Below are 72,089 nucleotides of genomic sequence, written 5' to 3' on the forward strand. Positions count from 1 at the left end.
CGGGACCTCCCAGGCAGTGTATCCGAAGAGGGTTCCAAGGACATCGGATCAAGATTCAGGTTTGCACCGGTGGAAGGATTTTCACCTCGAAAAAAACGACTAAGTCTGAAGGTAAAAATCTCCACCAAGGGCTCCCGCGACGCGCATCCAAGGACGAGTTCCAGGAAGTCGGATTGGACTAGCAGGTTCGTCCCTCTGAAGAAAATCTCCAGAAAAACGAGTAAGTGCTAAGGTAAACTTTTGACTGAGGCCTCCTGCGGGCTGTCGCTGAGCTGGGCTCCATCGCGGTCAGCCTTAAACTTTGACTTTGCCCCGGTCTAGGTGCGACCAGATTGGCGCTTTTTGTCTCTATGCGCTAAAAAGCATAAATTCTTTAAAAAATCATATCTCTGGTTCCCCTTATCCGATGTTATTCGTTTTGGTGTCATGTTAAAGCTAAAAATATTCCCTATTTTGTTGAATTGATTTTTAAACTGTTTCCTGTGTTTCATTTAATTACTGTTTTGTGATATCTGAATGCTTTACGCTTGGCTCCTACGTTAAGCCTTGTCGCTCGCTGCCAAGCTACCAAGGGTTGAGCTAGGTTTAATTTACTGAGACCTAACTGGACCTAAGTGGTGGTTAGTGGCCTATTGCTAAGTGTACATACTTACCTGCCCTTACCAATAACCCATTTTCCAACACAGGGCAACATAATCTTATAGGGGAAGCTAGTGGTGCAGAATATGTCACTGACATGTACCACATACATCCCCACAGGTTCCCCAGCCAATTTCAGCAGCAAGGAGGTGCCACAGCTACCTAGTCCCCCACCAGAAGATTCCCCAAGTGATGACAGCAACTCTGGTGCTGGATGAAGTCCCTGGCCCATCAGGTACCACTGGTTAGTCGGCTACCCCAGCCCACACCCAGTCCACTACAGAGCCTCCCGGGCCCAGCGTCACAGGTCCTCCCACTTTTTTCTGCAGTGGGGGCTCCGTCAGCTGTCAACCTCTAGGGTCTACACCTTCTTGACAATGGCTCCATTTTCCTTCCTGTTGATGGGCGTTGACCTGCACTGATGTGAAAGACAAATAAAGAGCTCATGTTCAAAGGTTGCATCACAAATTGTTAAGAAACATACGTCAGTACCATCAGGCGAGAACTTTCCTATTTGTCAATATTTCCCAAGTGTGATACATACAAGCCAATAAGTACAGGGCCATGACTACAGACATATATTTCCCAATCTGCGGACCAACCCATCACTGTGCCCAGGCCCTACAATGACTAAGTAAGCTTTCTGAGATCATGTGGGCCATGCTCTAACTACCTGACTGAGATTTGATCCACTTTGTGACACATCACATCTCTGTGGCATCAGAAGGGTAAACTCCTTAGGAATGGACCAGCACATCCACTCTATGTCAGAATGACTTTCTGCATTCAGCCCCTACAGGCTACTGCCAGAGTACAAACTCAAACACCACACATAAGTAACAATGAACGGACTGGCGTGGTTGGTACAGAAAGTGTCTACCGTGTCCCTGTGTTGACATGTGGACTAGCATATGCAGAATAATGCCACCCCAGGGGACAGGGTTCTGTGTTATGTATATCTACCATCGAACATGCCTTTGGACATGTGTGTCCATTCTACAGAGATGGCATCCAACAAACAAAGGCATGCATTGCCATGTTTCTGCTATGTGACCAAGCTGAGTCACATATCATGGACTTCCAGGAATAAACACGCTGTTTGCACTGTGTGAATGTCATTTATGCAATAAGTCCGCACAGGACACATGTGACCTGTGTGAAGGTGACAAAAGGGCTTTGGAATTAATGGACCTGTCATAAGTCAAAGATGCACATTGACAATGATGCTAAGTGCACACATGGACTAGTTCAATAACTTACCTTTGGACCCATTCCCAATCTAATCAAAGGAATGAGGCATTCTGGGCAGGGTATTACACCAGAGCTACCTAGTCCCCACATGACAGGATCTGCAGTGGTGCAGGAAGTGGCCACAGTGCCACAGTTGAAAGGCACAGTGACTCCACCCCAGCCTAGACTAGGAGCCATTCTGGGAGACATGTGACATGCCTTGGTCTCTGCAGGCTGAGAAGACAGAACCTACATGACTCTACATTCCTATCACTTCAATGCACGACAGTACATCATGTAGCCAACCGCAAATTGGCAAGCCATGTGTGTTGCAACCTGAAGGGCAGAGTAAGTCATGATATGCCTTCAAAACAACAGTCTAGCAAGGGCAGATGTATGAAGAAACTCTGTGGCACCATACACATTGCTCACATTACTCTCAACTGACTCATACAACATGCATACTCAGCTCATGCTGTCATGCACATACATGTTGTCTGACACCTACAACAATCATGAGGAAAGAGATTTAAGTTGATGCCTGTAATGTCTTCTAACCTAGTTATGTTCACCCAAAACAAGGAAGATCTAGGAACCCAAGAAACCCACACAACACAATGTGAATGAACTCAACATGTGACACTGGCAACCAATACCTGCACATTGACTCTCCCTGTAATGCCACACAGACTACACCTACTAGGCACATGAGTAGTCAAACTGACACATGGGCACAACCTAGCCTATGAGGAGGGAAAGGATGATTAAGTACAGAGAAAATTGTGCTCATGAGGTACTTACCTGCTCCTCTGGGGCACCATAGAGCTGTCTATACAGGGATAGGACCTTGCCCACTAGCCTCTCCAGCTCCTCTGGAGAAAAGCCAGGGGCCCTATCACCTGCTGGATGTGGCATGATTGCTCCCACAGGCAGTGCACAGCAGCTTGGTAGTGGAGGTCTTGCTGGCAGCACTGTCAGCAGCCAAGTGAGTAATTCTGCAGAACATGGCGGTCACGTCCACCATGTACGCGGTCATCACCACCGGTGGACACAGCCATTGGCTCACAACTGCCACTGCAATAACGTTATCCTGTGGCTGTGTATGCTGCCGTTGCCTGCGACCGCCACTGACAATAACGTTAGCCTTTGGTTGCGTCTGCAACTGCCTACAGCCATGACTACTTCCACCGGCGGTCAGTGGCAGATCCTAATGTCCAGTGGAATAGAACAGGGATTCGACAATTTAGAAGCCTGAAAATGTGGTACTGGGAATCACTAACTGTGTCACACCTCTGAATATGTTGTTTGGAGCTCACAAACATACTTATCCTGTCTTGCCATTAAGGTCCTAGTAATCAAACAGCAATGTTGTATGTTGCAGGGCACAGATGGCATTTTTATAGTGGGGCACAGTCCACCTCAGTCAAATGTCATTTCTGCAGTCAGGATATACAGCCATATTTCTGGGGGCATTTGTGATGCACATAAGTGAGTTTGGTCAAGATACACATTGTGTATACATGTGTGGCAAACCATGGGTGTCACATGTGACACTTGTGTTAATGGCAGCTGTGATGTGTATGGGTTGCCATATCTATCTCTTATAAATTAACTTGTCACATGTTATCATTGACATGCATCATGTATTTAGCTGGGGATACAATGACTAATGTTAGAACTCATTATGTGTCATATACATATGTACTCAAGAAGAGGGAGAATGTGTCAACCACCTGTCTACCGTCCACTGCCAGACCTTCAGACCATGGAATAACAACACATTATACTCCTATATCATCTGAATCAGCAAACAATAGTGGACTTATGGAATCAGTTGGAGCCAGATCTGTTGCCAGCTATTAGTTATCCAACCAGCATACCACCCATTGTACAAGTCATGTCAGTATTGCACTTCCTAGCCACCGTGTCCTTTCAAAATTCAGTCTGATTTTGAAGGATGTCCTTTCAGCAATATTGAAACACCTGAACAGCTACATCCAATTTCCCAATCTGACAATTTAGCCCATGTGAATGCTGACTTTTATGGTTTTGCATGTATCCTACATGTCATGGGGGCTATTGATGGCACACATGTTGGCTTGGTCCCATTACATGCCAATGAACAAGTATACCGCAACAGAAAGAACTTCCATTCCATCAACGTTCAAGTTGTATGTTTGGCGGATCAGTACATATCACACGTCTGTGCTTGTTATCTGGGTTCAGTTCATGATTCCTTCAATATACAGAACAGCAGTATCCCCCATCTGATGTCACAACTGTATTCAGAGATCGCCTGACTGGTTGGTAAGTCCTGTTTGTGTGTGTGTAATGTTTGGTGCCACAATTCTGATGAGAGCGACTCATTGTTGCACATATGTCCCATTCCTTTACAGGAGACTGCATATCCAAATTGTCCTTGGTTGTTGGTGCCAATAAAGAATCCAACTACACCAGGGAAAGTCTGCTTCAATGAAGCCCAGGTAAGAACCTGGCCGGTTGTGGAGCAGGCATTTGGGCTCCTGAAGACCAGATTTAGGTGTCTGGACCAAACAGATGGAGCCCTCCTCTACTCACCCAGAAATTTGGCATGCTGCATGCTCCACAAAATTGCCCTGCAGAGGAATATCCTGTACATCCCAGAGGAGGGGCAGCATGCAATGCCATGGGGTGAGACTCCTGAAATACCAAGTGAGGATGACAGTGGTGAAGAGGAAAGAGCTTACTTGCGGAAAGTTCCTATCAATAGCTGCTTTTCTTGAGTATAAGTATGTCATGTGACGTAATGACTGTGACTGCAGGGAGAACTATAGTTGTTAGAAATGTGTGGACTGGAGTGTTCTGGCAAAAACTGGGAAGCTAATACTCTGCAATATTCACACAAAAGGCATCTGGAGGGTTAGCCTTTGACCTATCCCCATCTTGATGTAGCTACATTGTTTTTGTCAGTCTCATTGAAATGTAATTTCCTTTTCCAGATGCTTGCCATATGAATTGTGTAATAGAAATGTTATGCTCCTTGTTTTGTCTTCGTACTGGTACCTCAACCATGACATCCTCATGTGGCCATTTCAGAGTTGTGACAATGACAGGTATCTAATGCTGTTCCGACATAGTAAATTGACATAGATTGTTCCACGTACTGCAGGCTACAGATTTGGGGTGTTTGAGACCTGTGCAAAGGCAGCTTGAACAATGTGTGGGTGGAAGGTCAGAAGTGAACAATTTACTTGTTTATTGTGCTGTGTTGGGCCAACGCCATCGTGTGTGATCATGTGGACATGAAATATGTTCTCAAGTGCAAGCATGGCATTTACTCTTCGCATAGGCTAAACACTCTCCTTGTACGACCTGTATGTAGCTGCAGATGTGTTTCATCATTGTAGGTCACAGTGCCTGTGCCACAACACTGTCATGCCACCAGATGCAAGGTCATTGGATCATGATGGACCTGTGATCAGGGACTGTTGCACTGCCCTCTGTCTGTACCTTGGTTTAAGTGATATTGGATTTTTTTGCCTGGTATGTGATAAGTCTCAAGCTGGTGACAGCATTCACTTGTCTGTCAGCCTATTCTACAGGATAATGTCTGGAAAGGCCCTTCCTTCTATAGTCTTGGGGGCTATACCTAAGTATATGTACCTTGACACAATATGATGTAGCCATTCTTTGTTCTGACAGTGCAGACATTTGGACAGCCTATGTGCTGTACAGTGCAACCAAATATTTGGTTTGACCAGACACTTGTAACAATGTGTTTTTGTGTGTTGTGCTAACACCAACAACCACAAAAAAAACTCCTGGTTCACCCCCGACCTCAAGGACTCCAAGAAAGAATGCCGCACCCGCGAGAAGACATGGCGCCTCAACCAGAACGAAGAGAACGTGTCAGCCCTTAAGGACGCCACCCGCCAACACCACCAACACCTCCGCGCAGCACGAAAAACAGCCTACCAGAACAGACTCGACAACAACGCCCACAATCGTCAAAGAGCTCTCCAACCCCGACGCAGAAAACAACTCCATCCCTCCCTCACAAGACCTCTGCGACTCCCTCGCAGCCTTCTTCCACCACAAGATCACCGACATCTACAACAGCTTCAGCACAAACAACACGAACCCTCCACCGGAACCCACCACCAACGACACCACCATCCTCACCTGGACCCCAACCACCACCGAGGAAACCACCTGCGTCATGAACTCGATCCACTCTGGATCTCCATCCGACCCCTGCCCACACCACATCTACAACAAAGCCGACAACATCATCGCCCCCCACCTCCGGGACGTCATCAACGCATCTCTCACCTCCGCCACCTTCCCAGAGAGCTGGAAACACGCAGAGCTCAACGCCCTCTTAAAGAAACCTACAGCAGACCCCACCAAACTCAAAAACTTCCGGCCAATCTCTCTCCTGCCGTTCCCTGCCAAAGCGATTGAGAAAATCGTCAACGCCCAACTCACCACCACCCTGGAAGCCAACGACTCCCTCGACCCCACACAGTTCGGCTTCAGAGCTAACCACAGCACCGAAACCGCCCTCATCGCAGCCACGGATGACATCAGATCCTTGACCGACAAGGGAGAAACCGTGGCCCTCATACTCCTGGACCTCTCTGCGGCCTTCGACACTGTCTGCCACTGTACCCTAATACGCCGCCTCAGCAACGCCGGCATCAGAGGCAAGGCCCTGGAATGGATCATCTCCTTCCTCTCCGGAAGAACCCAGAGAGTACGCCTCCCCCCCTTCAGATCTACAGCCACGGAGATCATCTGCGGCGTACCCCAAGGATCCTCCCTCAGCCCCACTCTCTTCAACGTCTACATGACCCCCCTAGCGAACATTGCACGCAAACACCGACTCGACCTCATATCCTATGCCGACGACACCCAGCTCATCTTATCCCTCACCAACAACCCCACATCAGCAAGGACCAGACTACACGACGGTATGAAGGAAGTAGCGAACTGGATGACAGACAGCCGGCTGAAACTGAACACAGAGAAAACGGAGGTCCTCATCCTCGGCCCTACTCCCACCGCATGGGACGACTCCTGGTGGCCTCCCACCCTAGGCAGCACTCCCCAGCCCACCAACCATGCACGCAACCTCGGCTTCATCCTGGACTCATCCCTCTCCATGACCAGACAGGTCAACTCAGTGACCTCAGCATGCTTCAACAACCTCTGCATGCTCCGCAAGATCTTCCGCTGGATCCCCATCGACACCAGGAAGACCGTCACCCACGCCCTCATCACCAGCCGCTTGGACTACGGGAACACTCTGTACACCGGCATCACCAACAAGCTGCAGAAGAAACTTCAACGGATCCAGAACGCGGCCGCACGACTCATCCTGGACATACCCCACCACCACCACATCTCCGGACACCTGAAGAAACTCCACTGGCTCCCAGTCAACAAGAGGATCACCTTCAGACTCCTCACCCACGCACACAAAGCATTGCACAACCTCGGACCCAAACTCATCAACAACCGCGTCTCCTTCTACACTCCTCCGCGCACGCTACGCTCGACCGGACAAGCCCCGGCAGCCGTCCCCTGCATCCGCAAAGCCACCGCCGGAGGAAGATCCTTCTCTTTCATGGCAGCAAAGACCTGGAACTCTCTGCCCAGCCACCTTCGCGCCATACCTGATCACCTCTCCTTCAGAAGGCAGCTCAAGACCTGGCTCTTTGAGCACTGACCCCCCCCCCAGCGCCTTGAGACCCTTAATAGGTGAGTAGCGCGCTTTATAAATGCGAATGATTGATTGATTGATTGATTGTTGTTAGTAATCCTTAGCAGGAAAGGATTACTGTAATATATCCCTCCTTGCATTAGACTCTTGAGTCTCCCTCATTTGCTTCACATGGTCTTACATCTCTACATATCAAAATGTGGAACAGAAACAAGCAGACAATGGCTTTGTGATAGGTGGATTGCTTTAAAATTTAATTGGGGCACGGTGGAAAAGAACAGTGAGGGAGTCAGTCATGGTGGATGAAATCATTGGAGTAGTTGCCACACAATTGTAAGTCCAAAGTCCACTCCTCCCTTGGGAAATTGTAGGAGTTTGAAGAACAGTCAACAGAGTGAATATACGGCACACAAAGGAGGTTCTTTAGGAAGAGGTCACTTGCTGGCAGTGTTGGGTGTCTTGCCATCTGCACCTCCTGGAATCTTTACTGGATGATTCTGCTTGCATGGGGCGGAGGGGTGGAATCAGCTGCTACATACGCAGGAGTGTCTGGGGTGGGTTCTTTTCCTGACAGGGCCTCCCTTCCAGTGGCAGTCACCGATGAAGGGCCTGGTATTGTTGCACCAAAGGAAGGGGTAGATTGGTGTTGATGATCCCTGATCAGGGTTCTTTTAATGTCCCTCAACACTCTTGTTAAGGAGGCCATGTTGGTATTGTGGGCCTCCCACTGCTCAAGCATATCCCTATGAATGTCCCTCTACAGCTGCTAGATCTCTCGGATGATCTCTCGGATCTGCAAGTTCCAGGCCCATCCCTCCTTGGGACTCCTGATAGACCCCCCAAGACGTGGCTGATAGGGTCCTGACCAGGAGCATCCCCAGTGGCCTCACCCCACTGGCCCACAGCATCCCTCCCATGCAGCTTACGCCCACATGCCTCTGCACCTGCCACAGCGTGCCCCCTTCCACTGATTCCAAGGCCATCATTGTCCAAGGTGTGGTGGTGCAACTCAAGATCTTGGACTGGGAGTACAAGATGGTAGACACTGTCCTAGGGACACAGTTTGGGGATGAATGGCTACCTGTGATGCCAAGGCCTCTGGGTTAGGATGTGATAAAGTGACCACAGTGAGACTCACTGTTGGGGCCTGACTAGCTAGTCTAGATGGGCCCAAACCATCCACCATGTCCAGACATCCAGGAGTGTCTTCTTCACTGAGGGCTTCATCCATGGGGGTAGTGGCAGTCTCTTCAGTGGCCTCTGCATGCCCAGTGGAAGCTCGACCTGTTAATGTCAAACATGCAATGTTACTGGCTGTATTGTGACATCTACCTTTCAAAGTTTACAGTGACATTTTGCAAAGCCCTTGTACATAATTGATTTACAGGCTATCCTATTGTGACCGGTACTCATGCTACTGGTTGCATTTACCTGAGATTTGGGAAGCAGGATAATTCCATTAAAGGCAGGCAGCTGGTGAATTGTTCAAGTCATTAGCATGTGGGAGGATGGGGTGAAGATTAAATCTTGCCACCAGTGCAGGCAGTACATAGGCTTGGCAGGGTGTGGCTTTCATCATTTGAGGGCCTAGTTGATTGTCATGCAGGAAAACCCTAGGGCGTTGTTGTCTATGTGACTAGAGTCATCATGTGGTCAGTGCAATGTTAATGTGTCTGCTACCAATACCCTTCTGGTGATACATCTTGAGGCCTTTGGGATAATTTATTTGCACACTGGGTAAGCTGTTCTCCCTGTCCTCAATAGTTTCATCTTGGGTTAGCTGTCCAAGAAAGACCTTGGTGGCCAGATACATCTCTGAGTTGAGCATGATCTGTATCTTGCTCCCTCCCAGGTGAGTAAACTTCAATTGAGAGTTAGCAGGCAAGGGTTTTTTGACAATTGACCACTGTTATGCTGTTTGGAGTCTCTTGAACAGTGCCTCCTGGAAGTCGTAATCATGTCACTCCTTCTACTTCCCAACACTTGACAATTGGTATCCTTCCAGGTGGGTGAATTTCATTTGAGAGTTCACTGACAAATGCATTGTGACAAGTGGACCCTGGGCTGGTAATTATAATTAGCAAAACAGGGCCCATTGGGCTTTGCATTCATGTCACTCCCTCTACTTCTGAAAGAGTTCTAAAATGAGGTTGCATTTTACTAGAACCATGTAGGCTTTCATTTCTTGTGAGAAGTCAAATCTGATCTCTGTTTTGTTACTCTGGTGGTTGTCGAAGGTGTTTATTAGCTTTTTTTCCCAAGGTTCACCTGAACCTGCTGTAAGTGCTGTTAACACCTCTTGATGGGAATTAGAGAGATGCCTTACAAAGTCTTCTATTGCAGGTATAATTTCAAAGTTTATTACAAAGTTTTCAGGTATGTATGCCAGTTACACAACTGAAGGGGAAGACGCCTGTAGCTGAAAGAAGGGTGTTATTGTAGGCAGACTTAGCAAATGGTAACAAGGACTCCCAACAATCAGAAGTAATGTTCACAAGACTTTGCAGTGCATGCTCTAAAACCTGATTTACCCACTCTGTCTGTCCGTCAACGTATGGAGGAAAGGCAGACGAGAGTCAGGCTTCAATCTCCAATAATGTGCAAAGACAGCGCCAGAATATTGAAACAAACTGCAGGCCTTTTTAGACACAATTAACAAAGGGAGCTCACACTACCACATTATGGCCCTCATTATAACATTAGCAGTAAATTCCAAATACTTCCGCGGTGACTGCCGCCAACGTACCACCGCAGAGGCGAACATCCGTCTGCTGGATTATGACACATACATGCAAAACCGACAGAAAAAAGCCACAAGCATAAATCCGCCAGACCCACTGAACGTGATAAACTGTCAGGACCACCACTCATTCCGATACGCCACCAATACTATGCCCTCCAAATAATGACCCATGAATCACCACAGAACACATTCAACGGCAGTAAACCATTGGCGGTGAACACCGCCGTGGCGGATAAGGCCACCCAAATACAAAATAAGACAACATTGGCAAGAACAAAAACCCACACCTGACACAAAATACACACACTCCACACACCCTCCAATAGCACTATAAAACACACAACCACATTAACCACAATCCTCTGCTAACACAAGACGGCTACACTTTGCGACGCTTATACAAAAGAAAACTGTACACACATATAACAACTAACTATTCATCCCACACGCACCACACACCACACACCCCACCACATCACACATCACCTTCTGCACAACCTACACACACCGCACAACACCCATCTCCCCACAAAGGCACCCCTGTTTTTCCGATGAGGAGTTGCAGGTCATGGTGGAGGAAATAGTCAGGGTAGAGTCCCAGCTGTTTGGAGCACAGGTTCAGCAGATACCCATTGCCTGGAAGGTGGCGCTATGTCTGAAGATTGTGGACAAGGTGAACGCAGTGGTACTACATCCATGGACAAGGGACGACATAAAGAAGAAGTGGAACGACCTACAGGAGAAGGTGTGTTCAACTGCAGTAAGGCACCAGCTCACCATCCAGAGGACTGGCGGTGGACCCCCACCTCCTCCCCACTAGCTGACAGCATGGGGGGAGCAAGTCTTGGCAATCCTGCATCCTGAGGGACTCACTGGAGTACCCAGAGGACTGTATACTGGTGAGTCAACATTTACTACCTATCACCCCCATACCTGCTTGCCACCACCACCCCTCACCCTGACACCCACCACCCCACTGTATCCCACACAGTGCACCACCACCATAGAGGGACCGTCCCGCTGCAGCAACTCTAGCCAGCTTGCCTCAACCGTGACCCGGCCTGACTTGCAGGTTCGTTGCGGTGAAGAAAATGTCAAAAAAAATGACTACGTCCGAATGTAGGAAGTTGACCGGGACCTCCCAGGCAGTGTATCCGAAGAGGGTTCCAAGGACATCGGATCAAGATTCAGGTTTGCACCGGTGGAAGGATTTTCACCTCGAAAAAAACGACTAAGTCTGAAGGTAAAAATCTCCACCAAGGGCTCCCGCGACGCGCATCCAAGGACGAGTTCCAGGGAGTCGGATTGGACTAGCAGGTTCGTCCCTCTGAAGAAAATCTCCAGAAAAACGAGTAAGTGCTAAGGTAAACTTTTGACTGAGGCCTCCTGCGGGCTGTCGCTGAGCTGGGCTCCATCGCGGTCAGCCTTAAACTTTGACTTTGCCCCGGTCTAGGTGCGACCAGATTGGCGCTTTTTGTCTCTATGCGCTAAAAAGCATAAATTCTTTAAAAAATCATATCTCTGGTTCCCCTTATCCGATGTTATTCGTTTTGGTGTCATGTTAAAGCTAAAAATATTCCCTATTTTGTTGAATTGATTTTTAAACTGTTTCCTGTGTTTCATTTAATTACTGTTTTGTGATATCTGAATGCTTTACGCTTGGCTCCTACGTTAAGCCTTGTCGCTCGCTGCCAAGCTACCAAGGGTTGAGCTAGGTTTAATTTACTGAGACCTAACTGGACCTAAGTGGTGGTTAGTGGCCTATTGCTAAGTGTACATACTTACCTGCCCTTACCAATAACCCATTTTCCAACACAGGGCAACATAATCTTATAGGGGAAGCTAGTGGTGCAGAATATGTCACTGACATTTACCACATACATCCCCACAGGTTCCTCAGCCAATTTCAGCAGCAAGGAGGTGCCACAGCTACCTAGTCCCCCACCAGAAGATTCCCCAAGTGATGACAGCAACTCTGGTGCTGGATGAAGTCCCTGGCCCATCAGGTACCACTGGTTAGTCGGCTACCCCAGCCCACACCCAGTCCACTACAGAGCCTCCCTCCTCAGAATCCAACACCACAGCAGCCACCCAACTTCCCCAGACCTCTGTCCCAAGGACACATCAATCACTAGTGTGCTCACCTGCACAGGGACCCCAGTCCACACCTCACAGGCAAGAAAAAGAGTGCCCTGGGGTCGGTGGCAATGGGCACACCATTCAGGGGACACAGGCACAGGGGCCCAGGGATGGCTGGATGCAGCTGTGCACCAGGGGGAAGGCAGGCCCAGGGAACTGACTGCCCAGGAAGCACTCACTAATGTCCTGGGAGCTTACCACCAATCCCAGAAAAAGATGGGTCAGGTGATAAACATCATGCAGGAGAACTAGCGGCTGCAGGGGGAACACCACCAGGAGATCAAACAAAAATTGCAGGCCCTGAACACCATCATGGCCTCCATTACAGGGGTGCTGGGTGATATGGCCAACATCATGACGGACTACATAGCACACCAGCGGGCCCCTTCCACTAGCCAGTGTACTGACCAGCCCTCCACATCTGCTGCAGCTAGTGGACAGGAGCCACAGGCCACAGGACCCACAGGCCACCCCGACCCCTTCCCCTGCAGAAGGTGAACCACCACGCAAATTATCCCTGCAACCCAGACAGACACCAGAGACAGTTGCCAAGATCAAGATCACCGCCAGGAAATGAGCCCCTTCTGAATTTCCTTGTGTTCCACTATGTCACCTTGTACACTTTCTACTGCCATTGCTCCCCTTCCTGCCCCTTGGACACTGGACCTGTGCTACAAACAGACTGGCCCACTACAATGGACTATTCCCAACCATCACCCTCCTCTAGTGCACTATGCACTGTATACAAATTCTTAATAAACACCCTTGGACACAACTTGAGTAATAGTGCTTTATCTGAAGGTAATGTACAATGTGATGAACTGCAATAAACTGCATGATCCTGTGTAAATGTCCAGTAATATGTTGATCAATACTACAAATGTGTTTCAGCAGTACACATCACAGCATTACACTGCTGTAACCACAACGGTATCTGCAAAAAGGGAAGGCATAGATGACATTCAGGTGGGATGCAAAGGTAATGACTAGCATTATGCTACAGCCACACAGCACAACACTGAAATGGAGAAATGTTTAGTTCAACAGTCTAACCTGAGTGTCATTGGAATTACTGCTGGATCATATGTGTCCTGTTGTCCACTTCCTCCTCCTTTACCTCCACCTCTCTGTCCTCAGGGTCCTCTGCTGCCACAGCTGCATTGTCACACCCCCTCCTCCTGCAGATAGAGTACATGTCGTCTGAGGGCCAAATTGTGCAACATGCAGCACACAACAACAATCCCGCGGACCTTCTCAGGGGAGTAGCATAGGGATTCACCTGTCAGATGGAAGCACCAGAACCTAGCCTTCAGGAGCCTGAAGGTCCTTTCAACAATCCCCCTGGTACGCCCATGAGCATCATTGTACATATTCTCAGCCTCTGTTCATGGATTCCTAACAGGGGTAAGGAGCCAAGACAGGTTTGGGTAGCCGGAATCACCTGCAAGAAGTTAGGGGCACACATAAGCCCTGCACAATGGTATAGGGTATGACTCCTGAAGGCATACACTGACATACATTGGGTGGGGACTCAGGCTCACCTATAAACCACACTCTGTAGTTGTGCAATCAGCTGTGGGACACTGTTATTTCTCAGGACAAAGGCATCATGCACCAACCCAGGATATTTGGTAGTGACGTGGGAGATGTACTGGTCAGCAAGACACATTGAGTGAGTGGAAACTCTTCCTATTCCTGTACACTTGCTCATTGGCCTGGGGGAGGGAGGACAATATGGGTCCCGTCAATGGCCACAATTATATGTGGAATATGTCCCATTGCATAGAATCCATAAATCCATGCTTCACAGTGGGTAAATCATCTCCCTGGGGGAATGTGATGTATCTGCACATGTGTTTGAGCAAGGCAGACAAAACCTTTGCAAGCACAGATGAGAACATTGGCTGTGACATTCCTGCAGCCAGGCTCCCTGTCACCTGGTAAGGGCCACTTGCCAGGAAATGAAGCACTGAGAGTACCTGCACAAGAGGGGGTATTACTGTTGTGCAATGGATAGCAGACAGCAGATCAGGTTCCAATTGTGCACACAGCTCTGTGATTGTGGCCCTGTCCAGACCATTGGTGAGTATGATGTGCCTGTCCTCCAGTGTAGCCAAGTCCACAAGGGGTCTGTACACATGTGCGTGCCTCCTCCTCCTATTCCTTCAAAGTGGTTGGTAGCTAAGGGACCCAAAAGTAAGAAGGGAGTGACAACAGGAACCATGAACATACTACAGCAGTGTACACAGAGCATGCTTGTGTATTTTATACACTGGTATTGTATAGGTGAGTGCATTCGACTACAATGATGCACTTATTAATCTGTACATGTGTACTAGCATTAGAAAATGGCAACCGCCTGACCTGTATGCAGGGACAGGTGGAAGTGACCTCATTCCGCTGGCGTTCACGTCATGGCTGGAGGCGGTCTGCACCGCCGTGCAATTCCTCATTTGCTAACATGGCCCTCCATGGAGTATGGGAACCAATGATGATCAACGCCGGCGGTGACGGCGTTCACTGCAGCGGACATAACCGCCATTTTATTTCTAACACTTCACTTGATTCCTGACTTTCCACAGGACCACATCTCCACTGCGTGTGCTGCTGTGACCTCTGTCTGGAACCTGCCACAGCAGGTGCAACAGGGGAAAGGGCCCCAGCCTTCACGTCGGAGGAGTTGGAGAGGCCCGTGGGTGGGGTCCTACCTCTGTATGGGCAGTTGTATGGGCCTACAGGTGAGTAGATCATGGGTACATTGCATGCAACATGGCTGCATGTAGATGTATGAGTGTGCTAGTAAGTGTGTCATTTGGGGGGTATGGCTGGTGGCAGTGTTAATGCAGGGGTACGGGTAATGTGTGTGCCTGATGAGAGGCTAATGCAGTTTGAAGGCCATATGTGTGACAGGCTGGATTGTCTGGTTCATGGTGTACCACTGTTTGTGTTTCCTGTGCAGGTCAGAGCCCATCAGAAGAAGGGGTTGTGGCGTACCATCACCAAGGATGTGCAGACCCTGGGGGTCTATATGAGGTGGAGCACCCACTGCAGGAAACGGTGGGAGAACCTGAGACACTTGGCCCCGAAAAACCAAGTAGGCCCTGCTGGGGATGGCCTCCCAATGAGGGAGGGGTGCCCGTCGGAACCACCCCCCCTGTTGGCCTGCATACTGGTAGTGGCCAACCCAGAGCTGGATGGGTACTTGAGGGCATCACAGCAGCCACAAGGGGGTGAGTACAGTGTGTTTGACAACCATCTCTGTTGCATGGCATGGGATCTGGTGCAGAGTACTAATCAGTGGATGCCCCAATATGCCAGTTTAGACATTGCAGCGTGGTCCAGCTGAGGTTAATAGGGTGAAATGCATGTTTTTGATAGCTAAGTATCTGGCTTTCCATGTCAGACAGGGCTTAGTTGGCCCCAGTGGGTGTGCAGCTGGCAGTGTTTGGCTCCTACCTGTTGTGGTACTTAGCCAATGGAACACCAGTGTGGGCCATACTGCCCATTCTCAGTCACAGTGTGTGACAGTGATGTGTATGCCATCTGTGCTGTTGGTGCTGTGACTGACCATGTTCTCCCTTTCTTTCTCCCCCTCTCTCTCCTTTTGTCATCCTGTCCATGTGTGCATTAGCATCATCTGGTGAAGGAGCAGGGGCACCAGCGAGTGAGAGAGCTGCAGCCCACGGGACCCAGGAGGCAGTGGTGCCACAGACTCTGATTCCTCCTCCGATGGGACCTCCCTGGTGGTGGTGGACCTCTCTACCCCAGCTACAGGTTCAACCGCCACCCCGTACCAGTACTGCCCTCCCAGTAGCCCCCCACAAGTTACCCGTGCCCACTCACCCAGGAGGGTGGGCATCACCTTGACCCCAGGCACTGCAGGCTCTGCCCCAGTCGGCAGTGCTGCCCTCACGGAGAAGGCTATTGACCTCCTGTGGTTCATCTCTCTAGGGCACTCAACCATTGTGAATGCGATACAGGGGCTGGCATCCCAGATGCAGCAATGCAATGCCTTCCTGGAGGGCATTCACAGTGGCTTGGCAGCCTTACAGAGATTGTTTTTAGCCTCTGGCCTCTTCACTGACAGTAGCCAGTGTCCCTGTTTCTTCCGTCCCCCCTCCAACTACCACTTCCCAGCCCCAGTCTCCTCACCCCCAACCCATCCCGTGCACACATTCAGACAAGCATGCACACAAAACATCACACAAGACTCACAGAGACAAACACAGACAGCACACTTCAGTCCACAAGCACTCACACAGTCAACACACAGATGCACACACATCATCCACTGCCTCCACTGTCTCCCCTCCTCCCTCACAGTCACATCCCCACTCACACCTGCATGCACTGCATCAACAGTCCCTGAACCTGCCACCCATACAACCTTGCCCACAGTCACCACAACAGCAGGCCCGCAGACATGCACCCCACATACCACATGCGCAGTCATCACCACCACCATCACCACATCATGCAGCACACCCACCTCACTTGCAGACACCACCACGACATCCATCCACACGTCCTGTTTGATTTCCCCCACCCTGTCTGCCCCCCTCCCTGACACACAAACGCTCGCAATCAGACCCCCAACAGCCATCTGCCTCACACACGCACACTGTCCATTCACCTGCACCCAAGTCCAGCACACCTCCTCCTCCTATAACCATTCCCTCTACCTCCACTCCCATCCCACATCCCACCCTATTGGCCCTAAGAAACTTTTCCTTACCCGCCTTGACCCCCTCCCCCCCGCTCCCCCTTGTCCTGGCCGTAAGAGGAAAGTTTCACCCCCCCAGCCCAGTACCTCAAGCACCCAGACTAACACTGTACCACCCCCAAAGTCTCCAGCTGCCACTAAGGAACACATGAGTGCAATGCCGCCCCCTCCCCCAGAGAATACTCCTCCGCCCCAAAATGGAGGGCTAAAGTGCCGACCGGCCCAAAAAGACAACCAAAACCATGGAGACACCTCCAAAACCTAGGGCCAAGGAGACCCCTCCGAAGACAAAAGCCAAGGAGACCCCTCCCAAGATAAAGGCCAAGGAGTCCCCTCCCAAGATGAAACCCAAGAAGGCCCCTACCACAACTAAGCCTAAGGAGGCCCCTACCAAAACTAATCCCAAGGAAGCCCCTACAAAAACTAAGCCCAAGGAGGCCCCTATCTAATCTAAGCCCAAGGAGGCCTCTCACAGAACTGAGGCCAAGGAGCCCCCTCCAGGAACAGTGGCCAAGGAACCCCCTCCAGAACCAGTGGGAAAGGAGTCCCCCAATCACCAGAGGGAAAGGAGCCCCCTCCATCACCAGAGGGCAAGGATCCCCCTCCAGAACCAGTGGGCAAGGAGCCCCCGCCATCACCAGAGGGCAAGGACCCCCCCTCCAGAACCAGTAAGCAAGGAGCCCCCTCCATCACCAGAGGGCAAGGAGCCCCCTCCAGAACCAGAGGGCAAGGACCTCCCTCCAGAACGAGTGAGCACGAAGCCCCCTCCATCACCAGAGTGCAAGGACCCCCTCCAGAACCAGTGGGCATGGAGCCCCCTCAGTACCCAGAGGGCAAGGAGCTCCCCCCAGAACCAGTGGGCTAGGAGCCCCCTACAGAACCAGTGGGCAAGGAGCCCCCTCCAGAACCAGTGGGCTAGGATCCCCCTCCAGAACCAGTAGGCAAGTTTCCCCTCCAGAACCAGTGGGAAAGGAGCCCCCTCCAGAACCAGTGGGCAAGAGTCCCCTCCAGAATCTTGTGTTTGGAGTAGGAAAGACAGAGCATCCTGGCATTTGCAGTCATGCCACTCCCTCCACTTCATACCCCTGAGAAATATCATCCCTCAGGTGAGTACACTTCATGTGTGGGTTCCAAAACATGTATTTTGGAGAAGAGAACCCTGGACTGGTGGTTGGAGTGACAGTAAGAGAGCCTCCTGTGATTTGAAGTCATGTAACTCCCTGTACTACATACACTATACAAATGGTATTTTCCCAGGTGACTACACGTCAATAGAGAGTTGAGAAACAGGGGTCTTTGGATAAGTGAACACTGTGCTGGTGGTTGGAGTCACAGAAACTGAGCCTGCTGGGAGTTGCAGTCATGTCACTCTATATAGTGCACACGCTATACAAAGGTTATCCTCCCAGGTGAGTACACTACAATTGTTAATTAACTAACACGGTTATTTGATGAACAGGACACAGGCCTGGCTGAGTGGATGAGTGGAAAAACAGTTACAGTGTCTCCTGGCCTTGGCAGTCAGGTCAGTTCCTGTACAACACACACTTGACAAATGTTATCCTCTCAAATAGGTACACTACAACTGAGATTTAACAAACAAGTGTATTTAGTGAAGAGGACACAGGCCCGGCTGAGAAGAATAACAGTTATCATGTCTCCTTGTCAGGCCTTGTCAGTCATGTCAATCCCTGTCCCTACATACAGGTGACAAATCGTATCTTCCTAGATGGGTACACTACCATTGGGAGTTCACAAACAACGGCATTTGGTGAAGAGTACACAGGGCTGGCTGTGTGGAGTTACAGTGACAGTGCCTCCTGGTCTTGGCAGTCATGTCAGTCCCTGTACTACACACATGTGACAGATGTTATCCTCCCAGATGGATACACTACAATTGGGAGTTCACAAACAAGGGTAGTTGTTGAAGAGGACACAGGACTGACTGAGTGGAGTTGCAGTAACAGTGCCTCCTGGCCTTGACAGTCATGTCAGTTCCTGTACTACACACACTTGACAAATATTATCCTCCCAGTTGGGTACACTACAATTGGGAGCTAACAAACAAGGGTATTTGATGAAGGATACACTGGTCTGGTGCTTGGAGTTATAGAACAGTGCTTGCTGGGAGTTGTAGTCACATAATTCCCTGTAATACACACACTAAATACAGATGTTATCTCCCCAGGTGAGTACACGTCAATTGTGAGACACCAGACAGGGGTCTTTGGACAGGTGGGCACTGGGCTGGTGAGTGGAGTGACAGTGAAGGTGGCAAAAGGTGAGCAGTGAGCATGCATGACATAGCATTTTAGTGACATTTTTAGGGTTGTGACTCACCAGACTCCACTCCCCCAGGAACTACTGTCAAGCCCTCTGGGTGCAGGATGGCCAAGAACTTCTCCTTCGAGGGATAGAGTTGTGAAGGGGCACTGGGCCTCCAGCTGGTGCCTGCAGATCAAGGAACAGACCTTGCCCCTGAGTCATTCCACCTCTTCCTAGCATTCACTCTTTCGACTACCCTGTCCCACATTTCCATTTTCAAACTGAGAGGAGCGTGTTGGGCTTGTGCACCGAACAGTTGTGGCTCTACTCTTATGATTTCATCTACCTCCATGACTCTTAACTCTTCATCTGTGAAACGGGGATACTTGGAACGTGACATGGAGGAAAAAAAACAAATTGAAATTCAAAAGAGTGACAGTGACTTAACAAGGGGTAGTGCAAAAGGGTGTGACTGGACAAAGGTGTGTGCAGGGTGTTGTATGGGATGGTGAAATAAATGGTGCCTAGTATCTCTACAGTGTGGGAAAAGAGTTGCCCTCTCTTGTTAAGTCTTGCTGTATAAATGCAAATTATTGTGGTATTTGAAAGGTTGTGTTTTTATAGAGTCCTGTGCAGGTGTGTCCAGCATGTAATGTGTGTCAGCTGTGTTGTTTCAAAATTCAGCCAATGTGCAGTTGTGTATTACTTTGGTGACCACAAACTGCTTTAGTTAGGACTGCCATAAGCTGACCACCAAAGATGTCCCCCACTGTCAATTTGGGCTTGTAATACGGTCTATGGTTGGTCACTGTGCTGTCAGAGCTGGAGTTCAGACTGCTTATGTCTGGGCATTCATGCCGCTGATGGTCTGGCATTTTTGTTTGGCGGTCGGCGGTCCTGCCTTTGTAACTCATAATATGGCAGTCTGTAAGACAGTAGATATGATGGTCTTTTCAAGACCGACAACATAGCGATCTGGCAGTCTGACCATCAAACTCACAACGAAGCCCTAAGTTTCCTACCTTAATCAATCCTCCTGCATCAAAATATAAACCTCCAGATCAATGTACAACAAAAATTCAGACAGTTAGAAAACAGGTTATTGGAAACTAAAGCTACCACTAGAGAATGAGGACCGCAATAAAACATACTTCCTGTCACTTCTAGTGCAATGGGCAAATTATCAAATTCTGACACACTGAACCAATTAAAAACATTTATATTTTTGGTGTTGAAGGGTGTCACACTATGGTTAATTGGAAATTAAAAATGTCTGTCCATAAACAAAATGCATAAGGAGAGATGGATGTCATGGCCATGGAAAACACTGTGCAGTGTCACAGAAATGTATGTGGTTGTGGAAGACCAGTAGGAAGGTGGACAGATGATTAGGGGACCTATATCAAAGGAATTGGCAGCAAGTGGTTGGTTGTGATATTTACAATGTGTTAGACCTGACAACCTTATGTTGGTCCTCCCCCAAACAGTTTGCTTGTTTGCCTCACCTTTTTGCTGATTTATTTGTATTGGCCTCAGGACTCTGAGCAGTTTGCCACTTCTGACCAGTGCTAAAGTGCATGCACTCTCTCTCCTAAGCATTGTTTAGATTGGTACATCCACAATTGGCATAGTTAATTCACTTATAAGCCCCTAGTATAGTACACTACATGTGGCAAGGGCCAGTAAATTAAATGTTACTAGTAGGACTGCAGCATTGTTTGTGTCACCCACTCGAGTAGACCTTAATCAGACCTGCAATTGCAGAGCCTGCGTGGGCAGCTTACACTGCCATGTTGACTTGGCATTTTAAACCTCTCCTCAAACCTTAAGTTCTACTCTTATTACACATGTCACCCCCAGAGGCAGCCCCTAGGTAGTCCGTAACGTAGAATGCTATGCAACAGAAAGGTAGGACATGCACTTTTAAGTTTTACATGTTCTGGTTGTGAAAAACTCCCCAAAACTGTTTTTCACTACTGTAAGGCCCACCCCTCTCATAACCTAACATTTGAGTTTCATTACCTTTCATAAGCTGTAATTCTTAATGGAGAAGGAGTAGACATATCATGTTTAGTACCTATGGAATTGTAATAATAAATCATTTTCAATGGTCAGATTTATTGTCATAGTTTTGAAAATGCCACCTTTAGAAAGTTGGCATTTTCCTGCTCATAGCCCTGTATGTCTGAGCCTGCCTCCAATACATGTCTGGGCTGGGGTGACAGCTGAGATTGTGTATTCCCTCCAGGCAGCCACACACAAAGGACTCTTAGGTGTGACTGATAGACAATGAACATCCTAATGGGCCATCCTAGGCGGAATGTTAGGTAGGAGTGATATTTACACCTGAATAGGCAGTGTCCTGCTCCAACACAAAGGTATGCATACCCTCCTTTAGTGAGCCTGGAGCCAGAGCAGGAAGAATGGACCTCTGGGCACTTCAAAGATCCTTCTTTGAAGTCACCTCCACTTCAGACGCACAACAGGGTATAAGTACTGGACCCCTGACCCTACAATCTCAGTACTCTGATGGACCTGTGAAGAACTCTGCCAGGAAGGACTGTTGTGCTGCTAAATGGACTACCACTCTGGACAGCTGCTCTGGAAGTAATGCTTTTCTGCTGTGCTGTCCTGCTGCTTGCTGCCCTCTGCCTTGCTGAGGAAGGACTGGACCGATGTCACTTGAACACAGAGTAACTCCAAGGGATTGCTGGCATGTCTCCTATTTTTCTAACATCTCAAGGACACAAAAGACTTCAACTAATAATCACGTGCAGCATCTGGAATTTGGTTGCTGCAAGTCTTGCCGTGCCAAGTGGCGCCACTCCAGCCTGGGCCCTTGGAAATGGGTCTGAAGTGCTGCAATGGCCAGAAACCATGCACCCTCACTGGAAGGAGCACATGTTCAACTTTGCAAGGGTAGGAACCAGCACATCCTTGTCATTTTAGGGATCGGACCTGGTGCAGCGCACTCAGAACCAGTGCTTTGCCATCGGAACCATTGCATCGCTGCCACTACAGGGAGATGATTAATGCATCATCTCATGAGAAACCCAGCACATTGGCCTCGGAATCAGTGCCTCTCAGACCCGGTGCTTTGTCTTCAGAATAGATGCATTAACCTCATTGTGTGGTGAAAATTGACACATCACTTTGACTGCAGGATTGAGATCTAAGCGTTGCTCTGCTGCACCCTGCATCCCGCTGTTGCAACTGGTATCAAAGTTCTTTTGTTCAGCAGGCCTTGCATGGTCTCTGTAGCTGGCCCACACTCCATTACGGTCAGCTTGAACTCTTGAGTTTACCCCATTCTAGCTTCACCAGATAGCCCCAGTTGACGCTTTATCTTTAAGCACTACAATTTCATTTATTCTTTACTAATTCAAAACTCAACTACCACTTAATGGATTTTTGGTGTTTTGTTTTCTGTTTTGCTTATAAAAATATAATCTATTTCACTAACTTGGTTGAGGACCCTTTTTGTGGTGTTTGCACTGTGTTACTTTTTGATGTGTTACACAAATACGTTAGGCATTGCCTCTTAAGTTAAGCCGCCTCCTCTGTGCCAAGCTACCAAGGGTAGCTTAATTTATAGCGTACCTAAATTCGCCTGACTAGGATTGTGATTCTTGCTTGGCCTGAGTGTATACCTCTGCCCACCATAAACTCAATTTCTAACACAATGATGCAGGTGATCAGTTAGCCCTAGAGAGGAAGTTTCCCTCTGAGGAATTGGGTCATATAGCTGGTGCTACAAGACTATGGAGCATATTTAAGAGCCCTTAGAGCCATTCGAATGCCACATTAGCATTATTTTTTTATGCTAATGTGGTATTAGAAGGCCAAAAATGCTGCGCCATATTTGCAAAGCGGCGCAATGGCTGTACCACCCATTAGGGGAGGGTGAAAAAATGGCGCAAGAAAATGTAACATATTTCCTTCAATCATTTTTTCAGCACTTTTAACGCCTGCTCAGAGCAGGCATTAAAAGGGGGCATACCACTGAATACAATGGGCCACTATGTACTCTTCAGGAGTAGCACCAACATTTTGGAGCTACTTCTGAAGAGTACATCAGTAGCATGAAAAAAAAAAATAACGCTATTGCCCCATACCCTGCGACTTGGTGTGCCGTACTTTAAAAATGGCGTACACATGGTGGCCGTTAGGGGTGCTAAAGGGTGCAAGAAAAGTGGCACTGTACTGAGTACCGCACCACTTTTCTTAAATATGCCTCATTTGATTTTTATTTACTGTTGGACTTAGTCTATATAGAAGAAGACTATTTGTAGTGTATTCAGTTTTTTGCCATGAAGAGTGACAAAAGCTAGAAATGCCCTTGACTTCCTCCCCCCAATAGTCTGCACATTTTATAAGGACGATAAGGAGACACTAACCCCACTTCTTGATTGCGTTCAGGGCACCTGAATTGACTGTCTCTAAGGCTCAAGACAGAGATGCTGAGCCTGATTGGTGGACCATGTAACAAGGTAGTCTGAACAAAGAGTCAAAAACAAATAAAGTCAATAAATAAAGCCACTGAAGGCTGGCACAGCCCCTTACAAGCCTCTATACCTAAACATTACCCTACATTTTACCAATTTATTGAAACCCTCCAAAAGGAACATAGCAAAGCCAAACCCAAAACCTGAAACTGCCTACACAAAATCAGCAAATTCAGGATCTACTTAGTAGCATGGCTTCTTTGTTCACTCCAAGGCCTAGAGAACACTGAGGGCCTTATTTATACTTTTTGGTGCAAAACTGCACTAAGGCAGTTTTGCCCCAAAAAGTTTTGCACCGGCTTGCACCATTTTTTAGCACCAGCTGGGCACCATATTTATGGAATGGTGCAAGCCGGTGCAAAGGGTAGGCTAGCTTAAAAAAAAAATTACATTAGGCAGTTTTGAGTCAAAATAAATGATTCTGACCAGATTAGCATCATTTTTTGACGCTAAGGGGCGTATTTATACTCTGTTTGCAATGAATTAGCGTAATTTTTTTTTAACTCTAATTCAGTGCAAAACTAACTCCATATTTATACTTTGGTGCTAGACCCGTCTAGCACCAAATTTATGGAGTTAAAGTCATTTTTTGGAAGTGGAAACCTACCTTGCCTTAATGAGATGCAAGGTAGGCGTTCCCGTGCAAAAAAATGACTCTATGGCCTTAACACCATATTTATACTCCCATGTAAAAATGGTGCAAAGGAGGGAGGAAGGGTCAAAAAATGGGGCAAAGCTTGCTTTGCCCCATTTTTTAAGACCTGGGTCAGGGCAGGTCTTAGGGGACCTGTGGCCCTATTTCCATGGTGGAACACCATGGAATAAGCCCAGAGGTGCCCTCCCTAGGCCCTAGGGGCACCCCCACCCACACTAGAGGGACTGCGAGGATGGGGGACCCCATCCCAGGTAAGTACAGGTAAGTGCATTTTATTTTTGAAAGTGCCATAGGGGGCCCTGAAATGGGCCCCCATATATGGCACCGGGTGCAATGGCCATGCCCAGGGGACCCCTGTCCTCTGTGCTGGCCACTGGGGTGGTGGGCATGACTCCTGCCTTTCCTAAGGCAGGAGTCATGTGGCATGATAGGTTTAGCACCATAAAATGACGCTAATCTGGTTAGAGTCATTTATTTTTACTATAACCTGCCTAAAGCCATTTTTTGGTGCTAAACCCTCTTCTTCTATACTGCCAGCCCCACCCGACTAAAGTCATTTTTTTAAACTCTAGCCTACCCTTTGCACCGGCTTGCACCATTCCATAAATATGGTGCCCGGCTGGTGCACAGAAATGGTGCAAGCCGGTGCTCAACTTTTTGGTGCAAAACTGAGTTAGTGCAGTTTTGCAGCAAAAAGTATAAATAAGGGACAATATTTTGTAAGTTTGCGCCACTTTTGTGTCATAAAATGACGTTAATGCAGTGCAAAAAAAGTTTAAATAAGGGCCTTGGTGCTAGATGGGTCTAGCACCAAAGTATAAATATGGAGTTAGTTTTGCACTGAATTAGAGTTAAAAAAAATGACACTAATTCGGTGCAAACAGAGTATAAATACGCCGCAGAGTATAAATATGCCCCTAAATATGGTGTTAAGGCCATAGAGTAATTTTTTGCACGGGAACGCCTACCTTGAATCTCATTAAGGCAAAGTAGGACTCCACTTTCAAAAAATGACTTTAACTCCATAAATTTGGTGCTAGAGGGGTCTAGCACCAAAGTATAAATATGGAGTTAGTTTTGCACCGAATTAGAGTAAAAAAAAATGACACTAATTTGGTGCAAACAGAGTATAAATATGCCCCTGAATATTTTGTATATAGCCTTCTCTGAAACCATTCATGAAAAACCCTTGCCTAGAATACTAGTTTTTAGCATAAATATGAGCGCAATTCACAAAAGAAAAGTTAGACATTTGGTCTAAACTTAGACCCAATGTTTAAGTTTATGACTTCAGGAATTCCCTAATGGCATTTACGAGTACTATCTTTAGGTCGACACTCGGGGCAAAGTTTAGACCAAATCCACTCACACACCCACTCAGACACTCATACACTCACTCAGACCCACTCATAGACTCACACACCCACTCTCAGACCCACTCCGACACTCACACACCCACCCACACATCCACTGACAGAGACAGATCCTGTGGCCAATCTGCACTGTGCATGGCCAGAGGCCATGCGTGGCCTGGGGTTGGGTGGTTATAAGGGCTTGGCTGCAAGGCCTGGCTACAAGGCCAGGCCTTGCGACCAAAGATCTTGTATGGCATCTTAGATATCACTAAAACGTTTGCAATGACTTATTGGTAAGAATAATGTGCATGGCTATGGCAAAAGTTATAGTTACCTTAGGGCATGAGTTAGAGTTACGTGAAAGAACTCTAACTATAACTGCTGAATTTCTATGGCATTGTACGAGTGAATTCAGAACCTAACTATAATGTCTCCCTAGCCTCTGGTTTTTCAACGAATATATATATGCCAGTGAACCTCTTCCAACCAGAGATTACAGACCCACTTTTTTTTTAGAAGCAGCCAAAGAGCACGGGAAAGGTTTTCCTCATTTATTCACAAAAGTGCTTCACCCATAATAAAATGTCAGTGAGTTTCGGCAAAACGCCTTCCACTGGACAATCCCGCACACAGAGTGCATCACAATATAAGCATGTTATCCATCATTTCTTTTCACAGCCCCCATAGCCTAATCTGCATAACATAGTATTTCCTTTCCAGGGACATTGTGGGCGTCATCTTGGTATATCAAAATGCTTCAAGACTATTCAAAAACAGAGAATTAATCTTCATTTCTCAGAATCAGTTTTTTTTAACTATATCTAATCATACTCAATATATAGATATATAGGTTATCTGTAGCACATTAATATGGGCATCATCTTCAAAAGCAAAATATTTCATAAAGTACAAGTCTATCACAAAAATACATAAACTGTTCAGAGCACATTACCATCCTGCTTATTAATTCCTAAAACCAATCTTCCTTTTTCAAACACTGGCTCTTCTTCTCAAGATATAATCATCCTCAATGTATGGATATATCACATGTTACACACTAGTGTTACACACTAATGTGGGAGCCATCTTAAATACAACAATGTTTGACAAAATTGCACATTCCATTGTAAAGAATACTGCCATTTCAGTTGTCTACTTATATAATAAATCTATGCATCTCACTGCTTTTCTTTTATACTTATTGATTATATCAATAGATGTTACATGTAAATGCTCCCTAAAGGCGCTTTTCAAGAAAATTATATATATATATATATATATATATATATATATATATATATATACATATACACATATATATATATATATACCACACTATACTAATTCTAACTCAAACCCATTTAAAATAGGCAAAGATGATAAATTTGCATATAAACATTTAGGGACATATTTGTGACCCCACTTGCATCGTGCTTGGTATGGAGTAATGCAGTGCAGCACAAATCGCTGTATTGTGTCACTCTACCCTGGAAAAGGCATTCCATGGGAGTTGCGTGGGTGTTCTAACACAACTCCCAAGCATTTTGACACATTCCCAGAAATGCTACACCTTCCTAGGTGAGGTGTAACAAGGAGAAATATCTTTATTTATCCTGGTTACTTCCTCTTTCTATGTGTGCGGCATCCTCACCCTTAAACACTTACAAAACCTCAATATAATGTTAGAAATACATAACATATAAAGCAAAACATTCAGATACTCTGGAACTGCTCCCTAATAAACACTAACAAGAAGATGGAAATAAACAATAACTGTTATTTTACCTAATTAACTACGTCTAACTAAAGGTACATTAAAACATATTACCTAAAAAAGATCTTCAAACGCACACTAAACTTACCTGTTGGATATACAAATTATTAATTCCATTGAGCCACAATTCCACCTCTGTTCAGTCCACTGACATCACAGAATGAAAAGAAAAAAGGAAATAATCCAACATATTTACCAGAAGGGAACATTAAGAGAAGAGAAAAAAGAAACTATTTTCATTATTCTGATATGGAAAAATACTATACATTTGAAATGTACAAAAACTGTATCGTAAATTGTACAAAAAATATGCTAGCTAATATGTAATTATAGATTTGATTCTTTTTTACTTTCTTAAACCTTCCAGCACTTTATTTTTAATGTTTCAAAAAAGTAAAAAAATTGTTTTAATTCATTTTTAACAAAAATATGAATTACTAAACATGTCTATGTTTATGTTAGACATTAATTAACATGTACTTATTAATATTGTATGATTTAAGAATATTTACAAGTCTATGGATTTTTGAAGATTTATTCAAATGTATTTTATAATTTCATACCAGTCAACAAGTGTACCCTTTTTAATATTTAAAAACTGTATATTTAATTTGCATGTTACTACATATTTTGTTTGGATTATATCAACATTAGTTATGTTCATTTCATTTAACGATTGAAGAGGTACTTTACTTTTCTGAATGGCTTTGTAAAATAATGAAACAATAAAATGTCTGTTACTTTTGTCAAATGTAATATTTAGAGTGCACTGATTTTATGTATTTACTATTTGAACTCCGAGACCTACAAACACTGGAGTAACACTGCATATTTGGAGTGCAGCAGATTTACCATTCTAACTCCAAATCACACAAATACTGGGGTAACACACCACATAATAGAAGAAGATTAGTTGTCTACCGAAAATCAATTATACAAACCATTGTAATAACTAAACATATTTTGGGGGAGAGCAGGCTGCGTTTTTTTAAGTCCAATTAAATTATTAAGCTCAATATCATTTATCTCTAAAGTATTTATATCTTAAAACCTAAGTATGATTGTGTTGCCGTCTTTACCTAATAAATGTCTATTATTGTATCTAAATATTAATAATTCCTCAGTATAACATATTTAACACATGTATACTTTTACATCAATTGTTTTCAAATAGTTAAAACCCAATATTTTAATTTACTCTATTGTCCATATACATATATTCAACGTTATATATTAAAAATAACTTAATATGTTGAAAAATGAAATATGTCTGAACATTTGTTAAACATTCTGAACTTAATAGTGAACTTCAATACTGTTTACAGAATTGAAGAACTATTTCATTATGTTTCGCATAATTATTTACAAATATAATAATTATGAGTTTTTTTAAAACACCACCCACCATTTTTCCTACAAAACCAATTAAAACACTTTGAGATACTACTAAATACATTATTACAGCTTTTTCTTTAATTGCATAACGAGGCACTTTGAAAACATCTATAATTCCACAAAATACAGTTATTTTAATATATTACCATAGTTTAAAGCAAAGTAATGTAATTATTTTGATTCACATCAAGAACAATCAATACTACATGTTACAAGTTAAATACATTTTACATTTAGATATTATTGCACACATAAAATGATATAACTACCATCAATATTTCCATCCATCTATCAATATTTTAGTCCTCACAATATTTCCAACTCAATATTAAGATCCATTGATATTCTGCAGTTGATATTTAGGTTCTGCACCTAATGCAGGTTCTACTCTACAGAGAGCAGAGATGGGTTTCAGTGCTTGGACCACTGATACAAGCTTTCTCTTAACATAACTATGACAACATCCATTCCTCAACTCTGGCTATCTGTTCTTGCACACTACCCAATTCAGCACCCACCAGCAGAGGGCACTTTTGTTTTTTTCAAGAAGATATGTTTTCACCTCATCAAGGTCCAAATAACGGCCACTTGGAGGAAGGTAAATCAACAGAACTGACTTGCTGCCTCCTGGTTTTCAAAGTATTATTTATAGATGTTAGCTTTTTGTGAATAGGGGCCAAGCCAAGCTCTCCATTGGACTTACCTGCAAGGGAGTCAGGTCAAAAAATAGTGTTCCCAAACTTCCCAGGAACTACCTGCAACTTGTCTCTGATGTTGTGATGTGACATATGTATTAATAGATCATGTCACAAAATCTTAATTTGCAGAACAACCTGCCTAATGAATATTAATTATGCAGGCCACCCTTCTTGACTCCTTGTGATTGGCTGGAAACACAGGGGATGGTGGCCTTTAAGGAACAGCAGCCCACCACCCCTGTGTTTACATTCCCCAATGGGTAAACATTTTTTGATAGCAGCCCATGCTTCCTAAAAACAACTAGTCTTGGTAGAAAATAAAGGATCCTATTTGGCAACACTTCTGAGGGTGGAGACTGTAGGTGACTCCTCCTAGGTCACCTGACATGATCCTCAATGGTGACAGCTTTTCCTTTTAGAATAAGTTTCCATCTCTTTTGAGGAGTCATAGTTGTTGAATAGTTTGTGACTGCTTGTTAGAAATTGGGTCTCTAGTTAGCAGAGGTATGAACCCTGTCCAAGTAGGGACCACATTCCTAGTCAGGGGAAGACAGATACACTCCCTAAATTAACCTGTGCTCACCCTGTGGTAGCTTGGCACAGAGCAGTCAGGCTTAAATAAAGAGGCAATGTGTAAAGTAGTTGTGCAACACACTTAAAATGCAGTAACGCGATGAAAACAACACACAACGACTCCACACAGGTTTAGAAAAATAGATAATATTCATCTGAGTGAATCAAGACCATAACTACAAAAATCTAATAAGTTGAAGTCTAGGTATGAATTTTTAAAGATTAAGGGCCACATGTACTAAGGTTTTTCCAGTTGCAAATGGACTGATTTGCAGAATCTGTGGTTTGCGACCGGAAAAATGCAGTTTGGGATGTAGAAAGCCCAATTTGCGATTATGTAACTTGTTACAGAATCACAATTTGGCTTTGTGATTCAGTATTAGAAAGGGAAGTGTTGAGGGCGTCCCTTTCTAATACCAAATCGGAAAGGCATGTGTGAATGTTTTGCAACCAAAATGCAGTCACAAATCATTTGCAATTTACTGCCAATGAAAAGTTGGTGGTAACCCATTTGCAAATGGGAAGGGGTTCCAAAGGGACCCATTTCCCTTTGAGAATGTTTGGGAAAAGTTTTTTTAAAAGCAAGCAGAGGTCTCGGTGACTCCTGCCTGCTCTTAAAAAATGAAACATAAATGGTTCATTTTTTTCTTTTTAAATGCAGACGGTTTTCTTTTAAGAAAAATGTGCTGCATTTTTTTAAAAAAAGACTGCTTTATTTAAACATAATCACAGACATGGTGGTCTGCTGACCCCAGCAGGCCACCATCCCTGTGATTTTTCCGATTTCCCAATGGGATGCAAATTGCGACCTACCTCATCAATATTCATGAGGTAGGTCTATTTTCGACCCACTGGTAATCGTGCATTTGGAATTGCGATTTCCTAAGTGCGATTCTCATAAAAGCGCAAATAGGAAATTACAGTTTCAAACATACGCACATGTGGCCCAACATGTGAAAATAGTGTTTAGAAGTCACTAGCAGTCAAAATGTTACCTGAGGTTGTGAAGACAGGTGAAAAGTCAAAATCCAGGCCGATCATGATGGAGGGTAAACCGGCTATAGAACCCACAGTCGGTCTGCTGAAACATTACCTTTGGAGGAGCAAAGTGATATTGATGAAGGCACGATGCAGTGCTTTTCCTTCTGCAATCAGGGCGATGATTCAATTTCAGGCTCTGTCAAAAATGGATGTGATGTGTTGATTTCTTTGATGCACTTGGAGCGATGCATTGTTAGCGGTCTTTGCAGTGCATCCTCATCAGGCCGCACAATCTGTGAATCTGCTGTCGTCGAGCAAGCCACTGCGTTACTGGTGAAGATGCAATGCGCTTATTTTTTCTCTGCTGAACTCAAAGCAATGCATCGCGTTTTGAAGATTCATCTGCAAACCCCTCTTCTGAGGCCCAGGACTGCAGAGGGGAACCTCCGGCAAAGGTAGAACTCACAGACAGTAGATTCCAGCACGCAGCACTAGGAGAGATGCAAACAGTATTTGATGTCCCTGAGACCACAGAAGAACACTGGGCATGCCAGCAAGCCCTTGGAGACACTGTGGTTCAGCAGGATTGGTCCAGTCCTTGCTCTCTACATGGCAGAGATCAGCAGGCAGCAGGGCAGCTCAGCTATGTAGAGAAGCAGTTCCTTGGTACAGTCAGTCTAGGCATAGTGGCAATTGTTACTGCCCACAGTCTTTACTCCAGCAAATTTCTTCCCAAGTCCAGTAGTGATCAGATTTCAAGGGGTCAGACAGCCAGTACATATCCACAAAAGTAGCCTTGATGTGGGGGATGACTTCAAAGGACCTTTCTGAAGTTCACAGATCCCCCTTTCATCCCAGCCCTAGCTCCAGACTATCAGTGGGAGGCAATCAGCCCCTTTGTGTGGACTCAGGCCACTACTCTTTGGTGTAAGTGTGAGCCCATCCCAACCTCCTCCCTAGGAAAACCCATCAGAATGCAGATGAATGCAGATGCAGTTGAGTATCCTGGGTTGTGGGTGTCTGAAGGGAATGCACAAATGTAGTTGTCAGCCATCCCAGGCCAGACTTGTTTTGGAAAAAGGCTGTCAAGCACATAGGGCAGTGAGGACAGAGAAATACCCAGTTTCTAAAAGTGACATTTCTAAAAAAGTAATAATATGTCAGAATTTACTGGTAAAGAGGATTTATCATTACTATTCCGATTATTTCAATCATGATTCAGCTACTCATTTCTGATCAGAAATTACAGCTTAAATGTATTTTAAGGAATTCCCAACGTTGGCCTATGAGAGGAGCAGACCTCACAGTAATAAAAAATGACTTTGGGAGTTTTTGTTTTACCAGTACATGTAAAACTTATGAGTACATGTCCAGCCTTTTACTTACATGGCACCCTCTCCTATGGGCCACCTAGGGCCTACCTTAGGGTTGACCTATATGTAAGAAAAAGAGAGTTTAAGGTTTGGCAAGAGGTTTTAATCGGCAAGTCAAAGTGGCAGCGACCCGCACATAAATGCTCTGTAGTGGCATGCTGAGACATGTTTACAGGGCTACTTACGTGTGTGTCACAATTGGTGCTTCAGGCCCACTAGTAGCATTTAACTTACAGGCCCTATGTATATGGTATACCACTTTACAACAGACTTACAAGTACATTAATTATGTCAGTTGTGGATGCACCAATATTACCATGTTTAGAAAATAAATACATGCACTTTAGCATTGGTTAGAAGTGTTAAAGTGTTCAGAGTCCTAAGGCTAACAAAAAGGTACAGCAACAATCAGGCAGTCATCCGCCCCCCACACACTTACACACACATTCACATTTGCTTACTTGCTGATCATACAGATATAGGAGAGAGTTCACACAGAGCTCTCACACATGCACACACACCTCTTCAGTTAGTACCTGTAAACTATGAGAGTATATGTGTGTGTATGGTAATGTTGAGTTCATTTATGTGTGCAACTGAATTTGTATGTGAATGGGTGTGTGTTGGTGTTTGTTCAGTTGTATTTGAGTATGTTTGTTCTAGGAAGCTGCACCTTAGAAGGACGTGAACTTGTAGATACACTCACAGTGGTATAATTGAAAGAGTGTGTCTCTGTGCATGTGTTTGCACATGTGTATGTGCAAGTGAACTGTGTTACATAGTTCCAGAGCTCCCAAAGAACAACACCTGCTGATAGCTGCTTTTGTCTAACATTATCATAAAAGGAAGCCTGGCTTGCTCAATTTCATATTCTGTGCCTTGTTGGCATTGGCCTGTCTGCTCTGCTAACACTGGGGAATAAAGTACGAAGCACAGAGTGTGAAAGTCATGTGTTGTGCCACTAGAATTGGTCTCTGGCTATTCCCAATGACTGCTAGGGACTGGGTAGTAGCCACAGCTGTCTGGCATGGCCATATGTACTGATTCAGGTGTACTCTGCACTTGGTTAGGGTGGGGAATCGAATACAAGGCAGAGCTACAGGACATCACATCTTGACCAGTAAGCACTAGACAAGAGCAATGGTTGTAAGATGTGGTTGAATGTGATGTCATGCACTAAGTGCTTGATGGCACAGTCAAATGCCATCCTTTTCTAGATATGTGACTGACAAGAGTTCATTTTGTCGTCTAAGCAGATTCTGTACTGTGTGACATATGCCCATGTGATGCAATAGCTCCTAATGTCCAGCAGCACTGTGAGGAATTACCAAATCATATTATTGCAGATTCACAACAAGAAAATAAGAGGACCGATTTACATGTTTTTTGTAGCCCAAAATCTGCAACCTACTAAAGCTATCCAAACACTGACCCTATGCACTCCTTAAGCACAGCAGATTCCCTCCGACTGAGCAGATTTGACATTTGTTGCTTTGGAAGAAAGACAGCTAGAAGGGACAGCTAAATTCCTTGGATGAATCCTTCCCCTCTTGTTTTTAGTTCATCTTTAGAAACTTTACATTGCTGAATGCTGGCACAACATTGCGTCCGTTCTCCCATTGCTACTCCCACTGTCCCAACTGTTTAAAAAACTTATGTTTGCTCTGATTTGTGTCCCCCCTCACCTTTGACTGGTTTGGATAAGTCCTAGAACAGTCCAAAAGATAATTTCTAAAGAAAACCGATAGTAAATGGATGAACACATCTGCACTCTTTACTGAAAAGTGTGGTGCCCTTATTGGGTATGAAATTGCAAGAAGGAATTACCGTAGTAAGTTGACAAAAAAAGGACACTCATCATATTTTGATCCTTAATGAGCTGAAGTGGTGGATACTACCATCATTTATTGTTCCAAGAAACCCCTTGGTTATGAATGGTTTATTGATGGCCAACCAACGATGAACCTCATTTGACTCTGTTATTGACCAAACCATTGACTAAGGTAGTCATTACGGGAAGTCCATGCTAGCATGCTATTCAGTGATGTACATAGCTCGGCACTTTTTTTAAATAGAATCTACATTAGTTTAGATAAAAACAAAAATTGCAATAATCATTAGTATGAGTCTGTGGATTGCATGAATGACCAGGAGGCTGAGTAATCACAATCAGTAGCCCACCAGAAAATGTTTGAGGATATACTGACTTAGAAAACAAAACAAAAGAAATATCCTGAATTCATACATGTTTGGAAAATTAACTTTGAACTATTTCTTGTGTACTTGTTTGGTGCTCAACAGACTGCGATTATAAGTTCTCCTAAGAAGACCAGTGATGGAAGTGGATGGATTCTAAGAGGACATTTCACATAAATATAATTATTACTGAACATACTGCCTAAAGTATTTGAATTTCAGTATGCATATTAATTACAAATTGTTGGGAATCCCAAGAAGTTATTACTTTTTATTATTTTTGGTTGTGCATCACTCAAGAAGAAACTATACTCATCTTCCAAAAAAAGTGACAAGGACATAGCTTGAGTTAGACTTTCTAAACATAAGGCTGTCTGTAAGTTTATATGCATTTACAAGATGTTTAATTGTTTTTATGTTTAGATTTCCTGAATTTCTAGTTACATGTCAAAGCATAAAATGTTGGTTATACATGGTTATTGCTAAGGTATGACACTTCAAAATTACCGTTAAGCTCAGAGTTCCAATGGCAAGCTACTTAGGCCATCTCTTTGTCTTGTAAAGTGTTCCACTAAATTCTGCAGACCTCCTTGACCCAGACGAGATGAGGAAGAGTGTGGAGTCCTGTGTTTTCATGTTCTTTCTTATCTCATTCCCCTTTCCCAGCTATTACCACAACCCTTTTGTTTTAATATATCTAGTTATTGGTGAAGAGAGTTAGAAATTGAAAAAAAAAATGTTTTTATCTTGCATACAAGGTTTGTGCAAAACTGACATCTGCTTATGGAAATCTAAAAATGACTATAACATATGATCACCTTTGCACTTTGCTTTGACTCTGACACACCACTGACAGAGTTTGAGTTCTTATGGAGTTTGGTATAAACAGAATCCTACCTTTGTGCTTTGCAGCTGCATTACACAGACCCAACAGGATACTGCAGCATGGACAAGCAAATTTTGTGGCACAAATTTGGAAGTTGTTCAGCAAAAATATGGAAATTTTGCAACATTTTCGCAGCATTTAATGTTGTTATTCTTTTAGCACCAAACACAGAGATCTAATTTTGTGGGGCATATTACAACATTAAAGCTACATCAAGGCATTGCATACAGTATGTATGCTGCCTGGTCTATAGGTCTATCTACTTTATGTGGGAGGGGTGGAAGCATTCTTTCTCACATCGCAGCACACATGTTTCCCACATGTTTCCCCAATGCATCAAGGTAAATGCAATGCATGCTAACACTTACTTCATTGATAGTCCTTAATTTTAAACCCTGGTTGGTGCAACTTGTGTAGTGTAACTCCAGACATGTGTTTCTGGATTCATTCCTTTATCAGTAGATAGCAACAAGTTGTTCTGGGGGTGCTCACAATGCTACCGAACGTCTTCCCAGCTCTATGTACCACTCACTAGGTGCAGGTGCATCAACACAAGTTTTCCAAAGGCAATTGTTGAACAAAAATATAAAATAAATTGGGTAAACCATGATTTCCAAATGCACCAAACTCTGTTCTAAAGCACTTGGAAATACAGTAATTGAAGGAAAACTCCTTGAAAAAAACTGCAATGGAAAAGGAAATCCTCTAATGGAGTAAGGACAGTGTTAAAACAGGATGGCCAGTTGCAAAGAAAGGAAAACTTGAACCCTTTTGAAGAAAAGTTGCATACATGGAGTTTGCAAACATGTAGGAAGGCAGAAGTTGTTTGCAGTGAGATGGCACACTTGTTTGACCCCTCTAGGCAAGTTTGAGTCATCTGTGGAAAATGAGGGAGAAGGGTGGGTTGGGGCAACATAAAAAATGTATGGCAAAATTATTTTAAAAAGCAACAAGTCTGTGCTAAAGTACCTGCAACTAAATACAAAATGACAAAGGCAACTGTAAGGGAACAACAATGGAAAACTTTATGTTTGTTCAAATGAGGTTGAATGGATGTTGAGAAAGGACAGAAAAGGACAGGATAAACCACCTGCAAAGAAAGGGAAACCAAAAACTTTTCTAAATAAATTGCACAAGCAGAATTTACATATGCCAGGCTTTTGCAGTCGGGGAGAAAAAAAATAAGGTCAGGCAACAATGCTTAAGGGAAAGATGCAGAGTGTGAGAAAACAGGGCAGATTGCAGAGGCCCCATAACTTTTTGCCCCCATTTTCCACTTTTTGCTGGTGTTTTCCTGACTTTAAAGGTGCCCTGGGTACTGCTAACCAGTCCCAGGGCCTGTGCTCTGTGTAAAATGGATATGCAAATTAGGCTAATTATAAGTGGCTAAGTTAACCTACCTATAAGTCCCTAGTATATGGTAGGGCATGTAGGTTTAGGGACCACAGCATAGGTGGTGCACACCTAGGTGCATTGCTGAGGTGCCCAGTGTCATTTTAAAAGCAAGCCTGCCTTGCTGGCTGCTTTTAAATTAAAGTTATATGCAAATTCGACTTTGGAATTAAAGGTACTTCCAAAGTCTTAAACTACCTTATTTTTACATATAAGTCACCCCTAAGGTGTGCCCTATGTGCCCCTAGGGCTGGGTGCCATGTAACTATAAGCAGGGACTTTATAAAAATAGATTTATAAGCCCTGGTGAGGTAAAAACAGCCAAATTCGTTTTTCCCTCATTGAAGTAAATGGCCTTCATAGGCTAGAATGGGCAGACTTTATTTTAAATTTTAAAGTCTCCTTAAATGTTGCATACCAAGAATTTGGTATCAAATTAATTGTTGTAATAAATCCTACAACTTCTAGTTGTTGGATTTAATATTACTAGTTCAGGTAAAAAGTTTAGACTTTACCTAAAAAGTTGCCAATTTCAGCTCTGCATTGTTTTTGCTGCTGTGCTGTGATTGGCCAGCCTGCAGCAGCTTCTGCCAGGCTGCCTTGATGAGGTGTGAAGTGTCCAGGCTTCACACAAAGGAATGTGCTTGGGGGAGAGAATCTCCCCTCAGCAGATGGTGAGGCAGGAAGGGGGAGGGCTGCCAAACTGGTCTTCAAAGGCAGAGAAGGACATTTGCAGCACCCAGCAACACCCCCACATCCTGCAAGCCCAGACAGCTAGGTGCCCCCTTGATTAGATTAGGAGAGGGCAGGAGAGGGGTGTGTTTATGATTTTTAGCCACACCAGTGGGTGGGCTCAGCCAGATGTAACCTCCAAAAATCAGATTCATTCATGTTGGATTTTTAGAGACTGTTGCCTTCTGGGATGGATTTTTGCCACACTTCCCAGGAAGTGGTCATCACAGGGGGACGACCCTGTCCCTGATTGGAGAACCAGGGCCCCCCTGCTTTTCACCCAAGAGCAAGGATAAAACTGGCAGACCTGCACCCACACCTCAGATCCCCTCCAGAATTCAACAAGAAAGGAACTTAAGGAGAAGAAGGACTGCCCTGCTGGACCCCAGGCCTGCACCTGGACCCTGCACTCAGAAGGACTGCACCAGCTGCACTCTTGGGCTTCACCACAAGAAGGACTTTGCCTGGCTTCAACTGGTTCAAGGAGGGACTCCCTGTTTGCTACAGGTGAAAAATTGCTAACCAGAGTCCCCTGCACCAACTCCTGAAGAAAGCGACCAGCTGACCACTGTAGAGTGGCCAAAAAGGAGTTTGCGCCAGGTGCATTCTGGGAGTTGAAGTCCGCACCCCCCAAGGACCGTCACAGAACTTCTGGACCCTTGGGGTGAGCTGTGGACCCCAAAAGAACCTTAAAAGAACATCTGGGTGAAGCCCCAGAAGTTTGGAAAAGATTTGAGAATTTTTGGAAAAAAGCTCCAGAGAGGGACCGACCCGCCGCGGAAATTCTAGCCGGCTTGCCTCAACCGCGACCCGGCCTGACTTCGTGGTTCGTCCCGGTAAAGAAAAACATCCAAAAAAGAGACTAAGGTGGTCATTCTGACCTCGGGGGTAAAAGGCGCCTACCGCCGGTCAGAAATCCTCCATAATTCCGCCGCGGTCGCGGTAACCCGCCACGGTCATTCTGACCCGCAGCAGCCAAACCTCTGAAACTCCGACAGCCACAACAGACCGCCAGACCAGCGGTCGGCGGAAAAGTGGAGGTGACCAAACCTCCACCGTCACGCCAACAGAAATACGCCCATGCCATTACGACCCACGAATCCACGCGGCGGTCTTTCAAACGCGGTTTTCCATTGGCGGTACACACCGCCGCGGTCAGAATACACACAAACGAACAAAACTCAGCCACATTGGCCGATTTGAATTCCACACACCTGATACACATACACACACCACTCCCACACACACAATACAATATAAAACACACACCCACAAACCCCTACGACCAAAAATTCAGAAAGAAGCACTGAGAGACACATCAGCGATCACATAATACCATCACACAGAGGCACACTACACCATCACCCACACAATATCCACACACAAAACAACACACACCACCACACTCAACACACTTAACTACACATACTCCACCCCACACATCATACACACCACTCCATGGCACCCCAAAGACACCCCGGCTTCTCAGACGAAGAACTCAGGGTCATGGTGGAGGAAATCGTTCGGGTAGAGCCCCAGCTCTTCGGCACACAGGTCCAATACACCAGCATTGCCCGGAGGACGGAGCTATGGCAGAGGATTGTCGACAGGGTCAACGCTTTGGGACAGCACCCCAGAAATCGGGAAGACATCAGGAAGCGATGGAACGACCTACGGGGGAAGGTGCGTTCCATGGTATCCAAGCACAACATCGCCGTGCAGAAGACTGGCGGAAGACCCCCACCTCAACCCCCACAATTTACAACATGGGAGGAGGAAGTCTTGAACATCCTGCATCCTGACGGCCTCGCAGGAGTCGGCGGAGGAATGGATACTGGTAAGTTGAAGCTTCACTACTGCTTCCCCCCCACCTGCATGCCAAATCATACCCCAACCCTCACCCCCATCCTCGAACCCCACCCTCACCCCCACCCCCATCCTCACCCCCACCCTCACCCCACCACCATCCTCACCCCCACCACCATCCTCACCCCCACCCCCAGCACACCTATTCCCTGCCAATGTCTCACCATCACAACCCACACATCCCAAAACCTAGGCCTGCATGCGTCCACTAAGCATGGACACCCATCACCAAAGCATGCCCAATGCATATACACATCCCCCCCACAAGCCACCCTCACCAAAGCCCCCACACACGAATGCCAGCACTTGGGGACACGGGAACCCACAGATACACCCATATGCCACACATTGAAACTATAACCATACCTCTATACCCGTGCAGGACCCGACCGTCAACACACCGCCACGGAGGGCCCAGAATTCTCCACACCCCCCACCCAATAGGCCGTCAGCGATGACAGCAGCTCTGTCGACCTGGACACTGATGACCAGCCCGGACCATCGGGGACCTCTGGACAGTCGGTTACCCTCACACAGGCACAGGCCACTACAGACCCAAACCCCTCTGGGAACACCAGCACAGCTCCCACCCAGTGGGCCCATGCCTCTGTCTCCAGGGCGCGTCAATCTGCGGTGTGTCTACCACTACAGGGCACCCAGGATAACCCACCACCCCAACAACAACAGGGACCTGGGGGCAGTGGTAGTGGGCACACCGGCCAGGGGGCAGAGGCCCAGGGAAACAGGGCAACTCGGAGGGCAGCTGTGCGACAGGGGGGGGGACGGGCCGAGGGAACCCACTCTCCACGAGGCCCTCACCACCTTCATGGGAGCATACAACCGCTCCCAGGAGACGATGGCGACGGTACTGGCCCGGTTCCAGGAGATCCAGGTACTGCAGGAGGAACACTATCGGGGGTACAGGGAGGACATCAGAGCCCTCACCTCCACCCTGGTTACCATGGTAGGGCTGCTGCAGGACCTCATCAACACCAGGACGGACACTCAACAACAACAAAGGGCCCCTGCCACTAGCCTGGACCAAGAACAGCCAACCACCTCCGCCGGCGCTAGTGGACAGGAGGCCCCAACCCACAACAGCAGCCCACCAGACCCCCACCTCCTGCAGGAGAAGAACCACCCCGCAAGAGGGCCCTGAGATCTCGCAAGAAGACAGAGTAGAATGTCAAGACCCCCGCCAGCAAAGGATACCACCTGATGTCATCCCACTGTCCCACATTGTCACCCTGTCCATCCTTGAACTGCCCATGCTCCATCTCTCCACAGGCCTCTGGACAATGCACCTGTGTGACTGTTACTCTGGACTCTGCCATGGACATTCCTTCACCATAGCCCCCACCCACTTGAAACCACCCATCCCATTTTGAACACTGAAATAAACACCTATTTTGCACAAAACTATCTGGAGTCTGGCTGTAATTTCAAAATATTGTAATTGACATGACAGTGCAAATATGTCCTTGTACATAGTGAAGTCAACAAACAGCTGCCACAAAGCTGTAGTCCATGGGGAAACGAAGCACAGGACTCGTAGTGGGGACCCCAGATCTGAAATAGGGAGGGAAAAGCCATAACTCAGTCATCATACACTGGGGCAAATAGACAGGCAGCAGAGATGCAGGAGAGTAGTTCACATTTACTAAATTATGTTTTAATTGTTACCTGTGTCCTATTGGAAGTACTGTTCAATGATTCTGTCCCTGTTGTCTGTTTCAGCCCCGTCGTCTTCCTCCTCGTCACTCTCCACAGGTTCCACAGCTGCCACAACACCACCGTCTCGACCATCCTCCTGCAGGAAAGGCACCTGGCGGCGCAAAGCCAGGTTGTGAAGCATGCAGCAGGCCACGATGATGTGACACACCTTCTTAGGTGAGTACATTAGGGATCCACCTGTCATATGCAGGCACCTAAACCTGGCCTTTAGGAGGCCAAAGGTGCGTTCGATCACCCTCCTAGTACGCCCATGGGCCTCATTGTACCGTTCCTCTGCCCTGGTCCGGGGATTCCTTACTGGGGTCAGTAGCCACGACAGGTTGGGGTACCCAGAGTCCCCCAATAGCCATACACGGTGTCTCTCTAGCTGTTCCATCACGTAAGGGATGCTGCTATTCCTCAGGATGTAGGCGTCATGCACTGACCCTGGGAATTTGGCATTTACATGCGAGATGTACTGGTCAGCCAAACACACCACCTGGATGTTCATGGAATGGTAACTTTTTCTGTTCCTGTACACCTGCTCCCTGTCTCTTGGGGGAACCAAAGCCACATGGGTCCCATCAATGGCACCAATGACGTTGGGAATATGTCCAAGGGCGTAGAAATCACCCTTCACTGTAGCCAATTCGCCCACCTCAGGGAAAATGATATAGCTCCTCACGTATTTCATCAGGGCAGACAACACTCTGGATAACACCTTCGAAAACATGGGCTGAGACATCCCAGAAGCAATTCCCACTGTTGTCTGAAATGACCCACTTGCCAAGAAATGGAGTACTGACAGGACCTGCACCAGAGGGGGAATCCCTGTGGGTTGGCGGATGGGGGACATCAGGTCGGGCTCCAACTGGGCACACAGTTCATGTATAGTGGCACGGTCAAGCCGGTAGGTCAGGATAATGTGGCGTTCTTCCATTGTCGACAGGTCCACCAGCGGTCGGTACACGCGAGGATTCATCCGTCTCCTTGCCAAACCCAGCGGACGGTGCCTAGGAAGGACAACATGGAGCACACAGTCAAGCAACCCACAGGTACGTACTCACAGTTTGCACAGTAAACGATTCTCTATGCAGTGAATGGCGTGTCTGAGTGGCTATGCAAGGCCTAGGCCTGTGTGACGCAGTTGAAATTGAGCCATGTGGACCCTCGAAATGGTGGCTGCCTGACCTGTGAAGTGTGACAATGGGATGTGAGGTCAATGCGCTGGCGTGGCACACCGCGGCGGTCGGCGGTCGAAGACCGCGGCGCGTAGCCGCATTGGTTAACATTGAAGCCTATGGGTTTCAGGAGCCAATGGCGAAGGGCGCCGGCGGTGGCGGTACGCACCGCCGCGGTACGCACCGCCGCGGGCGTGACCGCCATTTTCTATCTACTTATCCACTTGCGACTTGAACTTTCACAGGAGAGCACCTATACTGCAAGTGTTGCTGTGACCTCGGTCTGGAAGGGACAATGGCTGCTGCGACTGGGGAAAGGGCCCCTGCCTTCACTGGAGAGGAGTTGGAGAAACTTGTGGATGGGGTCCTCCCCCAGTATGCGCTACTCTACGGTCCTCCAGACCAACAAGTGAGTTTAATTCAATATGGATTTGGGGCCGCTGGCTGGCTTGGGGGCCTGGCGGGGGGCCTGGCGGGGATGGGGGCATGTTGGGGCTGGCGGGGGGCCTGGCGGGGGGCCTGGCGGGGATGGGGGGCATGTTGGGGCTGGCGGGGGGCCTGGCGGGGGGCCTGGCGGGGATGGGGGGCATGTTGGGCCTGGCGGGGGGCCTGGCAGGGGGCCTGGAGGGGATGGGGGGCATGTTGGGGCTGGCGGGGGGCCTGGCGGGGGGCCTGGCGGGGATGGGGGGCATGTTGGGCCTGGCGGGGGCCTGGCGGGGATGGGGGGCATGTTGGGGCTGACGGGGGGCCTGGAGGGGGGCCTGGCGGGGATGGGGGGCATGTTGGGCCTGGCGGGGGGCCTGGCGGGGGGCCTGGCGGGGATGGGGGGCATGTTGGGCCTGGCGGGGGGCCTGGTGGGGATGGGGGGCATGTTGGGGCTGGCGGGGGCCTGGAGGGGGGCCTGGCGGGGATGGGGGGCATGTTGGGCCTGGCGGGGGGCCTGGCGGGGGGCCTGGCGGGGATGGGGGGCGTTGGGCCACTGGCAACGAAAATGCAGACAAACTTGAACGTGGTATTTCTCCCTCCCTGTACGTGTCACATAGGTCCGCGCCCATGAGAAGATCGGGATTTGGCGTGCCATCGCCAAGGAAGTCCGGACCCTGGGGGTCCACCATCGACGGGGCACCCACTGCCGCAAGAGGTGGGAGGACATCCGCCGCGGGACCAAGAAGACCGCTGAGTCTCTGCTGGGGATGGCCTCCCAACGTAGGCGGGGTGCCTGCCGTCAACTGACCCCCCTGATGTTCTGGATCCTGGCGGTGGCCTACCCTGATTTGGATGGGCGCGTGAGGGCAGCACAGCAGACACAAGGGGGTGAGTACAAGCATTATCTACTCTGTTGTCGCGCAGTGGAGGTGTCTGGGTGGGGGAGGAGGGCTGTGGGTCCCCCTAGGCCAGGGCGATATCTGTAGGCTGGGCACCCCCGTAAGCCCCTGTGTCCCCAGCCACCACCCTCAGTAGTGTGTCAGTACAGCCATCCCTGGGCCATGTCATCCATGGGTGCAGTTGTCAACTCTAGGCGTGTAGGGCATGTTCCACGGAATGCGTAGCGGACCCCAAGTGCGCAACTTAGTGCAGGGGGCATCTGTGTCTGTCATGTCCGCTAACTGTACCGGTGATCCATGTACTCAAAATCTCTTTATTTCTCTCTCCCCCCCCCTTTTTGTTTGTCTTTCTGTGCTTGTGTGCATCAGCATCATCAGGCGGAGGAGAAGTGGCATCGGGGCAGGAGGGAGCTGCATCTCACATGGCCCAGGAGGGCCATGCCACAGAGTCTGACTGGACCAGTGAGACGGAGGGCGAGGGGAGCTCCACAACGGGGACGACTGGACCCTGCAGCGACACGGACACGTCCTCGGAAGGGAGCTCCCTTGCGGGGGTGGCACCATCCGTGCCCCCCGCCATTACAGGTACAGCCGCCACCCAGCGCACCATCTCCGCCCTCCCAGCAGCCCCTCAGCGTTCGCCCCGTGCCCGCTCTGCCAGGAAGCCGGGCATCTCCTTCGCCCCAGGCACCTCAGGCCCTGCCCCTGTTACCCCCGCTGCCCTCAGTGAGGAGGTCATTGACCTCCTCCGAACGCTCATTGTTGGGCAGACTACCCTTTTGAATGCCATCCAGGGGGTGGAGAGGGAGGTTCATCGCAGCAATGCGTACCTGGAGGGCATTCATTCGGGTCAGGCTGCCCATCAGTGATCGTTCCAGGCTCTGGCCTCAGCACTGACGGCAGCCATTGTCCCTGTCTCCTGCCTCCCTCTACTAACTCCCTCCTCCCAGTCTCCTGTTCCTCTGCCTGTCCCACCCACACCATCAGACCAGCCTGCACACACCTCAACACCCAAGAGCAGCTCATCCAAACATAAGCACCACAGATCACGCAGACATTCACACAAGCAACATTCCGATGCAGACATGCCAACAGTCACTACCACCTCTGTGACCCCCACCTCCTCGTCTCCCTCCTCCCTCCCTGTGACGTCTACACTCACACCTTCATTCACCTCACCATCAGCCAGTGTTTCCATCACCAGCATACCCTCCACTACATTCCGCACACGTGCAGTCACCACCCCCACTGCCATTTACACGTCCCCTGTGTCCTCTCCCACTGTGTCTGTCACCCCCTCTTCCACACCACACAAACGCAGCCACCCACCCACCCAACAGCCATCCACCTCACGACAGCCTCCCGCTCCTGCACCTGCACCCAAAGACAGCAAACTTGTCTCGCCTACAACCACATCCTCTCCCTCCACTCCCATACCCACTGTACCTACCACTCTCCATTGTCCCAAGAAAATCTATCTCTCTACTGCTACCTTCTTTCCTGACCCTGAGCCCCCCCCCTCCTTCTCGTCGGGGTAAAAAGAGCACCTCAGCCACCACCAGCCCTGCAGCCCCCTTGACAAGGGTGCAGGGGTATTGGAGCCCACCAGCCCGCAGGTCTGGATCTTCGCCCAGCAGCAAGGGGACAGCCAGCCCACCCCCTGGGAAGAGGAGCAGAAGGCGGAAGGGCCGCCGCCGGAGCCCGGATTCGATATCCCCCCAGGACACTAGCCAGCCACCGTCAACAGCCACAGCTCCAAAGGGAGGAAAGGGCCACAGACTCCCGACTAAGGAGGGAAAGGGCAGCAAGGCGGAGAAGTCAGGCAGCAGGCCTGCTGCCCATGGAGGACCCGTCACAGCTGCCCAGGAGGAGCCCGCAACCCCCATAGCCGGTGCCCCGGGAGGAACCGGCACAGCTGCCCCGGGAGAGCCCACCACCCCCATAGCCGCTGCCCAGGGAGGACCCAGCCCAGCTGGCCAGGAGGGCCCCACCACCCACAGCCCAGGTGGGCATTAAAGGAGCACCATCCCCGCTGCCCAGGAGGGCACCACCAGGCAATGAGCAGTTGGCCATGGAATGGCCGCCGTCTCCAGCACCGCTCCGCTGGGGACCGTCGTCTCAAGAACCGCTGAACTGGGCCCTTCAAGGCAAGAACCGCTGAACTGGGCCCCGCCGTCTCCAGCACCGCTCCGCTGGGGACCGCCGTCTCAAGAACTGCTGAACTGGGCCCTTCAAGGCAAGAACCGCTGAACTGGGCCCCGCCGTCTCCAGCACCGCTCCGCTGGGGACCGCCGTCTCAAGAACCGCTGAACTGGGCCCTTCAAGGCAAGAACCGCTGAACTGGGCCCCGCCGTCTCCAGCACCGCTCCGCTGGGGACCGCCGTCTCAAGAACCGCTGAACTGGGCCCTTCAAGGCAAGAACCGCTGAACTGGGCCCCGCCGTCTCCAGCACCGCTCCGCTGGGGACCGCCGTCTCAAGAACCGCTGAACTGGGCCCTTCAAGGCAAGAACCGCTGAACTGGGCCCTGCCGTCTCCAGCACCGCTCCGCTGGGGACCGCCGTCTCAAGAACCGCTGAACTGGGCCCTTCAAGGCAAGAACCGCTGAACTGGGCCCCGCCGTCTCCAGCACCGCTCCGCTGGGGACCGCCGTCTCAAGAACCGCTGAACTGGGCCCTTCAAGGCAAGAACCGCTGAACTGGGCCCCGCCGTCTCCAGCACCGCTCCGCTGGGGACCGCCGTCTCAAGAACCGCTGAACTGGGCCCTTCAAGGCAAGAACCGCTGAACTGGGCCCTTCAAGGCAAGAACCGCTGAACTGGGCCCTTCCAGGCAGGAACCGCTGGCCCTTTGGCAGACGTGGCAGGGCAGGATCTGTCTCGGGCAGGGCTGCAGGATGTCCTCTGGCCAACATGCCTCCTCCAGTGGCAGTGGAGTCTGTTATGGACTGTTTGGACTGTGGCTTTGCTCTCCCCAGGATGGCCCAGTGGGCAGGCCACCCACTGTATGGACTGTTTGGACTGTGGCTTTGCTCTCCCCAGGATGGCCCAGTGGGCAGGCCACCCACTGTATGGACTGTTTGGACTGTGGCTTTGCTCTCCCCAGGATGGCCCAGTGGGCAGGCCACCCACTGTATGGACTGTTTGGACTGTGGCTTTGCTCTCCCCAGGATGGGCCAGTGGTCATGGAGTCCCCTCGTGGATCTGGCATCGTGTACTCAAGTGGCTGAGGTGCCCCCCCTTCCCTTCCCCCTGAGGTGCCTGTCCTTTTTTCTTTCTGATGCCCCTGCAGTGTTCTCTCCGTGGAGTTCTTGTCGTGGGACTGGGCCTTGCCCCTTTGCTCAGGACCCCTGTGGTCCACGGACAGTGGTTGGACTACATTTAGTAGCTGTATATATTTTGTACATAGTTTATTTATTTATTTGGATTACTGCTGTCCATTTTTCAATATATCTGCCCGTTTGAGATCTCTTCTTTTGGTCTTTGCATTATTTCGGAAGGGGGGGGTTTGTGGGTTGTGACAGTGATCTGTGGGAATGCATTGATGTGTGTGTTGTAGTGGGTGTGGGTGGGTGGGTGTGTGCCGGTAATCTTTTCCCTCCCCTGTGTCGTAGGTGCAGTACTCACCGATGTCTTCCGCGCCGCCGGGCGTGCTCCTGGTACAGGAGCAGGTATAGGAGTGCGGGGATGACCTGCAACTCGGGTTCCATACTGCCGGAATCTCGCGTGGTGTATGTGGAGGTGAGCGTTTTCCCGTTCGTAGTCTGTTTCCGCCGTGTTTTTATCGGCGGTGCTCCTGCCCCGGAAAAGGTGGCGGATTGGTGGGTCGTGATAGGGTGGGCGGTACATTGTCTGCCGCCTGGCTGTTGGCGGGGACCGCCGCGCTGTTTGTTTGTTCCGCCGTGGCGGGCGGAGTGTTAATGCGGCGGGCTGTGTTGGCGGTTCCCGCCTGGGTCAGAATTGCATATTTTGGACCGCCGGCCTGTTGGCGGGTTGGCCGCCGCTTTATCACCGACCGCCAGGGTCAGAATGAGGGCCTAAGTCCGAACGTAAAAAGTTGACCGGGACCTCCCAGCCATCGTATCTGAGAAGGGCTCCATGGACGTCGGATCAAGATCCAGGTTTACCCCGGTCGAAGGATTTTCATCTCGAAAAAACGACTAAGTCCGAAGGTAAAAGTCTCCACCGAGGAAACCCACATCGCGTATCCGGACAAGGGCTCCAGGAGGTCGGATTCAACTGGCAGGTTCGTCCCGGTGAAGAAAAACTTCAAAATAAAGACTAAGGTGGTCATTCTGACCTCGGCTGTAAAAGGCGCCTACCGCCGGTCAGAAATCCTCCATAATCCCGCCGCGGTCGCGGAAACCCGCCACGGTCATTCTGACCCGCAGAAGGCAAACCTCCGAAAATCCGACCGCCACAACAGACCGCCAGACCAGCGGTCGGCGGAAAGGTGGAGGTGACCAAACCTCCACCGCCACGCCAACAGAAATACGCCCATCCCATTACGACCCACGAATCCAAGCGGCGGTCATTCAAACGCGGTATTCCATTGGCGGGACACACCGCCGCGGTCAGAATACACACAAACGAACAAAACTCAGCCACATTGGACGATTTGAATCCCACACACCTGATACACATACACACACCACTCCCACACACACAATACAATATAAAACACACACCCACATCACCCACAAACCCCTACGCTAAAAAATTCGGAAAGAAGGCAAGAGCGAGACACCAGCATCCAAAAAATAACAGCCACAGCCACTCAACACCATCACCCACACACTATCCACACACAAAACAACACACACCACCACACTCAACTCACTTAAATAAACATACTCCACCCCACACATCATACACACCACCCCATGGCACCCCAAAGACAACCCCGCTTCACAGACGAAGAACTCAGGGTCATGGTGGAGGAAATCGTTCGGGTAGAGCCCCAGCTGTTCGGCACACAGATACAATACACCAGCATTGCCCGGAGGACGGAGCTATGGCAGAGGATTGTCGACAGGGTGAACGCAGTGGGACAGCACCCCAGAAATCGGGAAGACATCAGGAAGCGATGGAACGACCTACAGGGGAAGGTGCGTTCCATGGTATCCAGGCACAACATCGCCGTGCAGAAGACTGGCGGAGGACCCCCACCTCAACCCCCACAATTCACATCATGGGAGGAGGAAGTCTTGAACATCCTGCATCCTGACGGCCTCGCAGGAGTCGGCGGAGGAATGGATACTGGTAAGTTGAAGCTTCAATACTGCTTCCCCCCCACCTGCATGCCAAATCAGACCCCAACCCTCACCCCCATCCTCGAACCCCACCCTCACCCCCACCCCCATCCTCACCCCCACCCCCACCCTCACCCCCACCACCATCCTCACCCCCACCACCATCCTCACCCCCACCCCCAGCACACCTATTCCCCGCCAATGTCTCACCATCACAACCCACACATCCCAAAACCTAGGCCTGCATGCGTCCACTAAGCATGGACACCCATCACCAAAGCATGCCCAATGCATATACACATCCCCCCCACAAGCCACCCTCACCAAAGCCCCCACACACGAATGCCAGCACTTGGGGACACGAGAACCCACAGATACACCCATATGCGACACATTTAAACTATAACCATACCTCTATACCCCTGCAGGACCCGACCGTCAACACACCGCGGCGGAGGGGCCAGAATTCTCCACACCCCCCACCCAAGAGGCCGTCAGCGATGACAGCAGCTCTGTCGACCTGGACACCGATGACCAGCCCGGACCATCGGGGACCTCTGGACAGTCGGTTCCCCTCACACAGGCCCAGGCCACTACAGACCCAAACCCCTCTGGGAACACCAGCACAGCTCCCACCCAGCAGGCCCATGCCTCTGTCTCCAGGGCGCGTCAATCTGCGGTGTGTCTACCACTACAGGGCACCCAGGATAACCCACCACCCCAACAACAACAGGGACCTGGGGGCAGTGGTAGTGGGCACACCGGCCAGGGGGCAGAGGCCCAGGGAAACAGGGCAACTCGGCGGGCAGCTGTGCGACAGGGGGGGGAGGAGAGGCCCAGGGAACCCACTCTCCACGAGGTCCTCACCACCATCATGGGAGCATACAACCGCTCCCAGGAGACGATGGCGACGGTACTGGCCCGGTTCCAGGAGATCCAGGTGCTGCAGGAGGAACACTATCGGGGGTACAGGGAGGACATCAGAGCCATCAACACCACCCTGGTTACCATGGTAGGGCTGCTGCAGGACCTCGTAAACAGCAGGGCGGACACTGAACAACACCCAAGGGCCCCTGCCACTAGCCTGGACCAAGAACAGCCATCCACCTCCGCCGGCGCTAGTGGACAGGAGGCCCCCGCACAGCAGCAGCCCACCAGACCCCCACCTCCTGCAGGAGAAGAACCACCCCGCAAGAGGGCCCTGAGATCTCGCAAGAAGACAGAGTAGGATGTCAAGACCCCCGCCAGCAAAGGATACCACCTGATGTCATCCCACTGTCCCACATTGTCACCCTGTCCATCCTTGAACTGCCCATGCTCCATCTCTCCACAGGCCTCTGGACAATGCACCTGTGTGACTGTTACTCTGGACTCTGCCATGGACATTCCTTCACCATAGCCCCCACCCACTTGAAACCACCCATCCCATTTTGAGCACTTCAATAAACACCTATTTTGCACCAAAATATCAGGAGTCTGGCTGTGATTTCAATAGATTGTAATTGACATGACAGTGCAAATATGTCCTTGTACATGGTGAAGTCAACAAACAGCTGCCACAAAGCTGTAGACCATGGGGAAACGAAGCACAGGACTCGTAGTGGGGACCCCAGATCTGAAATAGGGAGGGAAAAGCCAAAACTCAGTCATCATACACTGGGGCAAATAGACAGGCAGCAGAGATGCTGAAGAGTAGTTAACATTTACTAAATTATCTTTGAAATGTTACCTGTGTCCTATTGGAAGTACTGTTCAATGATTCTGTCCCTGTTGTCTGTTTCAGCCCCGTCGTCTTCCTCCTCGTCACTCTCCCCAGGTTCCACCGCTGCCACAACACCACCGTCTCGACCATCCTCCTGCAGGAAAGGCACCTGGCGGCGCAAAGCCAGGTTGTGAAGCATGCAGCAGGCCACGATGATGTGACACACCTTCTTAGGTGAGTATATTAGGGATCCACCTGTCATATGCAGGCAGCGAAACCTGGCCTTTAGGAGGCCAAAGGTGCGTTCGATCACCCTCCTAGTACGCCCATGGGCCTCATTGTACCGTTCCTCTGCCCTGGTCCGGGGATTCCTTACTGGGGTCAGTAGCCACGACAGGTTGGGGTACCCAGAGTCCCCCACTAGCCATACACGGTGTCTCTGTAGCTGTTCCATCACGTAAGGGATGCTGCTATTCCTGAGGATGTAGGCGTCATGCACTGACCCTGGGAATTTGGCATTTACATGCGAGATGTACTGGTCAGCCAAACACACCACCTGGATGTTCATTGAATGGTAATTTTTTCTGTTCCTGTACACCTGCTCCCTGTCTCTTGGGGGAACCAAAGCCACATGGGTCCCATCAATGGCACCAATTACGTTGGGAATATGTCCAAGGGCGTAGAAATCACCCTTCACTGTAGCCAATTCGCCCACCTCAGGGAAAATGATGTAGTTCCTCACGGATTTCATCAGGGCAGACAACACTCTGGATAACACCTTCGAAAACATGGGCTGAGACATCCCGGAAGCAATTCCCACGGTTGTCTGAAATGACCCACTTGCCAAGAAATGTAGTACTGACATGACCTGCACCAGAGGGGGAATCCCTGTGGGTTGGCGGATGGGGGACATCAGGTCGGGCTCCAGCTGGGCACACAGTTCATGGATAGTGGCACGGTTAAGACGGTAGGTCAGGATAATGTGGCGTTCTTCCATTGTCGACAGGTCCACCAGCGGTCGGTACATGGGAGGATTCATCCGTCTCCTCGCCCAACCCAGCGGACGGTGCCCAGGAAGGACAACATGGAGCACACAGTCAAGCAACCCACAGGTACGTACTCACAGCTAGCACAGTATACGATTCTCTATGCAGTGAATGGCGTGTCTGAGTGGCTATGCAAGGCCTAGGCCTGTGTGACGCAGTTGAAATTGAGCCATGTGGGCCCTGGAAATGGCGGCTGCCTGACCTGTGAAGTGTGACAATGGGATGTGAGGTCAATGCGCTGGCGTGGCACACTGCGGCGGGCGGCGGGCGAAGACCGCGGCGCGAAGCCGCATTGGTTAACATTGAAGCCTATGGGTTTCAGGAGCCAATGGCGAAGGGCGCCGGCGGTGGCAGGACGCACCGCCGCGGTACGCACCGCCGCGGACGTGACCGCCATTTTCTATCTACTTATCCACTTGCGACTTGAACTTTCACAGGAGAGGACCTATACTGCAAGTGTTGCTGTGACCTCGGTCTGGAAGGGACAATGGCTGCTGCGACTGGGGAAAGGGCCCCTGCCTTCACTGGAGAGGAGTTGGAGAAACTTGTGGATGGGGTCCTCCCCCAGTATGCGCTACTCTACGGTCCTCCAGACCAACAAGTGAGTTTAATTCAATATGGATTTGGGGCCACTGGCTGGCTTGGGGGCCTGGCGGGGATGGGGGGCATGTTGGGGCTGGCGGAGGGCCTGGCGGGGGGCCTGGCGGGGATGGGGGGCATGTTGGGCATGGCGGGGGGGCATGGCGGGGGGCCTGGCGGGGATGGGGGGCATGTTGGGCATGGCGGGGGGCATGGCGGGGGGCCTGGCGGGGATGGGGGGCATGTTGGGCATGGCCGGGGGCATGGCGGGGGGCCTGGCGGGGATGGGGGGCATGTTGGGCATGGCGGGGGCATGGCGGGGATGGGGGGCATGTTGGGGCTGGCGGGGGGCCTGGCGGGGGGCCTGGCGGGGATGGGGGCATGTTGGGGCTGGCGGGGGGCCTGGCGGGGGGATGGGGGGCATGTTGGGCATGGCGGGGGGCATGGCGGGGGGCCTGGCGGGGATGGGGGGCGTTGGGCCACTGGAAAGGAAAATGCTGAGAAACTTGAACGTGGTATTTCTCCCTCCCTGTACGTGTCACATAGGTCCGCGCCCATGAGAAGATCGGGATTTGGCGTGCCATCGCCAAGGAAGTCCGGGCCCTGGGGGTCCACCATCGACGGGGCACCCACTGCCGCAAGAGGTGGGAGGACATCCGCCGCGGGACCAAGAAGACCGCCGAGTCTCTGCTGGGGATGGCCTCCCAACGTAGGCGGGGTGCCTGCCGTCAACTGAGCCCCCTGATGTTCCGGATCCTGGCGGTGGCCTACCCTGAATTGGATGGGCGCGTGAGGGCAGCACAGCAGACACAAGGGGGTGAGTACAAGCATTATCTACTCTGTTGTCGCGCAGTGGAGGTGTCTGGGTGGGGGAGGAGGGCTGGGGGTCCCCCTAGGCCAGGGCGATATCTGTAGGCTGGGCACCCCCGTAAGCCCCTGTGTCCCCAGCCACCACCCTCAGTAGTTTGTCAGTACAGCCATCCCTGGGCCGTGTCATCCATGGGTGCAGTTGTCAACTCTAGGCGTGTAGGGCATGTTCCACGGAATGCGTAGCGTACCCCAAGTGCGCAAGTTAGTGCAGGGGGCATCTGTGTCTGTCATGTCCGATAACTGTACCGGAGATCCATGTACTCAATATCCCTTTATTTCTCTCTCCCCCCCCCTTTTTGTTTGTCTTTCTGTGCTTGTGTGCATCAGCATCATCAGGCGGAGGAGAAGTGGCATCGGGGCAGGAGGGAGCTGCATCTCACATGGCCCAGGAGGGCCATGCCACAGAGTCAGACTGGACCAGTGAGACGGAGGGCGAGGGGAGCTCCACGACGGGGACGACTGGACCCTGCAGCGACACGGACACGTCCTCGGAAGGGGGCTCCCTTGCGGGGGTGGCACCATCCGTGCCCCCCGCCATTACAGGTACAGCCGCCACCCAGCGCACCATCTCCGCCCTCCCAGCAGCCCCTCAGCGTTCGCCCCGTGCCCGCTCTGCCAGGAAGCCGGGCATCTCCTTCGCCCCAGGCACCTCAGGCCCTGCCCCTGTTACCCCCGCTGCCCTCAGTGAGGAGGTCATTGACCTCCTCCGAACGCTCATTGTTGGGCAGACTACCCTTTTGAATGCCATCCAGGGGGTGGAGAGGGAGGTTCATCGCAGCAATGCGTACCTGGAGGGCATTCATTCGGGTCAGGCTGCCCATCAGCGATCGTTCCAGGCTCTGGCCTCAGCACTGACGGCAGCCATTGTCCCTGTCTCCTGCCTGCCTCTACTAACTCCCTCCTCCCAGTCTCCTGTTCCTCTGCCTGTCCCACCCACACCATCAGACCAGCCTGCACACACCTCAACACCCAAGAGAAGCTCATCCAAACATAAGCACCACAGATCACGCAGACATTCACACACGCAACATTCCGATGCAGACATGCCAACAGTCACTACCACCTCTGTGACCCCCACCTCCTCGTCTCCCTCCTCCCTCCCTGTGACGTCTACACTCACACCTCCATTCACCTCACCATCAGCCAATGTTTCCATCACCAGCACACCCTCCACTCCAGTCCGCACACGTGCAGTCACCACCCCCACTGCCATTTACACGTCCTCTGTGTCCTCTCCCACTGTGTCTGTCACCCCCTCTTCCACACCACACAAACGCAGCCACCCACCCACCCAACAGCCATCCACCTCACGACAGCCTATCCCTCCTGCACCTGCACCCAAAGACAGCAAACGTGACTCACCTACAACCACATCCTCTCCCTCCACTCCCATTCCCACTGTACCTACCACTCTCCATTGTCCCAAGAAGCTCTTCCTCGCCACTACTAACTTCTTTCCTGACCCTGAGCCCCCCCCTCCTTCTCGTCGGGGTAAGAAGAGCACCTCAGCCACCACCAGCCCTGCAGCCCCCTTGACAAGGGTGCAGGGGTATTGGAGCCCGCCAGCCCGCATGTCTGGATCTTCGCCCAGCAGCAAGGGGACAGCCAGCCCACCCCCTGGGAAGAGGAGCAGAAGGCGGAAGGGTCGCCGCAGGAGCCCGCCTTCTACATCCCCCCCGGACACCACCCAGAGACAGTCACCAGCCACAGCTCCAAAGGGAGAAATGGGCCACAGGCCCACGACTAAGGAGGGCAAGGGCAGCAAGTCGAAGAGGTCAGGCAGCAGGCCTGCTGCCCAGGAGGAGCCCACAACCCCCATAGCCGCTGCCCCGGGAGGAACCGGCACAGCTGCCCCGGGAGAGCCCACCACCCCCATAGCCGCTGCCCAGGGAGGACCCAGCCCAGCTGGCCAGGAGGGCCCCACCACCCACAGCCCAGGTGGGCAGTGAAGGAGCACCATCCCCGCTGCCCAGGAGGGCACCACCAGGCAATTAGCAGTTGGCCATAGACCGGCCGCCGTCTCCAGAACCGCTGAACTGGGCCCCGCCGTCTCCAGAACCGCTGAACTGGGCCCCGCCGTCTCAAGAACCGCTGAACTGGGCCCTTCAGGGCAAGGAGCGCTGAACTGGGCCCCGCCGTCTCAAGAACCGCTGAACTGGGCCCCGCCGTCTCAAGAACCGCTGAACTGGGCCCTTCAGGGCAAGGAGCGCTGAACTGGGCCCCGCCGTCTCAAGAACCGCTGAACTGGGCCCCGCCGTCTCAAGAACCGCTGAACTGGGCCCTTCAGGGCAAGAACCGCTGAACTGGGCCCCGCCGTCTCAAGAACCGCTGAACTGGGCCCCGCCGTCTCAAGAACCGCTGAACTGGGCCCTTCAGGGCAAGGAGCGCTGAACTGGGCCCCGCCGTCTCAAGAACCGCTGAACTGGGCCCCGCCGTCTCAAGAACCGCTGAACTGGGCCCTTCAAGGCAAGGAGCGCTGAACTGGGCCCCGCCGTCTCAAGAACCGCTGAACTGGGCCCCGCCGTCTCAAGAACCGCTGAACTGGGCCCTTCAGGGCAAGGAGCGCTGAACTGGGCCCCGCCGTCTCAAGAACCGCTGAACTGGGCCCTTCAGGGCAAGAACCGCTGAACTGGGCCCCGCCGTCTCAAGAACCGCTGAACTGGGCCCCGCCGTCTCAAGAACCGCTGAACTGGGCCCTTCAGGGCAAGAACCGCTGGCCCTTTGGCAGACGTGGCAGGGCAGGATCTATCTCGGGCAGGGCTGCAGGATGTCCTCTGGCCAACTTGCCTCCTCCAGTGGCAGTGGGGTCTGTTATGGACTGTATGGACTGTGGCTTTGCTCTCCCCAGGATGGCCCAGTGGGCAGGCCACCCACTGTATGGACTGTATGGACTGTGGCTTTGCTCTCCCCAGGATGGCCCAGTGGGCAGGCCACCCACTGTATGGACTGTATGGACTGTGGCTTTGCTCTCCCCAGGATGGCCCAGTGGGCAGGCCACCCACTGTATGGACTGTTTGGACTGTGGCTTTGCTCTCCCCAGGATGGCCCAGTGGGCAGGCCACCCACTGTATGGACTGTATGGACTGTGGCTTTGCTCTCCCCAGGATGGCCCAGTGGGCAGGCCACCCACTGTATGGACTGTATGGACTGTGGCTTTGCTCTCCCCAGGATGGCCCAGTGGGCAGGCCACCCACTGTATGGACTGTATGGACTGTGGCTTTGCTCTCCCCAGGATGGCCCAGTGGCCAGGCCACCCACTGTATGGACTGTTTGGACTGTGGCTTTGCTCTCCCCAGGATGGGCCAGTGGTCATGGAGTCCCCTCGTGGATCTGGCGTCGTGTACTCAAGTGGCTGAGGTGCCCCCCCTTCCCTTCCCCCTGAGGTGCCTGTCCTATTTTCTTTCTGATGCCCCTGCAGTGTTCTCTCCGTGGAGTTCTTGTCGTGGGACTGGGCCTTGCCCCTTTGCACAGGACCCCTGTGATCCACGGACAGTGGTTGGACTACATTTAGTAGCTGTATATATTTTGTACATAGTTTATTTATTTATTGGGATTACTGGTGTACATATTTCAATATATCTGCCCGTTTATGATCTCTTCTTTTGGTGTTTGCATTATTTCGGAGGGGGGTGGTTTGTGGGTTGTGACAGTGATCTGTGGGAATGCATTGATGTGTGTGTTGTAGTGGGTGTGGGTGGGTGGGTGTGTGCCGGTAATCTTTTCCCTCCCCTGTGTCGTAGGTGCCGTACTCACCGATGTCTTCCGCGCCGCCGGGCGTGCTCCTGGTATATGAGCAGGAATAGGAGTGCGGGGATGACCTGCAACTCTGGCTCCATACTGCCGGAATCTCGCGTGGAGTGCGTAGAGGTGAGCGTTTTCCCGTTCGTAGTCTGTTTCCGCCGTGTTCTTATCGGCAGTGCTCCCGCCCCGGAAAAGGTGGCAGATTGGTGGGTCGTAATAGGGTGGGCGGTACTTTGTCTGCCGCCGGGCTGTTGGCGGGAACCGCCGCGCTGTTTGTTTGTACCGCTGTGGCGGTCGGAGTGTTAAGTTGGCGGGCTGTGTTGGCGGTTCCCGCCAGGGTCAGAATTGCATATTTTAGACAGCCGGCCTGTTGGCGGCTTGGCCGCCGCTTTATCACCGACCGCCAGGGTCAGAATGAGGGCCTAAGTCAGAAGGTAACTTTTTAACCGAGGCCTCCCGCGACCTGTAGCCGAGCAGGGCTCCATCGCGGTCGGCCTGAAAGTTTGACTTTGCCCCGGTCGAGGTGCAACCAGATGACCCGATTGGCGCTTTTTGTTTCTAAGCGCTAGAAAAGTAATAATTCTTTAAAAATTCATATCTCCGGTTCCCCTGAACCGATTTTAATCGTTTTTGTGTCATTTTAAAGATAAAAATATAAACTATTTTTATAAATTGGTTTTGGATTTTTAAACTGTTTCCTGTGTTTTATTTAATTACTGTTTTGTGATATTTGAATGCTTTACACTTTGTCTCCTAAGTTAAGCCTTGACGCTCGTTGCCAAGCTATAAAGGGTTGAGCTGGGATTAATTTACTGAGACCTAACTGTACCTATGTGGAGGTTAGTGGCTTGTTGCTAGGTGTAGGTACCTACCTGCCCTACCAATAACCCATTTTCCAACACAGAGTAAAGGTGTCATAGAAAATACAAAAGATGCTCCGAACCATCCTCAACAAACAACATAATAAACACTGAAACCCAGGTGCTCTGTAATGTCAGTGGCTCCAAGTAATGGAAATCAGGAAACAGTTCAGAACAGATCCATCATTGCAGATTTAAAACAGAACTATTCACTGAGAAGACAAACGCAAAAACATGTCAATTCCAGTGAGTCGAAAAAAAATGTTAAAAGACACAACAAGGGAAACACAGTTTAAACAGGAATGCAGTGGACGCATCAGTCCTCAAGATGTAAAAAAGATGAAACATGAATGCATGGGCTAAAAATCGCAACCACCTGCTCAAACAAAAAAAAGAGAAGTTAAGAAATGTACTTAGAATGTACACAATACACAGAACTCCTCCACAAAACCATGAGTTTAATATGGGCTACTCCTGTGAAAAAAAGGTCCATTGCCACAATTGCCTAAGATAGACATGATGCAAATTGTGTGGGGCCATCAATTTGGATGCAGCCTTCATGGTTTTGTGCTTTAACATATGTATAATCTCCCCAGAAGTGTAAAGAACCCAAGACTTGCAGCAGCAAGCATGCATTGTAGCTTCCAAACAGCACAATCGCGCCAGAACCAGCAGATTATTTCCTCCAAGACTCTACAAAAGAGCAAAGCAGAGTTAGAGCAGACTACCCCATCCTACCCCACATAAAGCCACCTACCCCTAAACACTACCCTGTCTGGTTCTGCAAAAACCCTGCCCTCTACCCTGTCACCCCACCCTAACAAACTGACCACTTCCATACCACAGTCCCTATTGTCAAACACCAGCCTCTACTCCAACACTCTATCCTAAAACAATTGGACCCCACACCCTTGCACAAGCACTTCGCTTGTAGAGTCTTAAATTAAAGTATTGCCCCCTGGGCCCGCCATGTGACCCAGGTGTAGTGAACCCAAAACGTAAGAAGAAACATACACCCTACACTTGCTACCTACCCCATGGCAGCGAGCCCAAAACGACATCAAAAAGTTGTTGTTTTTTGCCTCAATGGCCAATCCCTGCTATTGTGAGCAAGATCATTACCATGAACGCTTTGCTTACTTTGAGCCAGTGGTCTCTGGTACAGGGCACCAGCACTTATTTTTGAGGGCTAATACTTATGTTTCTGCCTCAAGCATTTACTGCGAGCAAAAGACACATATGGGAAGGATGGAGGAAGAGAAAAACAAAAAGGCTTCCAAAGGGTGAAAGCTGAAACCTGCAAGCGTCAGTTGAAGGGGCAGGGAGTGGCTGTACTGGATTAAAGAGGCTTGAGATGGCTTCAGAATTACGCTACCTCAGTATTCTGTGCTCACACATTTATTTTTCAGAAGCCACATGTTTCAGAGGACAACTTTGGGCACAGGCAAGGTTTTATTTACAAATCAAGTGCTGCATGAATGTCGATACCCTTGCTCAGTCCTGAAAAGGCCTAGAATAAAAAGGCCAAAACACATAAAACACCACCACAAGGAGCTGGCCGTAAAAGACCTTTAAGAGACACAATTTGATTGAGGAACACTACTCCACATAACAAGAGACATTGGATATAGAACTCGTCTAACTGGTCTTTTTACAGGGCTGACTCCATAATGACAGTACAAAGCCCAGAATAATAGAAATGACTGTCCTTTTCTAAATGTGTTATTTAAGCAAGGGTTGTGTACCAACTAAGAGAGACATGAGCTTCTTTTGTAAAATTGTCTTCATTTGCCCAAGTTTATATTCTTTTAATTAACCTTTTTGTGTTTCAATCTAAGGTAAATTGAAAAAGCTTTTTTACAGAAATGTGTGCTGTCTTATATCATAAAACATGACATCCAGATCTACAAAAAAAAGCTTTTTTTTTAAATGTGCAAGTAAGATCATAATAATCCTTACTAGTAACAATTAATATGTTTATTCTGGTTGAGTCATACTTTTGAATCTATCCTGCTAGTACTATCTCTATTTTATAAACTTTGTATGTGGAGCCTAGGCTCTAGAGGGGCATATGGGATCAACCCTATATTGCTTTGGTTCTTATGTCCCATAAATGGCGGGCCCTAAACTTCATAAAAAATTGGACCCCTGGGCCCACCGCATGCCCTGTGGGCAGCAAGCCTAAAATTGGCTTACAGAAATGACCCATGGAAAGTGGGCCCTAGATTTAATTAAACAAATTACCCTCCAGGCCCATGGTGTGTCCCATGGATGGTAGGCCTGAAACTTCATATAAAAAAGCCCCCCCTGTGCCCACCATGTGTCCTGTGCCCTGTGGGTGGCTGGCCAAAACCCTAATAAAAAATATGCCCCCCTGGGCCTGAGTGTAGCCCGTTGGTGGCAGACCCGAGGTTTGATTATAAAAATTAGCCCTCTGTGCCCACTGTGTGACCAGTGGACAGTGGCCCCTAATCATGATAAAAAAATGATCCACTGGGCCCACCACATGCAGCATGGGCAGCTGGTCTGAAATGTAATATAAAATATTGTCCTCCTGGGTCTGCTGCATACCCCGAGTCTTGCAGCAGTGTTCTAGATGGTCTTGAGTCTGTGTAAGAGTTGTTTGGAGGTTCCAGTGTAGAGAGTGTTGCTGTGGTCCAGCCTGCTGGTGAAGAGTGCTTGCATGATGGTCCATTTGTTGTTCTGAGGCAACCGTTAGAAGATTTTTCACAGTATGCAGAGAATGTGGAAGCAAGAGGTGCACACTGTGTTGACTTGAGCCGTCATGTCGTCCTTGTCATCCTGGCTGATACCTAGGTTTCTTGTGCGATTTGTGAGAGTAGGTGTTGGTACTAGCTCCAACAGCTACCTGGTAGAGTTCCATGGGGAGATCTTGTTGCCTAATCCCAATACTTACGTCTTGTCAGAGTTGAGCTGCAGGCAGTTGGTTTGCATCCAGTCTGCTTCTATTTCTATTGCTTTGCAGTTGGAGGGGTTAGTTCTAATGGTGGTTGTTTTTTTCCATCAGGGAGAGGATGAGTTGGGTGTCATTGGCGTAGGAGATGATGGTGATGTCTTGTGATCATGTATATGTTGAAAAGGGTGGGGCTAAGGGACGATCCCTGTGGGACTCCACATACAAAGTTCTTGGCATTTGATGCTAAGGGTAGCTGTCTGACCCTTTGGGTTTTTCCTGTGAGGAAGGAACAGATCCATTTGAGAGCAAATCCTTGTATGTCAATCTTGTGGAGTTTTCTGATGAGGATGTTATGGGAGATAGTGTTGAAGGTCACAGGGAAGCCAAGCAGGATGAGGGCTGCTGTTTCTCCTCAGTCCAGGATGATTTGAATATAATTAGTGGCATCTATCTGTGGTGTTTTGGCGCTGTGGTTCTTTACGAATCCTGATTGAGTGTTGTCCAGCATATGGTGAAGTTTGAAGTGGGTTGTGAGCTGCTTGTGGATGGCCTTTTTTATCACCTTGGCTGGATACGGAAGAAGGAAGATTGGTCAAAAATTGCTCAGTTGACTGGGGTGGCTATTGACATCTTGAGGAGAGTTTTGATTTCTGCAAGTTTCCACTCATCTGGGAAAGTGGTGGATGTGATAGAGGCATTGAGGATGTGGGTCAGGGTGGTGCTGATTGGTGATGTTCCCAGGTTACAGATGTGGTGGGTGCATGGGTCAGTTAGGGCCCCTGAACATATGGTCTGCATGATTGCCACTGTGCCAATTCTGGTGAAGGTTGCCCATTCAGTCAGGTAGCCGTCTTGGGTAGTGGTGGGTAGGTTAGCAATGAGTTCTCTGGGGTTGGGTTGGTGTGCAAAATTGCCTTGGATGTTTGAGATTTTGCTGTGGAAGAAGTTGGATAGGTTGTTTCAGTGTTGCTCAGAGGCAGCGATGTTGCTGTCAGTGACTGAGGGTGAGGTGAAATCATTGAAGAAGATATCCTTGCAGCTGTTGGAGCTTCCTTCAATGTGGTTTACTAGTGTTTTTTTCTTTGCCTCTCCTATTTGCTGGTGATAGAGTCTGAGTGCAGCCTTGTAAGTAGTTCAGTCAGTGCCATCATGCCTAGCTCTCCATTTCTTTTCTTGTTGCTTACAGTGTCACTTGGTGTCTCGGAGGTCTTCTGTGTACCAGCTGGCCTGCTTGTGTGACGTAATGTGCTAGTTGGGTTTGATGGGTGCAAGGGCGTCCGCACAATTCTTGATTCAGTATCTGAAGTTCTTGTTGAGATTGCCTCTGGAGCTAGGTTTATCCTAGCTGAAGGCACTGACCCAGTCTGCATCTGTGATTTTGCCTCAACTGCAGCTTGGAATGTTGAACCTGGTAAAGATGTTTACTTGAGGTGTGTAGATTTTGAAGTGGATGATGGAGTGGTTGGTCTATCTAAGCGGTGCGGTAGAATTGTCTTTGATGCTGTCCTTTGTGGTGAAGATGGGGTCCAATATGAGTACTAGATTCTCAATGGGTCCTAGATTTAATTTGAAAAATTGACCATTGCCCTGTGGGCAGTGGGTGTTACACTTTATAACAAAAATGCTCCCTTGTCCTGCCACTTGCCCCTTGGGTGGTGGGCCCTATACTAGATAAAAAATGCCCTCCTGGGTACGACTTCTGCCCCATTGGCACCGGGCCCAGAATTTCATAAAAAAAATAGCCCCTGTGCTACCCCGGTGCCTGGTGGGTAGCATGCCGAAAACTTAATAAAAATATTGACCTGTGGACCCACTGTTTGCCCTGTGGGGGCTAGAATGAAACTTAATTTTAAAAACGTACCCTTGTAGGCCCACCCCCTGCCCCATGGGCAGTGGCCCTAAAACATCATAAGGTCCTGAAAATAGATAAAAATATATGCCCCCCTGGACACACTTCACGCCCCATTAGCAGCAGCCCAGAATTGAATTAAAAAATAGCCTCCTCTGCCCATTGTGTGCCCCATGGTTGGGGGGCCTGATATTTAAATTAAAAAATTGCCTCCTGGGCCCAGCGCATGCCCCGTTGCCCCATGGGTAGCCGGCCCTAAACTTCATTGAAAAAGTTCCCTTATATCCCTATATGACGCATGGGGGGCGGTCCTAGATAAAAAAAAAAAAAAAAAAAAAAAAAAAAACAAACGTCCCTTGGGCCCTACAATTCATTACAAAATTGCCCCCTGGGCATGCCACATGCCCTGTGGGCAGCTGGCTTGAAATATACTTAAAAAATTGTCACCAGGACCCACTGGGTGCCCTATGGGTGGTGTGTTCAATTCATAAAACAAATGCTCCCCTGGACCTGCAGTGTGCCCCTTGGGCCACTGGCCCATCTTTAATTCTTCTTGCCCCCAACTAAGGTGCTACGGGTGAGGAAATAGAAGCACTCTGGTGCAGGAGGCTGAGACAGGGATAGCGCACCTGATCTGGTGTCCCCCCGTCTCCAAGGTGCAAGCTCCTCTCATCTAGTCCCAGCAGGAAGTGGGAGTCATGGCATTCCAACCTCCATCATGAAGGTAAGGGAGAAGTAAATAAACAAACAATAACTTGCCGGCCTGATGTAAGACCTTCCTTCTATAAGCCCAATGGGAAGCCACTGGACGAATACAAGGAGGTCGCATCCATTCTTAAAAATTCCCAAGCACTTTTGTAAAAAGTGTAGGCTTTTTTTGCTGATTTTACGATTTATTTGCAAATCATGAAATCAAGAAATCCTAGAAGGTCTGCTTAGAAATCAGCTTGAAATTTCACTGAGATATGCATGTGGGTTTATGCACACCCTGTCTCTATCTGTAATTATTATGTAAGTTACTAGTTTCAGTACTAATAATCTACCTCAAAGGGTAATTTATCTGCTGTGGAGAACTTTGTGTGCCTAGTTGTTTACAGTTTCCAATATCAGAAATATAATTGGGTTAATTAGCATATCAAATCACATGCTTGATTCCCAGTTAGTCAGCTTAGTGAGTTACAGTGCGGACCCAAAAAGATCTGTGTATGGTTTGCAACTCAAATGTTCCAATATCAGTGAGTCAATTAAGTTAATTATAGATCTTTATCATCTTTGCACTCCTGGACTCAAGTGTGATGAATAAGTGAGGAACTGAACATCCTCTTGAGATTTGCATATACCTTGCAAGTCACAAGCTTCAACGTGAATACTTTCTTTGATAGCCTCATCTGCTGATTCTCTACAGTCAAGCTTCTGTTACAGAAGGGAAAAGAAACAGCCATGGATGTTGCCTTTACTCACCTTTTCCACCCTGTACATATTAGAACATAATTTTCCTAATAAATTTGTTTGCAGGTATTAACTTACTGAGCCACACAGCACTTTTCCACCTCTTGCAGATGTTGTCCAGATTGAACAAATAGAACATCCAATAATTCATGTCTTATATACAAATTCACACTATTAAAGTTGGCCTGGAAAAGTTTCACCACTAAGTTGAACTATAGAGTGGATTTACCTTTCACACTCAAACAAGCCCTGCTGGATTGTTATTATTTTTGTGGCAACAACCACCTGAAACTCCAAACACTATTGGACTTGGAAGAGAAAATGAGAAAAAAGGACAGAAAGTCTACATGCTGTCTGTCTGGGAGAATGTTGAGGCCTTGTATCCTGTGCTTTCTAGGACTCAATACTTTGTTAGTGATTCTCAAAGGTTTGAGGGACCTGGCCTTCTTAAAGCCTCTGAAAATCATCGAAAAAGGGGTCAATGGAAGCTGAAAGCATTACACCCAGCAGAGCTTAAACTGTGGAAGTGGCCCTAAAGTGGTTAGGCTATATAAATCTGTCTCCCTCTTGTATCTGTGGCTACATCCTCAGTAAGAGCTACTGGAAGATGGGAAGCTCTTTGTGCATCCAGGAAACACTTGTGAAACATTTGAACACTTGAGAATTAGGGCCCTACACATTTTCTGGCCTTTAGAAAATCTGAATAAAAGGGCTAAAAGCCATACAACATAGAGGAAACCTGCACAGGCAATATTTCAGGGTTACTTCACTTCGACATATTCACCTCAAGAAATAAAACTTTAGCAGGACTTCAAGCAACAGGAATCTGACCTCAGGGAGCTCGGCCTAGCCGTTTTCACCTGCCTTGTCTGGCTAGAGGTTTCAATGTGTAAAATAGGTATTCTGATTCTGAACGTAAACTCTGACAGTGGGGAAAGAATACAAAACGAACATGGAGAAGAGTTTGGCATTAGTTTTCAGGTTCATCACTTTGGAAACTCTGCTGCTAAAATTGAAAGCTTAACTAGGGTCCTGCACTCAACATCCTGCCAAATTTAAGGATATCCATCTCCAAAAATTGAGTATGTCAGGACGTAAATCTGTTGACCGGGGTGAACCACTTGGCTTAACTTGACTCATGTCACATTGTGGTCAGTCTGAAAAGGTAACTAGGACTCAGTCACCTGTGACACATAGGTGGTCATTACAACCCTGGTGGTCGGTGTTAAAGCGGCGGTAAAACCGCCAACAGGCCGGCGGTAAAAAAAATGGAATGACGACCGTGACAGAAACCGCCAACATAGACAGCCACTTTAACACTCCGACTGCCACGGCGGTACAAACAAACACCGCGGCAGTAACCGCCAACAGACAGGCGGAGGACAATGTACTGCCCACAGAATTACAACAGTCCAATCCGCCATCTTTTCCGGGGCGGATTCCCAGCGAACAAAAACACGGCGGAAACAGGACTTGGAAGGGAAGACGCTCACCTCTACACACCCCACGAGGAACCAAGACACCATGGAACTGGAACTTCAGATACTCCCAGCCTTTATCTTCCTGCTCCTCTACCAGGAGCACGAACGCCGGCGGCGAAGACCACGGTGAGTACTGCACCTACGACACAGGGGAGGGGAGGGAAAAAACTGTGACACACACACGCCACTCGCAAAACCCAAACCCCCACCCTCACCCACGACAACACACACACTGATACAGCATGATACATTACAGTTACACCCCCCAACCCCCCGTGGAAGAATGCAAGGACAAAAGGAAATGATTTGAATAATTGTTATATATTCAATTACATTAATCAAAAATATTTACATATATATACATTTACACTATAAACAATTATATACACCAAGAACTCAAGTCCAAGGGATTCCACCATCATAGTCTTTGGACCACTGGGCCCAAAAGGCATGGGCGACACCCACACTCAATACCCGAACAAGACGGAGAGAACACTGCTGGGGCATCAGATAGAAATAAAACAGGCACCTCAGGGGGAAGGGAAGGCGGAGGCACCTCCGCAGGATGAGTGCACTACGCCAGATCCACGAGGGGGCTCCATGCCCACTGTTTAATCCTGGGAGTGCAAAGCCACAGTCTCTCAAGTCTCTACAGTGGGTGGGTTGCTCACTGTTCAATCCTGGGGAGTGCAAAGCCACAGTCCTTCAAGTCTCTGCAGTGGGTGGGCAAACTCAAGTGGATAACAGTCTCCACTGGTTCTGGAGGGGGCTTGGTGCCCAGAGTGCTTCATCCTGCCAAGGACAGAGGTAGTGGATGTAACTCTCCACTGGTTCTGGAGGGGGCTTGGTGCCCAGAGTGCTTCATCCTTCTAAGGACAGAGGTAGTAGATGCCTTTCTCCACTGGTTCTGGAGGGGGCTTTTTGCCCAGAGTGCTTCATCCTGCCAAGGACAGAGGTAGTGGATGCCTTTCTACACTAGTTCTGGAGGAGGCTTGGTGCCCAGAGTGATTCATCCTGACCGTGGCGGCCTCAGTAGCGTTGTAATCATTGGCGCTCACTGTCCTGTGGTGGTGCTGGCGGTCTTGTCCTGGGCAGCAGGGCTGCTGGTGGCGGTCTTGTCCTGGGCAGCGGGGCTGCTGGCGGACTTGTCCTGGACAGCAGGGCTGCTGGTGGTGGTCTTGTCCTGGGCAGAGGGGCTGCTGGTGGCGGTCTTGTCCTGGGCAGCGGGGCTGGTGGCGGTCTTGTCCTGGGCAGCGGGCTGCTGGTGGCGGTCTTGTCCTGGGCAGCGGGGCTGCTGGTGGCGGTCTTGTCCTGGGCAGTCTTGTCCTGGGCAGCGGGCTGCTGGTGGCGGTCTTGTCCTGGGCAGCGGGGCTGCTGGTGGCGGTCTTGTCTTGGGCAGCGGTGCTGCTGGCGGTCTTGTCCACCGTACTGATCTTCCCAGACTTGCCGGCTTTAATGTGCCCCTTCCCCACCTTGGATGGTGTCGCACCTGTCTCCACACTCCCAACTGTACCCCGGGGAGTGGCTTTGGTGGCTGATTTCTTTCCCCTCTCACGCCGGGCACTGGCCAACTTTTTATGGTTGACAGGTGGGAGACTGTCCGTGCTCTGGCTCGTTGCCACACTGGCTGTCCTGCTGCCTGGTGCACTCCAGAATCCGGTGACTACTGGCACCACTGGTCCCGCCGATGTTGTGGCTGAGGTGCTAGGTTCGGACCTGGAGAGTCTGGCCCTAGGAGACTGAAGGGGTGGGGGAGGTGAGGGAAAGAGGTCAAGGTTGGCCAGGAAAAGTTTCTTAGGAATACTGGGACGGGTAGCTGGAGGGGGTTTGGGAGTGGAGGAAGAGGTAGTGGTTGTAGGAGGTGTACGTTTGCTGAACTTGGGTGAATGTGCATGGGCTGGAGGCTGTCGTGAGGTGGATGGCTGTTGGGTGGGTGTGTGGCTGCGTTTGTGTACCTTGGGAGGTGGCCTCACAGACACACTGGGAGAGGACACAGGGGACGTTTGAATGGTAGTGGGGGTGGTGACTGCACGTGAGCGGGGTGTGGTGGTGGGTGTGCTGGTGATGGACGTAGTGGCTGAGGATGTAGTGCATGCAGGTGTGAGTGGAGATGAGACAGGGAGGGAGGAGGGAGACGATGCAGAGGGGGACACAGTGGAGGCAGTGGATGTTGGTGTGTCTGCATGAGTATGATGCTTGTGTGAGTACCTGTGGGATGTGTGGTGCTTATGTTTGCCAGCGCTTCCCTTGTGTGTTGAGGTGTGTGCATGCTGGTCTAATGGTGTGCTTGGGATAGGCTGAGGTACAGGGGTGTGGGTCTGGGTGGAGGAAGTTAGAGGGGGGAGGCTAGAGATGGGGACAATGGCTGCCATCAGTGCTGAGGTCGGAGTCTGAAAAGCTTGCTGAGGGCTGCCTGACCAGAGTAAATGCCCTCCAGGTATGCATTGGTTTGTTGCAACTGCCTCTCTACACCCTGGATGGCATTCAAAATGGTAGACTGCCCAACAATGAGGGACCTGAAGAGGTCAATGGCCTCCTCACTGAGGGCAGCAGAGGTGACTGGGGCAGGAGATGAAGTGCCTGGGGCGAAGGTGATGCCCACCCTCCTGGGTGAGCGGGCAAGGGGCAAATGCTGAGGGGCTGCTGGGAGGGCGGTGCTGGTAGGGGTGGTGGTGGCTGTACCTGTAGATATGGGGTCGTTTTGCGACATTAATATGTAAGGTAGGCGTTCCCTTCTAAAAAATGAAGCTAACCCTCTAGCTCAATATTTACTGTCCGACGCAAAAATTATGCACGTTAGGTAACTGGTCCAAAAAAATTATGCTAAGCAGCATATTAATAAAAAGTGCAGCACCACTTTTATTGCAACCCTTAGCGCCCCCTAATGGTGCCATGGGTGCACTGTATTCAATATATGGCACACCATGACAGTATTTAGGGATATAGCATCATAATTTGAGACACTAGTTCAGCGCTTTGCAGGATTAGCATCAACATTTTTTGCGCCAATCCTGCAAAGCACCCAGAGACCCATTGAAATCATGGGTTCAATTTCTTTGCAGCATTTTTATGGCACCGCTAATTAGGGAATGCCCCCTTTGCATACATCATGCCGGCCACAGGCTAAAGTGGTGCAAGGAGGCACTATGGCCCCTAAGTCCGATTAGCATCAAAATGTAATGCCTGGTCAGAGCAGGCATTAAAATAAGGCCCACACACTACTTCATAAGGAAAACACATAGAGGGATCATTGGTAACCCCTGGACATCATGGATCTGTTATTAATCCAGCTCAGCACACGCCGTACACAACAGCGAAGACAACATATTCTACCTGCACCACCGCAGCAAATCCAAACACCACCACAGCAGCCACAAAGGCAGTGCAGAAGGCGGGGTGGATATTTTGACAGCGCACAACCATCCTTGCGCTCAGGGAGCAAGATGTCATCAGACTCTACCGTCTGAAGCGGGAGTTGATTGAATGCCTGCTGCACTGTATTGCGCCAGACATCACTGCAATGGTGGAAACTCCAACTATTCCTACCTTGCCGAAACCCCTCACTGTCCTCCATATGCTGGTGTCAGGATCGTTCCAGATAACCAGGGCACAAGTGCGTGGTATCTTCCAGCCATCCTTCTCTGCCTTCCTTCTAAATGTTCTGGATGCAATCATCCACTTCACACCCCATTACATCCATTTCCCCAACACCCAGCAACTGCAGCAGGAGACCAAGCAAGGTTTCTACCAAATCACTGGGTTCCCACATGTACTGGGTGCAATGGACTGCACCCATATCCAACTTGTACCACGAGCTGCAATTGGACACCTCTACAGGAACTGTAAAAAACCCATTCCATGAATCTGCTGGCCATTCTGGTCCACCGTGGGCTCTTCACAAACATCCTAGCTGTTAGAAATGGGGTTTTGGTTGGCAGTCAGGTTACCCCCTGTCCAAGGAAGGTCCCTCACTCTAGTCAGGGTAAGTCACATGCAATCCAAATGATCCTGTGCCCACCCTCTGGTAGCTTGGCATTGAGCACTCAGGCTTAACTTAGAAGGCAATGTGTAAAGTATTTGTGCAATAAATCCTGCAATAGCACCATATAGCACCACAATATATAATATTTATCTGATAAGATGCAGATCAAAACGATTAAAATGCAATAAGTATATTTTGAGATATCACTGAAAAGTGATATAAAGTGTCCTAAGTCTTTTAAAAGCAAACAAAGTCTCTTTCAAGCACAAAGTACCTGGTTCATGTGAAAAATCTCCACAAGGAACCGCAGAGGAGGAGAAGCGTGGAAACAAAGGGGTGTGCGTCGATTTCACGGGCAGCACACAGCAATGCGCTGTTTAATTTTCATGCAGGGACGGCTGTGCGTTAATTTCTGGTGCTCGGTTGTGGATCCTCTTCGTGTTACGGGGGTTTTCTGATGCCCCAGGGATGGTGCGTGGATTTCCTGCACTGGCAGGACAAAGTCACAGGAGCTGCATTGATCCGGTGGGCGTTGCATCGAATTTTCTCCAGCACGTCAGGCACTGTGTTTATTCCTCTCTGGAAGTCAGGCTGCATCATTCCAGGTCAGATCTGCATGGATCCAGTGGGCCGTGCATCAAATTTCCAATTGCTACGCTGCTGCTGTGTCGATCTTCTCATTGCAAAGTTGGGCTGCGTCTTTCCGGTTTGGCTTACAGAAAATTTTTCACCTCTGTGCACACTGTACTTCATTTCTAGCAGGCTGTACGTCAAATTTTGCCACACAAGAAGTCCTTCTTGAAGAGGTGAAGTCTTTTTGGTCCTTCAGGGAACAGGAGGCAAGCTCTATCCAACCCCTTCGAGAGCACTTCTTCACACAGCCAAAGAGCAGCAAGGCAGCAGGGCAACAGCAAGGCAGCAGACCTTCACAGAAAGCAGTCAGGTGGGAAGCCAGGCAGTTCTTCTTGGCAGAATTCTGGTTCTGGTTACAGGTTTCTTCTCCAGGAAGTGTCTGTGAGGTAGAGTATCTACCCCAAGAAGTGTCTGAGTTGGTAGGGGCAGAGGACCTGTTTAAATACCCAAATGTGCCTTTGAAGTGGGGGAGACTTCATAGAGTGACTAAGAAGTGCTCAAGGTCCCCTTTCAGTTCCATCCTGTCTGCTAGGGTCCCAGTAGGGGATGTGGCAGTCCTTTGTGTGAGGGCAGGCTACTGTCCTTTGACATGTAAGTGTCCATCCCTCCACCCTCTCAGCCCAGGAAGACCCATTAAAAATGTAGATGTATGCAAGTGAGGATAAGTATCCTGTGTTTGGGGTGTGTCTGAGTGAATGCACAAAGGAGCTGTCAACTAAACCTAGCCAGGTGTGGATTGGAAGGCACAGAAGGATTTCAGTGTACAGAAAAGCTCACTTTCTAAAAGTAGCATTTCTAAAACAGTAATATAAAATTCAACTTCACCAGTCAGCAGGATTTTGTATCACCATTCTGGCCATACTAAATATGACCTTCCTACTCCTTTCAGATCAGCAGCTACCACTCAACAATGTATGAGGGCAGCCCCAATGTTACCCTATGAAGGGAGCAGACCTCACAGCAGTGTAAAAAGGAATTTAGGAGTTTTACACTACCAGGACATGTAAACTACATGTCCTGCCTTTCGTCTACACAACACCCTGCCCTATGGATTATCTAAGGCATACCTTAAGGGTGTCTTATATGTAGAAAAAAGTGGAGTTTTAGGCTTGGCAAGTACTTTTAAATGCCAAGTCACAGTGGCAGTGAAACTGCACACACAGGCACTGCAGAGGCAGGCCTGAGACATGGTTAAGGGGCTACTTACGTGGGTGGCACAATCAGTGCTGCAGGCCCACTAGTAGCATTTAATCTACAGGCCCTGGGCACATATAGTGCACTCTATTAGGGATTTAAAAGTAAGTTAAATAGTCCAATTGTGTATGATATAAGGTTACCATGTTTAAAGGGAGAGAGTAAATGCACTTTAGCACTGGTTGGCAGTGGTAAAGTGTGCAGGGTCTTAAAACCAACAAAAAAAGTCTAAAAAGTGGAGGGAGACACGCAAAAAGTTAGGGGTGACCACCATAAGGCTGTCAGGTCTAACACTAGCCAAATATCCCAGTAGCGTCCATGATGCCTACATATTCGGGCTCTCCACCATCAACGAGAAGGTCCAGGATCGACAATATGGCAATGGGCTACTTTTAGCCACCATACCAATTATTACACAGACAACACACCAAACGTGTAGGACAACCAATACATAAACCACACTAAACACACATGGACAGGGGAACACAGATGTACA

This window comes from Pleurodeles waltl, chromosome 4_1 (assembly GCF_031143425.1).
Source record: "Pleurodeles waltl isolate 20211129_DDA chromosome 4_1, aPleWal1.hap1.20221129, whole genome shotgun sequence".
Classification (NCBI taxonomy): Eukaryota; Metazoa; Chordata; class Amphibia; order Caudata; family Salamandridae; genus Pleurodeles; species Pleurodeles waltl.